This window comes from Quercus robur, chromosome 11 (genome assembly GCF_932294415.1).
Source record: "Quercus robur chromosome 11, dhQueRobu3.1, whole genome shotgun sequence".
Taxonomy (NCBI): Eukaryota; Viridiplantae; Streptophyta; class Magnoliopsida; order Fagales; family Fagaceae; genus Quercus; species Quercus robur.
The window spans coordinates 54,274,919-54,347,007 of record NC_065544.1 but is presented as its reverse complement, the minus strand read 5'-3'; the positions used below and the strand labels follow the sequence as shown (position 1 = coordinate 54,347,007).

The following is a 72,089-nucleotide window of genomic DNA, read 5'->3' as shown; positions in this document are numbered from 1 at the left end:
TAAAACTCAACATTGTTTTTTCCTCTAAATTATATTACCCTCATTCAACAACAGAGACAGATGCAGATTAGGCCCTAAATGACAATATATTGTACACATACTTTTTTTTTTTGACTGAAGAAGGTAGTTGTACACACATACTATATCCTCCTAATATGTAGTACGCTAAAAGGAATAAAAATAAGAGCAAAGTTTAGATATAATTTCTTAGATGTTATGACTTAAATTCGTCAATTGAATTCAATCATGTGGTTGTATTGACTGTGAATCAAAAATATGTTATCTTTTTCATGGACAATGCAACCATATGATTATATTAAAAAAAAAAAAAAAAAAAAAAAAAAAAAAAAACTGAAGGTACAGTACCTAAGTTTTACCATTAAAAAAATGTCAAATCTTGCAAAATCTATCTTAGGAGACAACCACATGATCTTAACTATTTTATCTGATTCAAGAAGTGAAAGTAGATCCATTTCTGAGTTCATGTTTGTTTTTATCCTTGTGGTCCAGGCGTACTTGGTGATTTATGACTTGTAACCAAAACTGGTAGGAATTGCTGTGTCCTTAAACCAGAAGACAGCTTATAACTAGCGTGAGATAGTATTCATTAATTGTTGGCTCTATGAATCGTTGGTTGCCAAACATAGATGATTTACACACCAGTACACAACCATGCATGCACCTATTATTAAACATAACTAACCACATGCTTTTGTATTGGAAATCCTTACATAAAGAAAGCAACATTAAATGGAGTGTTTCATACCTTGTGAATATATATAAGCAAACCATTTCCATTGCCTTTCAATTGGCACACAGAACTACTTTCTTTCTTCCTGTTTAAAATTATTCCTCTCTAATATACATTGTAAGAGTTATTCATCTATAATATACATTGTAAGCATGATCAGCCCCAAGAACCTCCTTAAGATTGCAAGAAAGTGGGAGAAGCACGCTTCGATAGGGAGGAAAAGAATTCCACTTCGGAGTACGAATGATTATGTGAAATTGGAAAGCTGCAATACATCATCAGCAGTGGCTAATAAAGGCCATTTTGTTATCTACACCACCGATGATAAGCGTTTCATGATGCCCTTGTCATATCTAAACAACAACATCTTTAGGGAGCTCTTCAAGAGGTCTGAAGAAGAGTTTGGAATATCAAGTGATGGGCCAATCACATTGCCATGTGATTCAGTCTTCATGAATTACTTAATCTTGCTCATCCAAAGAGGTGCAGCTAAAGATTTAGAGAAAGCTTTGCTGAATTCCATTGCTACCAAGTGCTGCTCTTCAATTTCTTCTTGTCATCGATCACCAAGGATTTGCAGGCCAAAATTTAGTTCTTTGCGGCTACTGAATCATTCATATATGGAATTTGTAAATACTCTTTAGAGTATAGTCAACAGTCACTATGTGTATATGTTAGTGTACATCAGTACATCCGTACAACATATGTGACTTACCAGAGTGAAACAACATTTATGGTTAACATGATTTACAAAAGGATTCATTTTTCATGAAATCTCTTAAATATTTATTTTGCCCTAACATTTACATTTTTAGTTCAAATTTTCGCTACGATCATAATGCAATAAAATATTTGCTGGTAAATTCCATGTCTTATTTATTAGATATGATAAGATTTAAGAACATTAGATTTTACTAGTTAAACTCATTATTGGAACCAACATAAATCCCATATATCAACAAAAGGAAAAGTGTCAATATTTTCCTATTGGACCCACCAAAATTTTTCCTTCAATGGATGAGATTATGCTAGTTAAACTAAATAGAACCAACATAAATCCCATATAACAAAAAATTTCTTGTTTTTCTCCGTTAAAAACACTAGAAAATGTCAATTGAGCTACAGGATTCTTAGCTGCATCATGATTATTAGTTATTTAAATTAAAGTTTTGAAGGCCTGCCATTGGGATTTTATTATAATAGAAAGGGGTACATAACTATGGCATTTGACAGTTGAGTCAATAACACTAACACACACACACACACACATATATATATATATATATATATATATATATATATAATTGAGAGTATTCATTAAGATAGTTATGTGACCGATTGTTTTAGTCTCTAAACAAGATGATGAGGTGTAGAATATATGTGATTATTTTTTTAATTGTTTTGCTCCCTATTTTTTATTTATTTTTTATTGTTATCTTTATTGTTATTGTAGTTTGATCCAAAAGAGTTTATTCTTGCAAATAGATGTAGCCAATTAATAAATCATTTCATGCTGTTGCATTCTTGTTGATTTCTCTTATCATGGAGACTAGTTTCTTATCAGTGTAAAATATATACAAATACTGTTAGTGAGCTTAATTAGGTGCCTGCAACTAGACTTCTTCCACATTTATGATTTATCTAAGTGATAATGAGAAAATTTACTTTGGTGGTGTTGATGAAGTGATTCCTTGCCCAAAAAAAAGAATAATAATAATAATAATGATAATAATAACAACTATTGTGAGTGTCTAGGGGCCTTATTCCTATATAAGTTACCCATTTGTCTCTACATTCCCTTAATCCACTCTGCACAACAATATAATATTATTCTATTTTCTTAAAGTTGTGAAAAATAGTTAATATGAACGAGAAATCATATTGTGACGTTCTAATTACGTCAACAATTGTGAAAAATATTGTGTTTTAGACTCATTATTTCTTAAATATATATCCACAACTCGGTTCTAATATAAGAAACTGATCAAGATGGTAGGGAAGCGGTTGAATTTATGTACCATTAAGAGGAAGAGGTCTGTTGCTACCAAGAACACATCAAAATGTGGACAGAGAGTTGTAGTACATTGATCACGGATAAGGGCCAATTCGTGGTCTACACGCTACACAGTTGATCAAAGCTTCATGAGGTCCTTCATTGTGCGTTAACATTGACATATTTAGAAAGCTATTAAATTCGTCTGAAGAGGACTTAGGCCAGCCAAGAGAAAGGCCTTTAACATTGCCATGTGATGCAATTATCTTGAAGTACAATTTCACGTTAGGTAAATATCAGAGAGAGTTTGCTTGTGTCAGATGCCCTCAGTCACTACTCATTATCATTTGTATTTGTTGTGAACCTAATTTGCTGCAAAAAACAAGTAAAGCAATAATATATAGCAAAGCCACCACAGGGACAGAGCTAGGATATTAATTGAAGGGGGGCTAAGTCTGATAAATTTTTTTTTTTTTTTCATGAAATACACTAATTATAATAGAAGAATGTGAGTAGTGTGTAAATTCGCTAATTAGAAATTTATTAGTCGCAAACCCACACAATGCGTGGGAATAGATAATTATATTTTAGTTATGGTATAATATATAATTGTTCTCTAAATTTTATGGAGAATAATTTGTTCTCCCAAAAACTTAAACAATTTTTAAAATTATTTTTCATTTATCTATCTCAAAAATTATATCATCATTTTATTATTTAGTTTTATTTGATTGATATTATTCATTTTTTAGGCGGTTCATATTTTGATAAATTATGTTATCGTGCGTTATATTTTCCTAATTTGTTTTTCTTGTACAACTAAACTGATTGAGTTTCAAATATATTATTCAAAATTTTCATTTTCTTAAAAAGAGATAATTATATTTATAATTTTTCTTATCATATGAGTAGCTTCGAACTATTGATTGAATTTTGTTTATTAATATAGATACATGAGATTGGAACTGCATATTTCTTAGACATTCTTAAGAGACTATACCATATTATATATTTAATATTTAAAATAATATATAGGAAAAAAAGTATACTTTATGTCTAAAATTGAACACTTTACTTATCGAAATGAAAGAAAATAATATGTATAACAACATAAAGAGAACACGATCAAACATTTTTTTTTTTTTGGGTACTACATACACTTTTATTTATTAAGATTTAATTGGATCCCCATATCACATTTTTGTTGCTACGCTCCTATTGAGCATTTTCATCCATCACATCATTGGTCACATCATTATTCTTTTTATTATTTATTTTTTACTTTTAATTTTTTAACAATATTAAATATATAAATATATTGTCTTTACAAATTCATCTTAGGCCATTTTAACTTTACATATTCATTTACTTTAATTTTGATATTATAACTAAATAGTAAATCAATGAAAAATAAAAATAAAAATATTGTCTATACATATTCATCTTGGGCAGTTTAATTTTAATAGTTGATGGACACATTCAAATACATAGCCAACATTGTATTTTGATATAAATTCAAAATCTCACTTCCAAAATAACTAATTATTATGTCCCAAAAATAAAAAGAAAACAAAAAAACAAACAAAAGCTACAAGAGGGAGAGGGAAGACTTGTGACGAAAACTTAAAAAATCAAACACACTGCCAAATCATATTAACCCAAAATGGTATTATATAAAAAATACAATGATTCATCAACCTAAAGTAAAGTTGCAAAATAGAATAAATAATATATATATATATATATATATATATGTATATATATATATATATATATAGAGAGAGAGAGAGAGAGAGAGAGAGAGAGAGAGAGTAATCACATTTTTCGGGACAGAAAGAGAAAATAAAATGAGAAAAAGAAGCATCAAAATTAAAAATAGAGACATAAGCCAAACACCAAATTATCCAAGCCATGATATAATAGAATAACATTATATTCTTGAAAACTATATTTATATGCAATAAAATAACATTTAACAATCATAGAAAATAAAAAAAAAAACTTAAAAACACAAAACCAAATTGCAATCCAAATTAAAATTCTAAAGAACACATAAATACATCAATCTAAAGTAGAGATACCAAAAAAAAAAAAAAAAAAATTCACACAAAAATAAAACATGAGAGAGAGAGAGAGAGAGAGAGAGAGAGAGAGTAATAACCTTTTTCATGTGAGAAAATATGTATAGAATGTGAGAGAGAATGTCATATTTATAGTAATAGAACGGGATAAGAAAAGTCAAAATAAAAGGAAGATGAAAAGATAGATGAAGAATGACATTAAGGTTAAGAGTAGTGGAGAGATGAAAAGGTAAAAGGGAAGTTATGGTTGGAAGTAGTGGAGAGAGATGAGAAATAGGTAGATGATATGGCCGTTGATGTGGCTCAAGCATAGCAACAATAAATGCTATGCTTCAACTTTTAGATATATATATATATATATATATATATATAGATTAGTTCTCAATTTATAAATTGTTTGTGTGACATTTGTGTGTGATATTTTGTAATTAGGAAAATGCTAAGTTACTACAAATTTTACCACTAAAAACTTACAAACTTAAGTGTCACTTAATATTTTCTTTTTTGTTTGTTTTTGGAAGGTTAAAAAATGGGCTTCTTGTTAGATTTGTTCTTGTCATTTGGGCTGCTTTTGTTGCTGTTTGGGCATATTTTGTTATAGTTTGAGATAATTTTTGTTGTTATTTGGGCCATTTATGTTTCAAGGGGCCGAAAATTATGTTTGGGAGCCAAGTTTAATTTCTAAGGCCCAAATTCTAAATCAACCTTAAATATATATATAACAAAAACCTTAGTGGGGCCATGGCCCTCTTGAGCAAGTACCTGGCTTTGTACCCCTCCCCAACCACACCACAACCCCCCCCCCCCCCCCTCCGGCCTTCCCTTTTTATACAATATTTAACACGGTTTTGTCACAGGAGTTGATTCAATTTGTAACTTATGTTATTTTGGATTAAGGTATAACTCTTACAAAAAGAAGGAATATTGTTTGGTAGAATTTGAGTAAAGGTAGAGAGTTGTTAGAAATTGCTTCAAATTCCTAATTTGGCTTAGTTCTGGTTTTTCTTGGAGTGGAAGAAAATTTTATGCCTAATTAAAGAAGTAAATTAAAATGCTTCGTCCACTAAGAATGCTTGTTCACCAAGAAATAGATATTGAAGTCTTATGAATTAGTATTGCAAAAGATTTTGTGGCTTTGGCTCAAAGATTGATCTTCCCACATGGAAGAGTAGAATACTATCAGAAGAGCATTTTATGAGTTTTTTGAAGAATAATTTAAGTATTTATCTATTGTTTGAGTGAGAGGGAATAACAGTGTGTTGGAAGCCTCCTAAAATTTATAACAGACTTACAATTAGATTGACTAATATATTATTAATGAGCTACTAACCTATTCAGAATTATAAGTGAAAGGAAATCGTTAGGTGTACTGGGCTTTGGAGTTCTATTAATTTATTTAAAAACCCCAAATTTTTTTTGTTATTTGTGAATGTTATTTGACTGGGCTTAATAGTTTTGCAGGAACCACAAACCAGAAATTACTTATTTGCCGTTTCTGAATATCTAATTAAACTAAGTAGGACTTTTCTTTGTGCAAATTTCTCATGCTACAAAGAAATGTTGTCTTAGTTCTGAAAACCAGAAAAGCAGTAGTGGTTAAGAGCATCTAGTTGATCGTACACTAGTACTGGCATGGTCCACTATACCAAGTGGACTGGTATAGTGGTATGGCTAATTAACATGTATCATTATTTGTATTATTTCACCATTATCATTGAAAAATGAAGCAGGGACTTAATGGCAACGTTTAAACTACCTGTACCTTGGTTATCTATTCAGGGCCTCCAGGCCCCAGAAGGTACAAGGAACCTAGTACCCACTGTAGAAGAAGAGACATATACATAACAAGTAGCCTGTAACCCAGTGGGGTTGGCCAAGCGGTTCGGCGCTTGGTCTCAGAGTGCTTGTACTTGGCTCGACTAGGTGTGCTCCCTAGTTCGAGCCCTGCTACCTGCACTTTGAAAAGAATCCCTGGGCCAGTGCTTTACCCTTTCGTGGGCCGACCCGGCACGAACAGTGATTAGTCTCTGGTTGAAAGCTTTGAGGATACACTGTGGGAAACCAAAAAAAAAAAAAAACAAGTAGCCTGTAGAAAATGCAAACCCCAATTATAATATCCTTGGAGGGGCCTCTCTTATTTTTAGATTTTAGTTACCAAAATATCACACAAGTTGAATTTCATGAGCCACAAGTACTATTGTATGGTAGTTCATGGACATGATGGGTCCAGCAGGCTTTGTATTCCCACAGGCCACAGCATAGTTGTATAGACTGATATCTGCATAGTTTTCTTATCTTTCGATCCTGCCAAATTGTTAGACTGAGAATTCATTTATAAGAACGTTGACATGATCATTTTATCTTTGCTTTTGCGGTTCACAAAGTCCCATGTAAGTTGTAATAGAAAGGAGTAACCAACATGTGGGCCATCTTGTTCTCAAACCGCCTAGCCTTGATGTGCTCATTTTCAAACACAGGAAAACATGCCAAATACCAAACATTACTAATATTAAATGTCACATGGTTTCACTTAAGGGATTGTCTCTTCCTTTGTGAATATATATAACCAAACTACATTGCCCTTCTATCCATAGCAACAACATACCTTTCTTTCTTTCTTCTTCTTCTTCATTCATCTCAAATTTCCATTCCCTCTATACTTGACAAAATGATCAGTGCAAAGAAGCTCCTCAAATTGGCAAGGAAGTGGCAAAAGCTGGCTAATATCAAGAGAAAAAGAATCTCATTTCCTAGAGCCACTAGAAATCCAGATGAAAGTTGCAACTCATCGTCGGTGGTGGCTCATAAGGGTCACTTTGTTGTTTACACTGCTGACCAAAGACGCTTTGTGCTTCCTCTGGAATATCTTAACGAGGAAATTTTCAAGGAACTCTTTAGAATGTCAGAAGAAGAATTTGGACTGCCCAGAAATGGGGCTATCACAGTCCCATGTGATGCAGTGTCTATGGAGTATGTAGTTGCTATGATCCAACAGAATATCGCCAAAGATCTAGAGAAAGCATTAGTCAAGTCCATAGCTAATGGTTGCCATTCATCATCTTCATATCTCCCTCCAGATCTACCCAACAAACAAATACTAATCTGCAGCTTCTGAAGCAAAGTGTACTTTTTGCAAATGATTTACATGTATATAGTGAGACTATAATATTGTATAAAATTTTCAACAGTTCTTTCATGTTTAGTCGTCTTTCCAAGGAGATATGGCAATCATCATCTATTGCCAACAAAATTCTGCAGGCTGTATCATTTCTATAAAAAAATCTTGAAAGCACCATACATTAGATTCAGGTCAGCAATTAATAGTTAAATTCAGCATTGATAAATTATCAATTCTCCCAAGCACTTATATGTTGTTAGGCGAGTGAAAAATTCTTAACTCTTCAACTATCACGGATTAGCCTATGAACCATGATGAATTTAATCATAAGAGATTTTTTAACTTTTTAAGTGGGAGGTAGAGTGAAGATTTGGTGAAAAAAACCACCTGATCTGGAATCTGGTACCATGATTGATGCAGGTGAAAAGCCACAAGAAACATAATACTTTGTCTTGAGATAAAAACCCTTGAAATGCACAAGAAGTTTCTTGAATCCACAAGAAGAGCTCTTGGAATCCACCATAAAAAATGGGGGAGAAAAATTCTAAATGTTTTATTAGACTAAAATCTGAATTACTTAGAGGTTACAATGGTCTTAAAAAAAAAAAAAAAAAAAAAAAAAAAAAAAAAAACCCTAGGGCTATCAACCTGCTAAGAAACACCTAGAAACCTTAATCAGTGTTAAGCATGAAATTAGGTTAGAAAATAGGAAAAATTATTAAAAATGTTAAATTGAAATAATTGCAAAATCAAATCCTATGGTCTCTTGGAACGTTCCAAAACAGAAGATACTTTATTTTTTATTTCTAAATTAAAAGTTATAATGAGAATAAAAATTCCATAAAATAGCAAAAACAATTAATTAAGGGCCTAAACAAAGGAATTTTTCCAAAAAGCGGTATCAATTGCGACTAAAGGCCACAGGTTTTGCTCCCAATATTACTTTTTTTCATGTTAGTACTTTTCTAAATTTTGAATTTATTGCGTGTTGACTTTTGACAATCTCTTTGTTCGAGTAAACCTGTGGCCTTTGTACACATTTTATGTGTCTACAATGTAAATTTACATTGCTAATACAATGTAAACCTATAAAAGTCCTATTAGAAAATTACATTTCAGGGATTTGTGATCTTCTCTTTTTGATTCATACAAAATAATGCGAAATTGCCATAGGGGTTTCTTATACTATACTATGAATGTTAGGTATGTTTAAAGTGAATCATAGACTGTTTTAAGTGTACGACAGTCCAAAATATTTTTACATTGGGTTAAAAAATTTGCATTTTAGGCATGGCATACGCAGCTCATGGATATGGAAACTAAGAAGCCTCACCTAGACATGTCTTCCCAATGCTCGTATGGATATGGAAACAAAGAGGCCTCACCTAGACACTAGATATGCATCCAGCCAAGTTTTTCATGTGGTTACCAATGAATCCTATGGATATTTTAAAACAGTAGTCTTGGTTCATGTGGTTGACATTGGTTCTCATCTCAGTAACACAGCAGGGTTGGACCCAACTTGTTGTATGTTAAACCCACTTGGCTGAAAGAAAATACAATGTATGTGCTCCTCCATGCTTCAACTTGATGTATATATAGCCAAACATAATTAAAAAGGACAACCATCCAAATTAAAGGTCTTGGTCTTGCTTTTCCTACCTTCACATGGGCTTGGTTACAATGAATGCAGGCACAATAAAAGCAACATTTTAGTGACTCTATAGCTTTATGTTGGATCAACTCAATACAGTCTAAGCTCTAATGCAATAACTAAATGGTGTGGTTTTCGGATAATAAATAAATGGGGCATTTTTTATATTTAATTAGTAATTTTGCATCTTATTACAGAATTTAAAACGTTTTTTTTTTTTTTTTTTTTTTTTTTTTTGCTTCTTGAATTGCAAAATCACTAATTAAAATTTTGTATTAAGTATTGCAAATATATCCTTTTAAAATGATAATTTGGCTTATCTAATCAATCTAAAATATGATTTTATCAATTTTAGTTAAAAAAAAAAATTGCAAAAACAACTATAACAAGTATTGCCAGTAAAATTCTATGAGCTATATATGCGTTTAATATATTTTCTCATATCCACATATATTTATCTCGCATTGTTATTTAATTTATTTCACAACAATACATGCATAAACTATATATATATATATATATATATATATATATATATATATATATATATATATATATAAGTTCCATTGAGATAGACCACAATGTGTTTTCAATTTTAATTTTTTTTTTTTTTTTTTTGTTTCTCATGAATGTACTATCATTTGAATTGAGAACCCAATTAATGATTTTGACCCCAAAAAAAAAAAAAAACCCCGTAAATGATCGTTAATAGACCAGAACATAGACAATATGGAAAGGAGGAGCCCATTTCCTTAAAATGACAGGATAGCCTATAAAAGCCTGTAAAATGGGCTTACGGCCCAAAGATGATTTACGCAGACCGACTTGGACTTGTTTAAAAAGAAAGAACACACCGATTCCCTACCGGGCTTTCCTCTCATTATAGCAATAGCGATGATGATGGGCTTGAATGCTTTATTTATACATGCTTACGATTTAGATATGAGTGTGTTGTTTGAAGACTCTTCGAGTGCTCGCAGATTTCTTGGGAAGCATCAATATCTTAGGATTTCATTTGCTCTTGGTTTTCTCCATTTATGTGATCAGAAGTGTTGCTCCTCCCACTATAATAAGAAATAGGAAAATTCTAATAGCATGTAAAAATAAAATGATACAACTTATGTCACAATTGTCCACATGATGGACTGTGAATAGTTGAGAAAAAATTGCGAGTTTATGTGAAAGTGACAGACAGCCAATCACAATCTGACATGTAAGATAGTTATAGCAAAGTTGTGGCAATTTCTGTGATACTAGAACTAATCTAACAAATATATTCATCACATTTATTGCCTCATACTTGAAGTTTCTCACAAGGACAATGACAAGAACAAGAAAAAGAAGTTGAGTGCTTCCATTCTATCAATCCAAAATTTTTTCATGGCACACCACATAAACTTCTTGGATAGCCTATTGTTTTAAGTTAAGATATGAGGAGAAAACTATTTGAAAATGAAAAAGAAGTTGAGTACTTCCATTCTGTCCATCCAAAAATACTCCATGGCACACCACATAATCTTCTTAGATAGCCTATTGCTATATGTTAAAGATATAAGGAGAAAACTATCTAAAAATGAGTCAAAGACTGAAAGTAGTTGATTATGTTGGATTTATATTTCTATGTTGAACCGCTTACATTCATGAGTACCTTAATGAAACAATAATATTAGTGTAAGAATTTTTAAATTGAACTCATTACCTTACAATATGCTTATTGTAAGGTAGATCATAGATGAGATATCTTGTTACTAACAAGTAGATAAAAGTAGATTAGGAATGAGTTGGGTGACGAAGAAGGAAGTACTTCTATAATTGAGCTCAGGTCTAACTCAGTCTAATTATAGTATATAAGAGTTGTGTGCCATGATGACTCATTTTACATAGAAAATTTCTTAGTTTATAGAATACTAGCAATGTAAAATTTACATTGATAGTACAATATAAAACTATAATTACCCTCTAACATACATAATCAATCTCATTTGATTTATAGTGTTCATTTATGTGTGTTGACGAGAGCAAGGAAATTTCCTAAAATCTCTTTGTACATATCAATCACAAAATCAAAATATCAAAAGTTCCTTTGAAATATATGCCCATGACAACATTTTGTTTAGATTAGTGGCATAACAAACCTTATTATTTATCTATTCTTTTGTATCTGGTTGTTGGGAAAATTTTATTTTATTTAAGGGCATTGTACGTAATGCATAATTCTAAATTTTGTGAGAACTTAATGTAATTTTCATTAAAACATTTCAGCAGTGGAAATTTTGGTACAAGTTAAGTTTTGTTTTTTGTCCAAAATGCTATAATGCCAAAATATGAGAAAACATTTGTAGAGAGGGAAAATTCCATTTAGTTGTCCTACAACATTATGAGAGCAAATGGATTAAGAAAAAAGTTTTAATAAAATTTACAATTTCATGAAAATGCAAACAATGTTTTTAGTGATTTTTCCCATAGAAGTACCAGTAAGTGGGCAAGATTCTGACCCGACCCAAACCCCATTTTTTGACACAAGCAAAAACGGGTTGACCCGTGACCCAATCTGTGTTTTTTGCGAGTCAACCTAACTCGACCTGAACCCAAATCATTTTTTAAAACTTTTTTTTTTGTTAAAAAAATAATAAAATTAAGATAATATTGGTTTAATTGTTTGTTGTGAGTTTTAAGGAAACAATTAAGACATTTACATAACTGCATGCAAATTAATTGAAAGATGAATGATTGAGAATTTTATAATAAGTAAAGTTTTTTAGATATCAAATAGCAAAGTACATGCCATGATAATATGGTTACAGTAGAGTTAAAAACATAGATTTAAAATTGTAGACATGTGTGAGAAACATTCATAAGTGTGAAAATAGTAAAGCCAAAGTATCAAATTAGCATAAATTATGAATGCTTAGACAATTTTTTAACAATTTATGTCCAAAATAAACGGTTTTTTAAAATAAATTATAATATTTCCTAGAGTGTGTTGCTTAATAATGATATGATATTCATAAAAGAGACCATGTATAAATATTTAAACAATCAAACTTTAATGTATATCTTAGATTGAAATAGAGTGCTAACCACAATTGATAATAAATTATAAAATTCATTTTCAAGATTGTAATTTTTTTAATTTTTTTATTCTTTATCAAATTAATGAGTTATCCAATAAGTCATTTGTAATTTTTTATTTTATTTTATTTTGGGATGTTGATATTGTGTAGAAATAAAACTTGTGTATTTATTTTACTTATTTTTGTGTTATTTTGTTATAGATAGCAATGTTAGGATTTGTATAATTTTAAAATTATTGAATAAGTATTAATAAGTTTAACTGAGTTTATTCTTGATATAAGTGGTGAATTCAAAGTAATGCATTTTACATCTAGTAATTTGTTGCATGACTTTCTAAATGGCAAATACATGTTGTTTTCTTTAAAAAAAAAAAAAAAAAATCATGTGACAAATACAGGTCAACCCAACTCAACTCGCAACCCGATTGACTCGAACCTGTTTTTAACCCGCTTAAAGTGACTCGTTTCTGACTTTGCAACCCGTTTTACCTGCAACCCAATTGACCCAATTTGAACTTGACCTGACTCGACCCGCCTGTTGTGCCATGTCTAACAAGAGCAGCAGTCGAGGGGACTGTGAAGCTAAATTGGGTGGGAACTAACTATGCCTATGTAGCAGTAGTTACAAGAAATTGGAAAGGGAAATTGGTGTTTGCTATTCAAAAAAGTGAATAACATAAACAAAAGTTATTTTATTGGAAATCAATTAGTGAGTAAAACTGGTCTAATGGAATCCAATAAAAACTTGTCACGTGTTCACCTAATTAAATAAATACTATCATTATTGACTTATTAATACTACTGTTATTAATTAATAGTAGTATTTAATTAATTAGGTGAACACGTGTTAAGTTTTTATTGATGGAGTATAGAGTGAAGCAGGAAAAGTGGGACAAAAGATTTGGACTCGGTCTAAGGAATATAATTCTGGAATTAGTTATGTATTGATTCTCGAAGGCTCCAAAGAAAATAGAATGTACGTGCCCCCTCCATGCTTCAACTTGATGCATTTATAGCCAAACATAATTAAACAGGACAACCATCCAAATTAAAGGTCTTGGTCTTGCTTTTCCTACCTTCACATGTTCTTGGTTACAATGAATGCAGGCACAATAAAAGCTACATTTTAGTGACTCTCTAGCTTTATGTTGGATCAACTCGATACAGTCTTAGATCTAATGCAATAACTAAATGGTGTCGTTTTCGGATAATAAATAAATGGGGCATTTTTTATATTTAATTAGTAATTTTGCATCTCATTACAAAATTTAAAATGTTTTTTTCTGCTTCTTGAGTTGCAAAATCACTAATTAAAATTTTGTATTAAGTTTGCTAATATATCCTTTTAAAATGATAATTTGGCTTATCTAATCAATCTAAAATAGGATTTTATCAATTTTAATTTTAAAAAAAATTGCAAAAACAGCTATAACAAGTATTGTCAGTAAAATTTTATGAGCCATATATGTGTTTAATATATTTTCTCATATTCACATATAATATATTTTCTCATATTCACATATACTTATCTCCTTGTTATTTAATTTATTTCACAACAATACATACATACAATAGGCTAGAACATAGAGAATATAGACCACAATCTGTTTTTTTTTTTTTTTTTTTTTTTTTGGGAGCAGCTTGTGTCTAGTGCCAGTGATCACTGGACACATTGCAATGTGGACACGTGTCCGTATCCTAACAGGTCCAGTGATCACTAGCCACTGGATAGAAACCAAACCCTTTTTTTTTGGTTTCTCTTGAATGTACTATCATATTCATATGAATTGAGAACCCAATTAATGAGTTTGACCCAAAAAAAAAAAAACCCAGTAAATGATTGTTAATAGGCTAGAACATAGAGAATATAGACAGGAGACCATTTCCTCAAAATGTCGGGATGGCCTACAAAGCCTGTAAAATGGGCTTATGGCCCAAAGATGATTTACGCAGACCGACTTGGACTTGTTTTAAAAGAAAGAACACACCGACTCCCTACCGGGCTTTCCTCTGTCATTTTGGCAATAGGGATGATGATGGGCTTGAATGCTTTATTTATACATGCTTACGATTTAGATATGAGTGTGTTGTTTGAAAACTCTTCGAGCGCTCGCAGATTTCTTGGGAAGCATCAATATCTTAGGATTTCATTTGCTCTTGGTTTTCTCCATTTATGTGATCAGAAGTAAATTATAAGAGAATATAAAATGACATGACTTGTGCTACAACTATCCATATGACGGACTATGAATGATGGAGAAAAAATTATGAGTTTATGTGAAAGTAACAGACAACCTGTTATATGACAGACTGTAAATGGTGGAGAAAAAATTGTGGGTCCATGTGAAAGTAACAGATAGTCAGTCACAATCTGACATGTAAGATATTTGTAGCAAGGTTGTGGCAATTTATGTGATACTAGAACTATTCTAAGAAATATATTCATCACATTTATTGCCTCATACTTGAAGTTTCTCCAATATTAAAGGACAAGGTCAATGACAAGAACAAGAAAAAGAAGTTGAGTACTTCCATTCTATCAATCCAAAAGTATTTCATGGCACACCACATAAACTTCTTGGATAGCCTATTGTTGCAAGTTAAGATATGAGGAGAAAACTATTTGAAAATGAAAAAGAAGTTGAGTACTTCCATTCTGTCCATCCAAAAATATTCCATGGCACACCACATAATCTTCTTAGATAGCTTATTGCTATAAGTTAAAGATATGAGGAGAAAACTATCTAAAAATGAGTCAAAGACTGAAAGTAGTTGATTATGTTGGATTCGTGTTTCTATGTTGAACCGCTTACATTCATGAGTACCTTAATGAAACAATAATATTAGTGTAAGACTTTTTAAATTGAACTCATTACCTTACAATATGCTTATTGTAAGGTAGATCATAGATGAGATATCTTGTTACTAACAAGTAGATAAAAGTAGATTAAGAATGAGCTGGGTGACTAAGAAGGAAGTACTTCTATAATTGAGCTCAGGTCTAACTCAATCTAATTATAGTTTATAAGAGTTAAGTGCCATGATGACTCATTTTAACATAGAAAAATTCTTAGTTTATAGAATACTAGCAATGTAAAACTTACATTGATAGTACCATGTAAACCTATAATTACCCTCTAACATAACATAATCAATCTCATTGATTTATAGTGTTCATTTATGTGTGTTGATGAAGGCAAGGAAAATTCCTAAAAATCGCTTTGTAATACATGTCAATCACAAACTCAAAATATCAAAAGTTCCTTTGAAATATATGCCCATGACAACATTTTGTTTAGATTAGTGGCATAACAAACCTTATATTTTATCTATGCTTTTGTGTCTGCTTGTTGGGAAATTTTTATTTTATTTAAGTGCATTGTAATGCATAATTCTAAATTTTGTGAGAACTTAATGTAATTTTCATTAAAACATTTCAACAGTGGAAATTTTGGTACAAGATAAGTTCTATTTTTTGTCCAAAAAACCAAAATGCTATAATGCCAAAATATGAGAAACCTTTATGAGAGCAAATGGATTAAGAAAAAAGCTTTTAGGTGTGTTATAGGTGAAATTAATAAAATTTACAATTTCATGAAAATGCAAACAATGTTTTTAGTGATTTTTTCCATAGAAGTACCAGTAAGTGGGCAAGAGCAGCAGCCCAGGGGACTGTGAAGCTAAAATTGCGATGCTGCTGTGGGAACTAACTATGCCTGTGTAGCAGTTGTTACAAGAAATTGGAAAGGGAACTTGGTGTGCGCTATTCAAAAAAGTGAATAACATAAACAAAAGTTATTTTATTGGCATCCAATTTATTGAGTAAAGCTGGTCTAAGGAATGTAATTGTGGAATTAGTTATGTATTGATTCTTGAAGGCTCCAAAGGATATGTTTCATGGAGATTGGTCAATTTTGTTGGTCCTTTTGATACTGTGGTATTTAGCTGGGTTAGTAGAGTAACCAACAATATAGCTGCCCATGAATTAGCAAATTGGTCATTATGGAATTATGTGTATGGAAACTCTAGTTTGGCTTTTGGTCCTCCGAGTTTTGCTGAAGTTGTTAGTTAATATTTGTCTCTTGTAAAGTTCCTTAGAATGCTTTATAATTGAACATAAGACAACTACCAGGTTGTGCAATTCATTGCCTTAGATATGTGGTTTTGACAACTTCCAATCGATTGAAAATGAAAGTTGGATCAATGAGCTTAAATTGCAATCGATCAAAGTGTGGCTGACCTTATTAGTCTTTCAGTCCTTGCAGCTCATTCAATCACTGGGGTTTCATGTTTTTGAGCCTAAAGTATATAAAGAAAATGTTAGGGTACATGAAAAAGATTTTTGGAGCCTTACGTACTAAAGATTTGAAGGTTTTGTGCATGCCACTCTCAAAAGTCTTTACCAGTGATCGAGAGAACCATACATAGAATTGGCGGTGTTGAAATTTCTGCTACACCAGTTTATTCGAGTGTTGGATCTAAATCTTCTGAAGTTATAGATGAGAGGTTCACATTGTAACATCTTAATATGAAAAAAAAAAAAATCGTGGATCTCAAAGCAGAGTTTGGTAACTTTAGTTAAGTTTATGAATGATAAGGTTATTTAGTCTGAAGATTTATCTATTGCCTTGGGATTGAATAGATTATATCCCTCACTAATTTCTACTATGGAACTAATTTGTTATTTTGGTTTTCCATAGCTAACCATATAGTGTGTGCATTTACTTTTTTCTTTTTTTATTGTCATTCACAAGTATGGTTGTGACTTAAACCAAGAACATTCATAATTTAAGTAATCACTTGATTTTAAAACTTGGTTTAACAGGGGTCTAAAGTGTATGAGTCCTTGTCCGAAGTATAGTAGCTGCAACTGGCAATATATTTGATCACAAGCAACTTGTAATTCTTAAAGACAACCATGTTGGGCTGGTCAATATGGTATACTTAATTCTTGGTCCATGGCTGGCTAGCAACATGCCAACAGAGAAATCCTCACGTGAAAGATCTCTAAACTAAACCTGAAAATCAAGAAAAATAATAATGTAATTAAGCGTGTTGCTTTCAGCTTTGGAATTTGACAGATTCATATATATATATATATATATATATATTTTATTATTGACCAAGATTCCAATCCAAAGGAAAAAAATACATAAACTGTTTCTTTAAGCTAGTGTGCCTTGCTTTCTATATATGCAGGCCATGGTTGCCAAAAACATCTACTTTTTTTTTTGTGAGAATCAAACATCTACTAATCGATGTGTAGCTTCCCAGTGGTTTCCATGAAATTCGATAATAATTGGAATTTAGAAATTCGGATGTAAGACTAAGTATTCTTTATCAATATGGTAAGAGATTAATTAATTGTCTAATTCAGCGTGACCTTTAAGTTTAAAAAAGAGGAAAAATCATAATGATGTAGAAGAAATGTACTAAACGACAAGTTCAATTCATTAGAATATTACCCTAAATAAATAAATAGATAAAAAAAAAAAAGTTTGGTCAACCAAAGGAAACCACCAATCTAGTAAGAATTCTCTCTTTTTATCACACTTTTTCTTTTTAATCTCTTTATATCTTTGGGGTTGTTTGAATGGGTTGTTGAAGCTAGGTTTGTCCCTATATATTTTCTTTTTAAAAAAAATTATTGTCAAATAATATATGGTAAATTCTCGTTTCTCCCTTTTCCCCTAAATGATACCACAGTCAATTGTAAATCACGTCTTATGAAATAGAAGTAATTGGTTTTTAATCTCTCATTTCCCACCTTTTAAAGACCAAAAATTAATAATTAAAAAATAGTAATGATTAAGGGAAATAGAAGGTAAAACCAGTCTTCAAGCTCTCCGAAATTCTTGAACTCAATTATTATAGTCAGTCTTACAAGTGAGTTTATAAAACTTTGGAGGTAAGGGATAAATAATCCGAGCATGGATGGAGCCATTGTTGGACCAAAGGGGGGCAATGGCCCCCTAAAACCCTTTTTTTTTTTTTTTTTTTTAATACAAGTATTATATAGGTACTAATTTTAGTAATTTTGTTATATAAAATTACACTTTGTCCTCTTAACAATATCAATGATTCTTTTACAACTAATGTTATAGCCACAAAATTTTCTACAACATTTTTACAAAAACTGAGGTAGAAAATTCTTATTGTTTCACATCTAAACTCACCACTTACATCACTTTTTAACTTACCAATAACCACTCACCACATTAGCAATTTGTAAAAAAAATTTGTAGTTCTAGTATTTTCCTCATTTTAAATGCCATAAAAAAACTTGATCTAAAATCTAAAACAAAATATACAAGCCCATAAAATTTAGCCCAATAACAAAATTATTGATAGCAAAGCTAAAAACAATTAAGCTTAATCAACCAATTTTACTCAAAACAAACAGTCCAATCCTTTAGAAAATTTTATATAAAATAATTTTTTCCTTATCTAGAAGCAAGGCACACAAAAATAAATAAATAAAATCACTTAGCAGTAAAGCTAAAAGCCAAAGCTCTACATGCAGTCAATAGCAAAATCATCCCCCCAAATTTCAAGTCCTGCTTTCAAGACAGTTACAATTTTAGGAGAGAAAAAGAGAGTATTGAAAGTAGCTTTATTTATTTATTTATAAATCTGGAGTATTGAAAGTAGCTTAGGAATGAGGGTGAGGTTGTTTTATCCAATTTGGTGAGACGTTGAGCAGTCTGTTATAATAGCATTTGAACAATGGAAGTTGTTTGATCTGCTTTAAAAATGGGCCCATTAATATAGTAATTATTTTCTTTAAGAGGGGAAAAAAAAAATCTTAAAGCCAAGAGACACAAATAAAGATTATGTTTAATTTATGCATTATAATATATCTACCGTTATACACTAAACTTGCGGGTCAATGGCTCTCTCCACCATGGCCAAGGCAAACTCCCAAGTCCCATCCTCACTTCTTCATGTTCACATTAGTGATATCATTATGCTCCATTAACCAACCAAAAAAATTCTTTTCTATCATTAATTAGACTGTTAAATAATTGGGATTTTTTTTTTTTTTTTTTTTTTATGGGAAATAATTAGGAACTTCAATTAGCAATTCATTAACCAAGAACCTGTACGGTCCAAGGAGGCTGGTCAATTCAGTAAGAAAATTAAACAATATCCTCCCTCTCTCAAGTATGTATTTCTAACAGCTTGGAGGAAAGAAAAAATAAAATGAAAATGAATGAAGATAATAATTTTAGAATATTTATTCATTTTTCTTATTTAGAAGTTTTAATGGGGGAATGAAAAATTCATTCCCTCAATTGTTTAGAAGTTTATTAGGCTCAAAATTGAGAGAAATTTGAGAGAATGAATTTAGGTTTAATGAGAATTTTATTAAAACTTTTGAAATATCCTTTCAATTTCTTACCTTTTCAATAGCACGAGACTTTTTTTTTTTTTCTCAACCGGCTGTACAAATATATAGTACATCCTTGCTCTCTCTTTGCCGCTCTTTTTTCTCATGGTGTTGCTATTCTCTTGCTACTAATCTCTTCATTAGATCATGAGTTTTTCACTTGTTTTTATTTCTTCGATTTATTTACTGTTGAAAAGTTTTTGCTATTATATTTCATCCAAACAAGATTGATAGTATATTTCATTCAAATAAGTTTATATATCATTCAAATAAGTTTATGTTATTCCATTTCATTCTATTCATTTTTTTTCCATTACTTAATAGTTAATTATATTTCATTCCTTTGTAAACTCCCAAACAAAGTGTAATTTTTTTCTTCTTCTTATAATTCCATAGTTGGGCGGGGGGATATCTCTAATAGTAGTTAATCGAGTATAAGAGGTCACTAAAGGTTTTTTTTTTTTTTTACTCATACATGACAGTAATTTATCATATTTATTGATACTCTTAATTTTTTGTCACTTTTTGATAATCCTAGTGTCTCACATGATAGTAACTTTAACATTTTTTTGCCATATTGAGTAATAAATTTTTTTATTCAAATTAGAATATGGTTAAAAAATGGTGTCTACATCAAATTAGATAGTATGTTCCGAAGTGGATTTAATGGACCGAATGTATTGAATAAGACCGAAGTGGACAGAAGTGGACCGAAATGGACAGAAATGGACCGAATGAGTTGAATGGACCGAAATACTATACTAATGTAACTCAATAAAAGTGTAATGATAATAAATACTACATTTCAACTTTTAGATATTATATAGATATAGATTTTTACCTAACATTGTATCCCCGTATCCCACCCTTTGATCATTTTAGCCTATTAGGACCTAAGATACATGAGTGAGTCACGTAGAATTTTGGAAACATTTTGCTACTATGTTACTCTTTCAACTTTCGAGGAATGCTTGCTGGCCTTGTGCCGCTAAGCATTGTCTTGCACCGTTTCACATGCTTCTTAGGCTGGCATATCTTGCACTTAATTTTGTAAGTCATGGGTCACGGCTAAGGAATATATAGAACTTAGTCAAAGATAAGCAGGGAAGAAAAAGGCAAATTTTGATGAATGGATATGCTTGCTTACCAAACAATTCTGTAGATGACTTGTGAGTTGTGACGACAAAAGGTAATATATATATTACAGTTAAGCCAAAGATTAACAAACAAGGTGGCTACTGATAAGCCAACAAGCTTGAGGTTTTAGATAAGCAAACAAGGTTTGAGGTGGGCTGCCAAGAACTTTTTCCTGTTCTTTTGAATATACTAATTATTTTTTACTAACCTTTCCTTTTGGTTTGATGCTATATTATGGGAAAATATATTTTGACCCAAGTATATACATCCACTATTTCACGTATATATTTACAATTGATGTAGAAATGTTTATATTTTAACACAAAAGTTATTTACAATTGATGCAAAAATGTTCATATTTTAACATATATAAGTAGGAGTAATTCTTAGGTATTCTCTGAGTACGGGGAATGATGCTCCATCTTCTCACATTTATGGTGAGATCTACTCATTAAATTTATGGTGAAATACTGGAATTCACTATGAATGTAAGAGAAGAGAGCACAATTTCTCTGTGCTTCAAGAGTATTTAAGAATTTTTCTAAAAATAGTTATAAAATAACTAACGTAAGAAAAGCGATATCAGAGAATAAAAGCTTACTACTAAATTGGCATAATTTTTGAATTTTTGCATTCCTAGTATCATATCCAACATATTAACTAAAGACTCCTGTGTTCGGATGGCACTTCTATACGTCCAGGTTTGATCCGATGGAAGTGGGATGCTTAAATGTAACAAAAAGTTCACAATCAATTATTAATTACAATTATAAAAATTAAAACAAAATCAATATGAATAAGAAACATGCATGTACAAATGCATAAGAGATATTCATAAGCATATAAGATCATTTTCGCTTTCAAAGAAACTGATTAATTTAGTTTGGTTAGTCCCTTAGTTTTTCATTGGTCTTAATAATATTTTCTTATTAAAACAATAAGAGATATACACAAAATATAAAATGCGCTAGGGATGTACAAATCACATTTTCCCTTATTTTCTAACTCAAGTGGGGTCACCAGTGTTCATATTGGTATTCACATTAATAACCTCTTTCTTTTTTTATTTATTTTTTATTTTTTTAATACAAGATAGAAATTCTACTTTTGAGTCCGAATGCATTGCTCGCATGCATGGGCTATAAATACACCAAAAGTCTAAACTTAAATGCGTTGATTTAATTTGTGGGCAACAGAGGGGAAGTATAGAGCTATACTTACTGTATAGCTCTAACAAAAAGCAGTCAAAGAAAGAGAGAAACTTGCAAAGAAAAATGGGTGAAGTTGTGGAAATAAGCTCAAACCCAACAACACCAAGGCCTGTTTCTGATGCACCATCCCCACCAATTTCATCTCCACCCTCACAGTATCACTCTCCATCTCTGTCTAGATCACCACTTCTCACCACTGATGACCTCACACAAACTGATATCACAAACAAAACCCCAAAAGCCTCTCTAACCCCACGCTTCATTACTCCTTTGGGGAGCCCAATCAGGAGGGCTCTCCACCTCACAAAGCTTGACCCTCAAGATGCTTGGCTCCCAATCACTGAGTCCAGAAATGGGAATGTATACTATGCTGCCTTTCACACTTTATGTTCTGGAATTGGGATACAAGCCCTTATTCTTCCTGTTGCCTTCACTATTCTAGGATGGTAAGTATATATACTTTCTTTGGTTAGACTACGTTTAAGTGCCTTTAGCAACTTTTTTTTTTTTTTGGGGGGGGGGGGGGGTGTTTTTTGAGCTTATTTTGGCTGTTCTTAAGCCAAAAAAAAAAAAAAAAAAAAAAAAAAAACTTTTTCCCCCTTTTTTATTTTACAGTACTTTCAACAAATAAGCAATCAACAAAATGCATCCAAACGCACTTAGCTGTTTATGTACTTAGTTTTACATGCATGGTTGAATTGGCTGGTTCATTAAGCTGTATCCTAAAAATTATACATTTATGTGCTTGGTTGTAGGACATGGGGAATCATAAGCTTGACTCTAGCATTCATATGGCAACTTTACACCCTATACTTGCTGGTGGAAATGCATGAATCAATTGAAACCGGCCTGCGATACAGCAGATATCTTCAACTTTTTAGTGCGACTTTTGGTAAGCTTTGATTCTTATATTGAATTCACTAATCTGCTAATGAGTTCCGACTCAAATGACACTTTTTCTCCTTATAAGAGTACAACAAAGGGTGAGGTCTCAGATTCAAGGCCATCAGATACATAACTTACTAATCAAAAAACACAGAATTTGCTAATCTAATCAAATAACACATCCTAACATGCTTATCAATCTTTTATACATAGAGAATTATCAAAAGAAATGTTTTTGTTAACATTTTGAAAGTATTATTGTTATTTCCTAAAGAAGAATTAATTTTTTCTAATTGAATTATGTCCTCTCAGGTGACAAGCTAACAAAATTATTAGCCGGATTTCCAATCATGTACCTATCAGCAGGCACAAATGTGGCCTTAATCATTATTGGAGGGTCAACATCCAAGACGTTCTTCCAGATTTTGTGTGGAGCCACATGCACAGCAAAGCCACTTACACCTGTGGAGTGGTTCTTGGTGTTTACATCAGCTGCAGTTCTTTTGTCTCAGTTGCCAAACTTGAACTCCATTGCTGGGGTGTCATTGATTGGTGCTATCACAGCTATTGGCTATTGCACACTCATATGGGTGATATCAGTGGCTGAGGGAAGATTGCCTACTGTGTCTTACAAGACAGTGCAAGCAAACACACAAATTGCTCAGGTTTTTAGTGTCCTAAATGCACTTGGGATCATTGCTTTTGCTTTCAGAGGCCACAATCTTGTGCTTGAGATACAGGTACATATGGCAATTGCGTGCATAATTTTTATTAGTTGTTATTATTACATTAATATTATCTATGATTCGATTAACTAAAGGATTTATGAGATATGAGAATTACATGTTCATTGCTCTTCAATTTGATGGACATATAACACAACAAAGTTGGTTTCATAACAATGTTTTGACAACTTTGTTTAATTTACTACAAAACAAAACTAGAGAAACACTACTTTTGTCAAGTTGTCATACAAAAAAAAAAAAAAAAAAAAAATGAAAGACTGTGATAATAAATACTTTTTTTTTGGTTTGTGTATATAAGAAGTTAAGAAGCCATGTGAACAAGTTATCATATTTAACAATGTTTTATCCTTCTTTGGCGGTGAACAAGTCTTTCTTATCAAGTTACTTCGGAAGTTCGCACTTTGTTACAAATTTTTTATACAATGAAATCAATTAAAAAAAAAAAAAAGAATAGTTGAACATTGACTTGTACCCATTACGTTGCCATGACCTTTTTTAAAATGTAAGATTTTGACTCCGTTAATCATGGAGTGGAGATTATCATTAAGATTATTATTATTAAAAAATTCTGAGTAAAATTCAACAAGAAAAGGTTACCAATTTCTGTTTAATTTTGACTTAAAAAAAATTCTGTTTAATTTTTCCATACCAGGATTTAACAAGAATGTTTAATTGATATAATTTTAACAAAAGAAACACAATGATAAAGCTATTATTAATTTGTAATCTAACTATGAAAAAACATAACTAGTGTTTTAGTGATTGTATTTGGTACATCAACGACATCATAAACAAAGTTATTAACTTTTTTGTGCATTTAAGTAGTAAAATTGTAGTAAAATTTGTAACATCCTTGTAAAATATTTGTCTAAAGAGACCTCATCACTTGCGTAAATCTTGTTTGTGATAGGCCACAATGCCTTCGAGTGAAAAGCATCCATCACGAGTGCCAATGTGGAGGGGTGTCAAGTTTGCATATCTTCTTGTAGCAATGTGTCTATTCCCTCTTGCAATCGGTGGATATTGGGCATATGGCCAAATGGTACTATATTTTCCTCCCTATTTACAACCTCTTAAAACTAAAAATTGTCTTATAAAGTTCCATTAATTCACTAATAATTGTGTTAATTTTCTTTACAGATACCACCAAATGGGGGCATGTTAACAGCTTTGTACGCATTTCATGGGCGTGACACCTCACAATTCATCCTAGGATTAACAAGTTTGTTTGTCATAATCAGTGCTTTGAGCTCATTCCAAATCTATGGCATGCCCATATTTGATGTCATGGAGTCAGTATACACTAGGAGGAAGAAGCAGGCATGCCCGTGGTGGCTCCGAGCCACTATCCGAGCAATGTTTGGATATGGGTGCTTCTTTGCAGCCGTGGCCATCCCATTCTTGGGGAGCTTGGCAGGTCTAGTTGGAGGGATTGCATTGCCTGTGACATTAGCTTATCCATGTTTAATGTGGCTTAAGATTAAAAAGCCTAAGGTTTATAGCACAATGTGGTGGCTCAATTGGGGACTAGGGGTCTTCGGACTTGCTCTTAGTGCAGTTTTAACTGCTGCTGGAATTTATGTTATAATTGACACTGGTATACAGGTGAACTTCTTCAAGCCTCAGTAAGGTTGAAGGAATAAAGTTTAGGGCAATTTTATGTCATATTTGATTGTAATATTCAAAATTAATTTTTAATAGCGGGGTAATTTTCTCTTTGGGCTTCAAATTTGGCTTGTCCATAACCCATCAAGCCTCCTAGTGGGAGTTTCTGTAAGCTTAACTCGTGGGCCAATGTTTGCTAAAACTTTTGGGCTAACATATAAACCTAAGAGCCAAAATGGTAAAGTAGTTTCTTAGTCATGAACTGATGATGTTCATACTTGTGACAATTGACACTCAAATCAAAACATTAGTGAATGAATCCAATCTTATAAGAGTGTATAGAACTATGATTATGGAATAGAAGAGCTTGCAAACTTGTTAACTTTTTAGTGAAATCGTGTTTTGAAAACACAATTTCAGTATTACCTTTTTATTTTTGGCAAAAGTTGCTACCTAACTCCTTACTTCACAAAAACCAATGTATAACTCACTGTTACGGCCCAATTTTTTTTCTAAGTCCAATATTGACTGTCCAAGCTAAAATAATAAGTACAATTAATATTGGGCCCGCTATTCTCTTTTGTCTCATCTCCATGTGGTTTGAAAGGTAAAAGAGTTATTTCAACCCACATATGGGTCCAAAGAAAAAGATTGCAAAATGGAGTTGAAGCACTTGAAAACCTCATGAGCCCACGAGAGGTAGCCATGCAAACCAAACAAATTTGCAAAGTTTTACTCAATATTCTGGTTATTTACAATAAATTTTACCAAAATTGCATTTTCCTTTTTTTTTTTTTTTTTTGCTTGAAAGGGAAACTTTATTGAAGTGAAATAAACTTACAAACACGTAATAGAGTTTAAACGATAAAACAAGAGTGACTAGACCATTGATTTAAGGTGCAAACCAAATCGATAAGAAACAAAGACACAACAAAAAACAAAACAATAGCTAAACAACACAAGTTGGCCAAGATACTACAGACATTGACTTCACCGCACCAAAATGTAGGCCAATTGCAAGCTTATTTGCAGCACACCACATGGGTTGAAACAAAACCATGGAGTCCCAAAAGAGGCAATGTAACAAAAATGTGGGGCATGTATCATAGAATATCTCTCTCTTAGACTGAGAAGCTCTCCTTTTCGCCAATATATCTGCACAAAAGTTGGCTTCCCTCCATTTGTGTTCAACGCGAACCTCCCAAGGTTTGGCTAGGAGCCACCTGCAATTTAGAATTAAATTAGCAAATTCAGGGAGAAGGCCCATAGCCAATTACCCACATGATTTCTACTTTCTAGCCATCCCACCCGCTCCAGATTCTCCTGGATTACCTTGGGAGCTTCCATCGGTGTTGATAGTAACAAACGGGTGTGTGGCAGGTGTACATGATATATGAATGTTATTTGGATTCTAAGGAGAAGGTGAAGGAATAGAGCTTAAGAAGAAGAATTTCGTGGCATGATCAATGGCTTTTTGTCTTATCATTTGCTGAACCCTCTGGACTTCCCTCCAATGCGACTCACTCTCCCTCGACGTCACCTCCTCGTGCTAGGAACCTTCATCCTCGCCATCATCCAGCCCCAACAGTATCTGCCCCACCTCCTAGACATGCATCCTCGCATGCGGCCACAAACTTCGTTGCTAGAAATGAACTTCTTCCACTCCCAATTTACAACATTTTGACAAGGGAAGAACTCATATTCTCCATGGAAACTCAGGTAAACAAACTGGTTATCTCCCATTTCTCTGCACAGTTAAAAACATTGGCCATCAACGTCATCTCCTGTCTTGGGCGAGTGATCTTGCCTGCTCAATACAAGATCTATTTGGACCCCTTATTAACTGTGTGGAGATGACGGTGATGGCCAATTTATTAACCGTGTGGAGAAATGAGTGATAACCAGTTTGTTGACCTGAGTTTCAATGGAGAAGATGAGTTCTTCTCTTGCCAGAAAGTTGTAAATTAGGAATGGAAAAAAGTTCATTTCCAGCAACCAAGTTTGCGGCTGCATGCGAGGGAGGATGCATGTCTGGGAGGTGGGGCAAATACCCTTCGAGCTGGATGACAGCGAGGACGAAGGTTCCTGGCACGAGGAGGTGACGTCGAGGGAGAGTGAGTTGGCATTGGAGGGAAGTCCAAAGGGTTCAGCATTTGAAATAGGTTGTTCCATTCCTAATGATGTGGATTAATGAAGTTGGTACGGGCTGGAAGAGTTCATGCTTGCCATTGAATTGGGGTTTCTGGGTGAAGAGTTAGTTGAATGATGGGGATTGGTTATGTGGAGTTGGGAAGGTGGACCATGGACATGAAGGGAGTGAGAAAGTTGGAGTTGTTCATTGGGATGAAGGGAGGTGCATTGGGGTTGAGATTGCTGAAATTGGTATGCTGGTGGTGAGTCGAAGTCGAGGGAGCTTGGGAGGCTGTGGTGATGTTCTATCATGACTGAGAGTGGGAATGTGCGATGGAGTTGTTGGGTGTGTGTACGAGTTTGAAGACATAGGCGTATCTAATTAACATAGGAGAAATTTTGCATGTAATAGTGTCATTGGTAGGAGCCAAGTTGGACATGTGTGTGATGCTGGGAGTCGAGGTGTGAGCAACAAGTGTGGTGTCCATCACAGATTGCTGTGGTTAGAGTTTGTTTCATCTAATAGTTCCTCTGATACTCCTGCAAGGTTTGAAAATCTATTGTTCAGGGAGCGATGATTATGCTGAATTTGTTCTGACCCCTTGGCACTCGATTGGTTTTCAGGGGTGGTGGGCATGTGCGAAATTAGGCAATGGTGGAGTCATGATGAAAGTTCCAGGGTGGGTAATTTATTGTATCTAAGGATGAGATATATCAGAAGTGGTTTGGTTTTGATTAGAATGAATCTTGTCTTGTCTTTCATCTTAGTAAAGTTTTGCAAAAATCGTGTTTCTTGGGTTGTTGTAGGTGGCAAGAGTGTCATAGTTGTTACTTTTTAGTATGAAATTTAGAAGTAGATGGTTAACTCCGCATAAACTTGCATCTTCAAAATGGGATTCCACTTGAAAGTTGCATTTTTTTTTACATAAAAGTTCCAAAAGAGCAATACTTTTTTGCATTTTACCATTAAATGTTGTCTACCACCATTTCATACCAACTAACATAATCACTCAAATTTACAAGCTTCAGGAGTGACCAATCCTCCCAGATCAGCAAGCCATGGGGATTTGGACTGACCAACTTACCCAAATCAGCATCAAACTAGATAATCTCAACCCTCATCAAACCAAATAATTTTAACCATAAATTGATTTACTCGTGTTGCTCTCAATGAAAAAATTCTTAAACAAAGCTACATTGTGTGTTTTGAAATGAAGTAATGTCTTTATAGTTTATATAATACACATATGTGTTGAAATAGCCACAAGGCCTTTTTTTTAGGTGCATATTTTGATTATTTTCCATTAGCATCATAACAATAATGTATTTATATTGAGATTGAAACATTTTTCAAAATGTAGGTTTAATATGAGTCTCCTAACGTATAGGGTTTAATTTAAACCCACCTCTAAAGTCTAAACTATGGAATTTAAAATGAAAGATACATTTTTAAGCTCAAGTTCATTGTTCTAAAATTTTAAATTAAAGTAGTGAAGTTTTAAGATGTGTATCATGGTATGATTTGAATACAACTCAAGGAAGGTCGGCTTTTCTCTTAGTAAAATAAGATTAATGTTTTGTCATCTATCTGCTCTTAACATCTCATTTTGATTCCACAGAGTTTTGGTTATAAGTTCCTAGGTTACAAAGTCCCATATTGAAATTTGGAAGCATATTAGTTAAGGTTTGTTGACTTAACGCTTTACATTTGAAGAGTCTGTAAACATGTTTAAACATAGATCTATTTTCTTTGTGGTTCTTCCCCTCCCGCACACTTAAAATTGGCTAAATTTTATATAACATGCATATACATAATGTTAATAGACTAATAGTAATAGTTTATATACACTCCAACTCTTGAGCCTTGGAAAAAGGATATTCTAAAAATTGTTCAATCTGTTAAAATGATTTACTAGCCATTCATTTGTAGTTTAATTTATCAATCTATCTAATTGATTAAGTCAGTGGGATATATATATGACCAAAATTTATGTCATGAAAAGCATAGGCATTATGCACACCATTGATCAAGATAAATATGGTCAGCTGGTAAACGGGGTAGCGATATAATAATCTCAGCCTGTAGGGCAAGAATAGACCATGCATGGACAAGATGTGGACCTTCCCGGTCGATGTGAAATGTTACCATTCGTTTAGCTTCAACATGGGCGTTGACTGAGCTATTTTTGTGAGTACAATAATGGAAGAGCTTGGTGTTCCTTGTCTTATTCCTGCTTACAAGTGAACTTGAGTAACTAGGAATATGCTAATAATCAAAATCTAGTAGTCAAACAACTAGGCAGTGAAATTTATGGTATAAATCAATTATAAAGCATATTTATCAAGGTGAAATAAGGGTGAGAGATGATAACTTTAACAAATTGTAACGTCATGTTACTTGAGGACACTAGAGTTTAACATGAGTATTGTGCTGAGCCTTTTGTGATTTTGGGCTGGACTGTCTCTTACTGCACTAGGCTCAAGTGTTTTGGATAGGAGAGTTGGGACTGGTCCAATTGCAACTCACTTTGGTTCGGCTTGTGCACAAACTATACCCCGTTTGCCGAAACTTTAGTCACATGCCCATGGCAGGTGAAGTTGTTACAAAAGAGTTATGGCGGATAAATGTAATAAAAAAATGATAACGAAAGTATGTTACTGTTAGGCAAAATAAGTAAGAGGTTCTTAATTAAAAACAAGTAGAAAAAGCACATTATAGGTGAAATTGCAAATACAAGAGAAGAAACAATAGCAATATGTTGTAAAATCAAAAAAGTAAAAGATCAGTTTGCTGTGTTCAATTGTGTTACGGGGCTAAGGCAAAGGAGGGAACTACTTCCTCAAAGTGGATAACCTCATCCACTTTGAGGGAACGGGCCTGAATGGCTTATGCCCAAACGAGTTCTTTATCCTCAACAGAGGGTAGGCTTTTAGAGGGAGAGAAGGAATTGGCCTATTGGTGCATGCTTGCCGTTCTACACTCCTTATTTCTTTTCTTTCTCTTTTCTCTCCGTTTTTTGTTTCTTTGATTCTTTCCCACTCCTTTCTTTCTTTCTCAATGCTTGCTCGTGTGGTGTTATGGTGATGGTAGTGCAATGATTCTCCTCTAGAGATTGTTATGGTTGTGGTTTTTTTTTTTTTTTTTTTTTTTTGTCCACAGCAAGGACCCTTTATATACTGTTTGTCGTGACTTTTTTTTTACCATTTTAGCGTTTAATCACTTTTATCTGGTTTAGGGTGTTCCTCTCAACCACCCATTGGTTTGTCAGTTGTCTAGCTACCACCACTTACCTGTGCTAGCTGTGCCACTCCCCATTACCAGACAAAGAAGGCTATTTTGTTTGCTTGTTCACCGTGGCATTCTCTCTTACTATCCCTCATGGCATGCATCTAGTAGTTTCAACTCATCCTGCCTTCTTTTGGGTGGTATGTCATCCCAACAGGACATCGCCCCAAAAAAAATATGAGCGGGAACCCTAGAATAGGCTTTCCCTTTTCCCCACTGCTAGACCATACCCTCTCTCACCACTGGCCCATGACCCACCACTCCTGTATTGGCTGAGTACTGGTTAGTAGTGCCTGGGATTGCGCGTGCTCCACTTCCTATGTACGCTGAAAGCTTGTCTACCATGGTTTTAAAAACTGGACTGAACCGACTGGTTTGACTGGTTCAACCAGGAACCGGCCTACAATTCGGTCCTGTTATGGGTAAAAATTGGAAATTACTTAAAAACCGAAAAAATTCGAAAACGGGTCGGTTGAATCGAAAAATTGGGAACCGGCACGGTTGAACCGATTAATGCCCTATTGGGTATTTCACCTAAACTACACCATTTTCCCAGCCTAAACTAGGTCATTTTGGAACCTAAAACCTAAATCTAAAGCCTAAACACTTGATTCACTCTCACGACCTCACTCACGCCTCTCTATCACGATTCATGCCTCTCACCTCTTTGTCTTGCTCTCATCTCACGCCTCTCGTCCCTCTGTCTCACTCTCACTCTCACCTCACTCAAGCTGATTTGCTTCTCATCCTCACGCCTCTTGCCATCTCGGTCTCGATATCTCGATCTCGCCATCTCGGCCTCTGAAGTTTGGGTTTTTTTTCTTCTTTGTTCTTAGTCTCGCCATCTCGGTATCGATATCGATCTCGTGGGCTCTGCTTCATTAGGTATCCGTATTTCACTATTTTGATTATTTTTCTTTTTTCCTTTTCTTTTGATTGTAACTTGTTGATTCTCTTTCTTTCATTTGATCATTCTCTCAACTTTTGATTGTAACTTGTTGATCATTCTCTTAGCTTTTTTTTTTCATATCTCTCAGCTTCATCTCAGGTTCTCCGTTCATGTTCTTTGCCTTCAAATTTCCAATCAGTGCAGTGACTTCATTGGTAACTTCTCTTGTTAACTTAATTATTCAATTTATTCTTTCAATTATTAGTTTAGCATAGCATTTTAGTTTATTTGTGGTTTTGTGTATGTTGTGGATTTGATTTACAGAGCATTATTGTTTGTGAAAATAGTTTACAAAGTAGCATTATTGTTTGTGAAATATTTACAGAGTAACATTATTGTTTGTGAAATATGGTTTGTAGAGTATTATTTGTGTATGTTGTGTTGATGAATTTATTTGTTAATAAAATGGTTGCTGCCAGTCTGAAATTGTTGAGTGAAATGGAGTTCGCCTCTGTACCATCTAATGAACATGCTTCTACAACCGGGTCTAATGCTAATTCTTCATCTGTGAGAGCGAAATGTGATCCCGCATGGGATCATGTAACTGAAGATGTTATAATCATTGAAAGTTTATTATGTTAAGAATGATTGTTTTGTAATGTTATTATGTTAAATTCTTTAAAAAGATGTTATATACTTGTATTTTTTTAAAGGAAACATATTTATTACTATTGGTTTGTTAGTTTTAGTATATTAAAAAATTATTAATTATTTATATAATTTAAATAAATAATAATTAAATTATTTATGACATCAACAATTCGACCATTAGTTGGAACCCGGTCTGACCAGAAAATCAGTAATTAGCTCATTTTCTGGTTCTTTCACTGTACTGGTTTTTTAAACCATGTTGTTTGCTGCTCATGCATTTTCCATGGTCTGAAGGCTCATTTGTGCATTTTGCCATTCATCCTTTACCTCTTATGGCGTGAACTGTTTTCTGATCTTTCATTATTTATTGGCTTGCTCCTTTCAAGGGCTAGGCCTTGCTTGATTGTGAGTTTTTCCCCTTTTAGCCCATTCTTTGCTCCTTCCGTAGCCTTGTTGCCATTCCTACCATACCACTCTACCATTCCTGCTGTGGTGTTATTTGACCTGTGCTTGCTGGGCCTCTTTGGGCCTACTGCCTATTCTTCTCTCAATGACTCAATATGATCATTGGATTTATACTCATGCTACTTTGAGCATCCTTGGCTCATTTGCTTTCGTTGGGCATCCTTGACCCATTTTCTAACTTTGCATTCTCATGGACTTTTACCAACTCTTTTGGGCTTCCCTGGCCTAATTACCTTATCCTTCATCATTGGGACTCATGGGCTTTCCATTAACCCCTTACTTTTTTGCTTCATTACCTCGGGCTTACTGTGGCCCATTCTTACTTTTCTACATCTCATAATGCCCATGGGTTTACTACTTCTCTCTCTAGGCTCTTTTAGACCCATTTGCTTTCCTCAAGACCCATTTATTTACTTTATGAGCCTATAATCCATTGTTCCTGCCATTCGGGCTTAGAGGTTTTTTTGTTTTTTTTTTGTTTTTTTTTTTTTGTTTTTTTGTTTGTTTGTTTTTTTTTTTTTTTTTTTTCTATTAATTCACTAACTCTACTTTGCCCATATTGTTGGGCTTTTGTTGTTGTAGTCGTTTGAGACATCAGGAAGATTCACGAAGGGACCAAGTTTAAGGTTTTAGGATTTTGTCTGTTTTTCTTTTTCGTTTGGAGGAGAAGAATGAAGATAAAGGATGAGTGAACCATTTGGGCCTAAGCCTAAAACCCAAAAGCCCAATAATATTTTTTTGACACAAGCATTGTGAAAAATTGAAGCAAGTGGCCCAAGGAAAACAAGTTGTTTCCTTGTTTTTTTTTGTTTTTTTATTTTTTAATTTTTATTTGAGTTGTTTCCTTGTTTTATGTGGATTAAGGGTATGTTTAGTTGGGGGTGAAATAGGATAGCTGAAAAATAATAGAGAGAAAATGAGTTTGTGTGTTGTCTGGTTGAGAGGAAAGAAAGAAAATGTTTAGGTGGGGCCCAGGCATTTTTCACCCAAGCCCACACAAAACTTGTCTTTTTGAAATGAAGAGAAAAGATGTGTGAAAATGCCTACTGAGAAAGAAAGACAGAAATAACCCTGCTTTTTTGCTCTCACCTATCCCACCGAATTCCAACTTTCTTAGCTCTCATCATCAATTTTCAAACTTCAACCTCTTCACAAGCCTCTTCACAACTCAATAGTAATAATCTCAACTTCTAGCAGCAAAAACTCCATTAAAATTTAAAAAGGTTTAGAGATTTAGCTTGCAGAATTATCCCTCACATTTTTGCTTGGTATTTATTCAGAAACTTATTCATAGATGAGCTATGAATATATTTAACCTCAATGACTTCCATTTGATGAGCTAAGAATATATTTCTCTTTAATAATTCTCAACATTACGTAATATCATTGGGAAATTGGAGCTAGACTATGAATCATGTCACTAAGTGACTTCCATTTGAGTCATGGGAGTCGTAGCCATTTACTTTTAACTCTACGTAGTTCATTTTATTTATTTATTCATTTACTTAGAGTAATACAAACATGTACAATTTGTGCATCTAAAAACACAAGAATTTAGTTACCACAAGCCGCTCAAAGGCTCTTTTGTTTCTTCTGTGTCAATTTTTTCCTCTCATTCCCATATAGGATTTATGCGGTTGTCCATTCAAGTCCCATAACTTATTGGGGATATCAAAAAATAAAAGAAAAGTGAATATCTCCAATTAAAAATCAAAAATCAAATTTGTTGAATATGCATATATTAGGGTAGCATTATATGAACTCATTGAAGTTGGTGCAACTGAATTTGTGTAGTAGGAGCAATTGAGAATTCTATAAGATTAGATAGATGCAAGAGACACCATGATTTGTATGAATCTTAAATGAGCTTGACGCGCCACTATAGCCATCAGATATTGTTTAAGTCAATGATAATAATTTCATCCAGACTCCACTTATGTGTAGTTGGTATTGTAGAACAAAAACTAATATATATCAAGCAAGAAAATCCAGAGAGAAATATATCGAGTTAGTAAATAAAGGCTTTATATCTGTGGCAGGACCATGGTCCAAGTGAACATCAATGTAGAAGTTAAAAATAGTGGAATGAGCTGAACCTATTTCCTAAGCCCTTCAATACTTAGATTTAGATCCTTAAATTAAGGATCAATTTAAGTATTTCTCAAAGTTCAGTGGCTTCTAATTTTAAATTAGAAGATTAGGGGTTTAGGTTGATTTTGACCAAAAGTTCAGGATGTTTTTTGCGGTATTCTCTTCATTTTTTTATAGCTTGTACTTAAATGTGTTACCTTCTTACCAACTTCCTTCTCCACTGTTTTATTTTTTTTTATTTTCAACAAAAAAAATTTATTATTTGAAATTAATATTCTTCCTTCTCCATTATTTAGCATTCCATTGACATCTCATCTCCTTCAATATAGCATTCAATTATATGAAAGAAATCAACCCACCCGTTTTGAATCAATAGGATTACTAAAATAATTTTGAAGGTGGATGGATCAATCATGATGACATCAAATTGAGAACTCAAATATGTGCCATGCCAAATTATACCTAATTGATCATATATATTTTTGACGGGTTTGTACATACAGCAATATTGACCAATTGGTAAGCTAAACCAAACAAGATAGAAGATATGTTTGATCATACCCAGGCGTGAAAGTGATCTACTAATATTACCAGTTTGCTTTAAACGCTGCCCTGCTGCATCAACAAGATTTATTCTGCTTTGCAGGTGCTTAAAACCATCTGCCTTGCTCTACTCTGTGCCATGGAAACAATAAAGATTTAAAGCATCCAATCCAAAATAAACTTAAGTAAGGAAGTGGGTACAAAATATATGTTAATTAGGGTAAGACGTAACACACCCCCCTCGCAGGTAGGACTGCCTAACAACCGAGACTGAATAATGTGTCTTCCATAGATAGACCAAAAGACACCCCTAATAGAGATTTCACATAATTTGAACCAAAGACATCTAACTAGGCTCTAATTCCATTTTAACAAACAACTAACCAAAACAACAAATGCTGTTTAAAAGTAGGCCAACAAAGTTTTTCAAGTCAAACAGGAAAGAGTATCCATGTACCAAAAATGGATGACTAGAAGGCTTTTCCTTAGTTTCACTCTCTAAAGCTGCGTGGCACAAAGCACATTCCCATCTCAGTAGCACCAAACAGTGTTTGGAAGAATTTTGTTATACATTTTGACATTCCAAGTAACAAGTTCATTATTAAATGCTGAAGTCAATAACTTCACAAAATGCCTGCTTACTAGGCTAGAAAAGCCCTGTGTTTTCATATTTTATAAATCTACATTTTAAGCCCTCTAACAGAACAAAACCTGACTCATACACCAAAAAATAGGAAATAGCAATTAATGACCCAATCATCTATAATTCTCAAACATGGATAGTATTTAACTTGCATTGGGATTCAAACACAAGTAAAAAGAGCCTGTGAGCGGGAACTCTAACCATTAATACTAACATTAATACAATCATTGAGAATAATTGGAACAAGTTATGAAAAGTAGGAGCTATTAGCTTGAAATACTCTTTCTAAATAACAACTCTTTTTTTAATTAATCTCGCAAATGGCAAGCCTTATGCATAAACCTCATAGAAGAGTAATGAATCCAGATGTGAGACATGATGTTAACCTGACCTGATTTTTATGTTTTAATCTCATCTATGAAATATAGCTTACGGCTTAAGATGCTTGCCCTACACCTGGACATTCCAGCACTTAAAAGCTTGGGGCCTGGGGTACTTTAAGTTTTTATCCTTCAATGTCGCAAAGTGATGAAGCAAAGATATGTTTATTTCAAAAAAAAAAAAAAAAAAAAAAAGAACAACCTTCCAATCAAAATTTTGACATTCTTTCCCCTCCCCCTTGGGTCTAAAACTAACTAAAATCATCAAAAATAAACCCTGAGATCTCCACTGCCACTTTTTAATTAATATAAATCCTAAGTGTTAAGCTTCTTAGCATAACACTACAACAACATTCTGCATCAATGCAACTCCTTAATCACGGATAAGAACCTTGAATCACCATATTCAATTCTCTAACTTCAGTCAATTCCTTCCCTTTTTTTCTATTGTTAATAGGTAATTTAAGGTGCAGGAGTAGAATTTAAAGGCAGTATTCACCCATACAAAACTTGATGACAATCAGCACCATGATTCAAATTAATCTAAGGAAGCATCAATACCAACACAAGATACAATAAGCATACAGAGAAATGGAAACTCCTAAAAACAAGAATATATATATATATATATATATATATTTATATATATAACCAACATCAGTAGTGAGACGAGGAAGTCCCATTTATACCACTGCTATTGGCTTTATAACTAGGATATACAACAATTAATTAACTCATCTACACTTTTAGGAATATTTATCAGATTCAAAAATAAATTACAAGCATCGAATCCTTCAAAAACATTTTCAAATTGCACAAATGCACTAGCCTAAAATCTGCAGCTTCATCTCCAATTGTCCCCTATTTCTCAAACACACAAGTATCAGACAGGTAAAAAGTAAAAACAGAAACTCAATTATCTCCCACATGCATCACAAACTCCTTCAAAGTACAAACACAAATGCAACAATATCCATCAACCCCAAGACCAGGAAATCAGGATCAATTGATGAGTAGGTATAAGATCGAAGTGTATGTGTGTGTGTCTAAGAGAGAGAGAGAGAGAGACTACTGAAAAACAAGAGAAGGGTTTTGAGTTTTGATTCATTCAAAGTGAAACCAACGAGTTTTTTCTTCCCAATTTAAGCAACTCCCGCATCAAGACTGTATCAAGGCTGTGTCTTGACGGCATCCACAACATATCAGACTGTATCCAAAATTTAAAACATTTTGTAATCTCCAGATACTCTTTGGAGACCGTATTGGATACATCTCCAGCCATGAGAGATAATTCAAATGAAAGGCCACTTTTCTATCTAAAGTCCAACACATGCATATTGGAGGTACTTCAAATCTGTCCTACTTCATTGTTACATCAACACCTACTAGTAATATTAATGCAATTTTGGTTTTTGCCACTGTTAAATTATGGTCAATTAGGATTTCATTGTTTTAAACGTCTGAAAGGAAGCAAAATTTCAGCTACTGCTATTTGTTGGACTAAGAACAAGTGACAACTATATTCTATCACAAATAGCCATGGAACTAAATATTTCTAAGCGGACCAATTAGACTAAAGGGTTTTGGTATGGTCAATGGCAAAAAGCACAATAGAACAGAATGGTTTAGCCATCTGAAATCCCCATTTGATCATTCCTCAAATGTAATTTAGCTAACTTCACCCATTCATATTGAGAAATTTCTTAAACTCAAGGATGGAAACAATTACAACCTTAGTTTCAGATCAAAATTACTAGTTAAAGTTATATACAAATTATGCAATACAAGCTAAAGTTAATTTTCACAATGATGGTGGCAAAACTGAAAGTGATATAATAGCTAAAGTGAATTTTCACATTTACTTACCACCATCGAGTAAAATCAAGCTCTCCATCAAATTAGTTGTGGAACCCACCCAATCAGCACCTTCAATTGCAAGAATGTTCTGATTTTGACTCTCAAGGTCAATTGAAACCAGCCCAAAGGCATTCTTAATCAAAAGTTCACCATTATCAGCAAAGCCAATGAAATGACCATCCCAAAACCAATCCATTTGTACCCTATATTTTTCAGTCCAAGATTCAGCCACACCATACTCCTCCATAACCCATATGTGGCATAAGACACCCTGATGATTATTTCCGTAAGCAAAAACAGCCAGGGATCCCTTGAACAATGCAAGTTCATTGAAACATCCAGGCACACCAAACGATAAATGAGGAGGCGGCATTATCTCATGGAAGCTCTCATCATTGACGTTAAAGGACAGAACGAAATGGTGGCGATTACTGGCTGCTACAGAGTGCAAAGCTCCATTAAAAAATATACAGGGTGGATAAATATAAATATAAATAGGTCCAAAGTCGGGTTCATACCCTCTTAAGGACTCCATCGTTATTACAACCTTTCTCCACGAATCTGTACTCAAACTGTAAATCTCGGCTTTGGCCTCTTCTAAGTAAAAAACAGACATAAGTCTAAGAATCTTGAAGTCATTATTTTGAGAATTATAAGCAAGTCCAAAAGCGGAACTGGCGACCTCGTCAGGAGTGGGAGTAGCTAGAAGCTTCTTAAACATTCTAATACTTGGGTTCCACAGATATATAATGTGACTAAGACCATAGTCAGCCATGCAGAACAAGCCATTACAGCAAGCAACTATTTTGCATTCGTCAAAAAAAGAGGGGATTTCAAACCTAGAAACCTGGGTCAATGTGCGGTCGTTGTTGCAAACAGCCGTACATAAATATTTGGAAGATGATGAACTATTCTTATCCTTTGTAGTATATAGCAAATACCCACTATGAGTTTTTGTGGATTTCAATGATTCGGATTGCTTAAGGTTGAGCTTCAAGTGTTTGGTAATGAAAGTGGGGTCAGTGATGATGGAGTCACATGATTTAGAAACGCACCTGAATCGGGTTAAGGATTTCACTGGGAGATGATCTAGGATGTCTTCCACGACGTCGTCTGGAATACGCTCACGCATTCTTGTTGTAGTGTTCTGAGACATCAGGAAGATTCACGAAGGAACCGAGTTTAAGGTTTTAGGATTTTGGCTGTCTGTTTCCCCTTTTTGAAAACAAGGGTTTATGTTATGTTGTCGACTTGTCATACATAGAGAGGAGAAGAATGAAGATAAAAGGATAATTGAATCTATGGCATTTGATCTGTGGTGTCCTGGGCCTAAGCCTAACCCAAAAGCCCAATAATATATTTTTTGACACAAGATATTAGGATGAGTTTAAGGTTTTAGGATTTTGTCTGCTTTTCTTTTTCACCAGCATTAATCAAAATTCATATGTAGAAAATTATTTTATTAGTTTACTTAAAATATATAATAAAAATAAATGAATATTTTATTTTTAAGTTACATAATAAATGCATGTTATGTAAGACTAAGGTATCATAAAATGCATATATATATATATATATAATAACTTAATATTAATTTTTAGAAGTAGTATCTCATACAGATTAGTATTTCAATTGTGGGTTTTGGTAGTTGGAAGTTAGCGCATAGCAATTAATAATTAGAAAATTACTTTGAAATTTTTTTAAACCAATCCCTTAAAAAAGTTTTAGTAGAGTTTAAATAAATTAATAAATTATCTCTCTATTCAATTTTTTTTTTTTAAATCATGTTAATAAAAAGTTACTGATAAAACTATATTAATAAACATTTCTTAGGTTTATCTATTTAGCTTTGTTGCCAAATTTATATAAATTCTTTTATTTCTTATTATTTCTTTTTTCCCAAAGAATATAACACAAGCAAAAACCTATAAACGAAAATTTACATTCAATATAAAGAATATAATCAAACTTATTCATGATTTAAAATTAGGGATGGCAATTTTGCCTCACCCCGTTTCGCCCCATGCGGATTTTCCCCGCCTCGCAAAGGTGGTGGGGTGGGGATGGGGCCAGATATTTTCCCCACACCACAGGGTGGGGCGAGGTTGGATTTAGACTTTTTAGACCCAACCCGCCTCGCTCCGCCCCATCCCCACCCCGCATCGCATTGATTAGGGTTAAATTGTAAATTTTTCATACTGTAAAACCCTAGTATTTAAACAAACATATTATCAGCTTATTTTATTCTACCTAACAAGACTTTCTACCTCTTTTTTTTTCTTTAGCAAGGTTGGAAATAAGATACCAATTTTAACATTTTCTTTTATCTTTATTATAAACAAATTTATATACTATTGAATTATTGATTTTGTATTATGAGATTTTTGATTTTGTTGCGATATTGTCTTGTTAAAAACTTTAATAATATTATTCAATTTTTGCTAAAAATTATTTTATTTGATGGGATAAATTTATTTGTAATGTCAAGTATATTTTTATTAATGAAATAGATTTTATTAAAAACAATTGTAATAGTTGTGGGCAAATTAATAAAAAGTAGAGTATTACGGAGTGGGACAGGACTCCACAGGGCCTCAAGGGGCGGGATGGGGCAAGAAAAATTTCCCCGTCATGCAAAGTGGGGATGAAGACTCCATCCTTTAGACCCACCCCGCCCCATTGCCATCCCTATTTAAAATTAAGAAATTAACACAAATTATAAATTAAGATATAAATTTAAAAAAAGAACAAAGAATAAACTTGCTTGTTTCCTCTATCACTTTAAGGGATGAAAGTATGAGTATGTAACTAAAACTTGAATCAATTATTGCAGAAGAGAATAAATGGGTACAAAAGTTTAATATTATGAATTGGGTTAAAACATGTGTGAGAAGTTTTTATTAATATTTTTGAAGTTAAAGAAAAATAGCTTAAACAAAATGAAAAAATAATAATGAAGAAAGAATGCATACTTATCATGGGATTTAGGCATTCAATTATTAGAATAAACTTCACTTCAAAAAGGATATATATATATATATATATATATATATATATATGTAAGGACTCGATTTGTACCGACCCAAAATGATACTGGGTTCGCACGTGAACAGGCCCAAACAATATAATTTGTAGAGCGTGGGTATTAAGAACTAGATTAACTTTTGTGGAATAAAAAGTTTCACCCTCATGTATATTAAAGGCCCAAAACTGGCACAACAATCGGTTTTTCTCTTGTAATCGATACAGTTCTTTTGCTTTTCACGTTCTTCTTCTTCAGTCTTTCCTTTTCTTTTCTCTTTTATGTTCCAATCCCCCTTTTTTGCATGTTCTTCTTTTAGTTTATATACCACCCTCTGTGTTCCATCCTCACCACACACGTGTAGGTTGGGTTCGGGGGATTTCTTTCTGTCCCATCTAGCACCTCCTGGAACTTCCTATGGGCAGCTGTAAAGCTGCCTCCTTACTGTTCAGGTATCACCTCCACATTAATGCGGTCAGAGAGTTGGTTGAGAGGTAATTAATGTGAAGGCAGCTGTAGTTATAGATATTTATTTGTTTTTTCTTTCTTACCCTTGGTCTGTTATCCCATCTTCAGTGGTGACATAATTCCGAGGTCCGATTGTAACAAGACCGCGTCCTGATCGTCCTCGGATGCATACTGCCGAGGAGTATGGCGTTCTCGGACGAATACGGAACTCTACTTTCATGATATTAACTACCACCCCCCCCTTCGGTAATTACCCTTATGACCTAACTTGGCCTCCTCAGACGAATATGCATCCTCGAATGGGCCACAGGCCCAACGATCCTGACCTTAATGGGCCTGTTGATTGACTGGCCCCCACAATATATATATGTAGAGTTTCATTTGATATAGAATTTAAATCCTGTTGGAATTAAGATTTCTAATCAATTTGTTTGTTGCTATCTCATAAATCTCATAAAAAGAGAGAAAAAAAAAAAGGTCATATGAAGAGAAAGAAAAAGGAAAACATTTTTTTTTTTTTAGAAGAACAAACATTTATTATATATAGAATAGATACTTTTTTTTTTTTTTTTTTTTTGAGAATAAAGGGAAGATGTTTACTTTAAACTCAAATACTTATTACCTTATTTACATTTTTTTTTTTTACTTTATCCAAAAACATTTTTGGTAAATCGATATAAACAATAATTACCTAAAAAGAAAAGTCACGTGTGAAGAGGAAGATTTTGCTGTTGAATATGTAGCTTTTTTTTTTTTTTTGGGTATTTTTTTTTTATAGGAAGTAATATAATTTAAATTTAAAAAAAGGAATAGATGAAGATTGTTGTTGTTTTTTTTTTTTTTTTTTAAATAAAAAAAAGGGATTAGATGAAGAGTTTGAATTGTAATAAAATTAAAATTTTTATCAACTTATAAATTATAATAATAAAAGAATTAAATGAAGAGTTTGGATTGTAATTAAATTAAGATTTTTATCAGTTTAGAAATTATAGGAGAAGAAGATATGTACAAAAAAATTATAGTATTTATTTTTAAAAAGTTAAATTTATTTTCTGCAATTTAGTGCAACCACTTGGTATAACCACGACTTCTAATCCCAATTTTTATTATATAGTATATGATTCCTCCCCATGTGTATATCCTCCAAGTAAAAGTGCTTTTATTATTATTTTTTATTTTTTAATTCATGGGATTAGCTATTATACTTCTAGGTACACAACTACACATTTTAATATTTTATGCTTTGGATTTTTTTTTCTTTCTATCCTATTATTTTAGGTTTTGTTGATAATATTTAGATAGTCACAATTGTAGGTTGTAGTTGTATGGCACCAACCAACTAAATTTACTTTTCAAAGAAAAAAACCAACTAAATTTAATCTCTTTTTAAAATTTTACGTTTTGTTGAATGTAGGTAGCATGTTTTGTTAAAACACTTATTTTTAATGTAAGTTGCATGTTTTCTTAAAACTGCTTTTTTTATAATACACTACAGGTACAAATAAGGATTAGATGGAGAATTTGGATTATAATACACCACACTTAAAAAATAAGGATTAAATGGATTAGATGAAGAATTTAGATTGCAATCAAATTAATATTTTTATCAACTTAGAAATTATAGCAAATGAAATGGATTAGATGAAGAATTTAGATTGTAAACAAATTAAGTTTTTTATCAACTTAGAAATTATAGGAGAAAAAAATTATATACATATTTTTAAAATCTAAAAATCTAAAAAAATTTCCTCTATTTGGTGAAGTCACTTGGCATAAACACAGCTTTTAAACCCAACTTTTATTATATAGTGCATGATTTAGAGGAGAAGAATGAAGATAAGGATGAGTGAACCATTTGGGCCTAAGCCTAACAAACCTAAAGCGCAATAATATTTTATTGACACAAGTATTGTAAAAATTGATGCAAGTGGCCCAAGAAAAACAAGTTGTTTCCTTGTTTTATGTGGGTTAAGCGTATGTTTGGTTGGGGTGGAATAGGATGGATGGAAAATAATGGAGAAAAAATAGGAGAGAAAATGAGTTTGTGTGTTGTTTGGTTGAAAGGAGGGGGGGGGGAGATAATTTTTAGGTGGGGCCCAGGCATTTTTCACCAGAACTCACAAAAGTTGTCTCTCTGAAATGAAGTGAAGAGGTGTGAAAATGTCTATTGAGAAAGAAAGACAAAAGTAACCCTGCTTTTTTGCTCTCACCTACCCCACCCGATTCCCACTTTCCCAACTCTCATCATCAATCTTCAAACTTCTAACTCTTCACAACTCAATAGTAATAATCTCAACTTCTAGCAGCAAAAACTCCATCAAAATTTACAAAGGCTTAAAGATTTTGCTTGCATAATTATCCCTCACATTTTTGCTTGGTAATTATTCAGAAACTTATTCATAGATGAGCTAAGAATATATTTCACCTCTATGAATTCCATTTGATGAGCTAAGAATATATTTCTCTTTAATAATTCTCAACATTAGGTAACGTCATTAGAAAATTGGAGCTAGACTATGAATCATGCCACAAAGTGACTTCCATTTGAGTCATGGAAGTTGTAGCCATTTACTTTTAAATCTACATAGTTCCTTTTTTTTTTAAAAAAAAAAAAAAAACTTAAACTCATACAAACATGTTCAATTTTGTGCATCAGAAAACACAAGAATTTTAGTTACCACTAGCCACTCAAAGGCTCTTTTGTTTTTCTTCTTCGTCAATTTTTTTCCTTTCATTCCCATATAGGATTTATGTAGTTGTCCATTCAAGTCCCATAACTAATTGGGGATATCAAAAAGTAAAAGAAAAGTGAATTTCTCAAATTAAAAATCAAATTTGTTGAATATGCATATATTAGGGTAGCATTATATGAACTCATTGAAGTTGATGCAACTGAATTTGTGTAGTAGGAGCAATTGAGAATTCTATAAGATCAGATAGATGCAAGAAACACCATGATCTGTATTAATTTTAAATGAGTTTGACATGCCACTAGAGCCATCAGATACTGTTTTAGTCAATGATAATATATGTGGCAGGACCATGGTCCAAGTGAACATCAATGCAAGCAGTTAAAAAGCATGCAATGAGCTGAACCTATTCCATAAGCACTTCAATACTTAGATTTAGATCATTAAATTAAGGAGCAATATCGGTATTTCTCAAAGTTCAATGGCTTCTAATTTCAAATTAGAAGATTAGGGATTTAGGTTGATTTTAACCAAAAGTTCAAGATGTTTTTTGCAGTGTTCTCTTCATTTTTTATAGCTTGTACTTAAATGTGTGACCTTCTTACTAGCTTCCTTCTCCACTATTTTATTTTTTATTTTCAAAAAAAAAATTATTATTATTTGAAATTAATATTCTTCTCCATCATTTTGCATTCCATTGACGTCTCATCTCCTTCAATGTAGCATTCAATTATAGGAGAGAAATCAACCCACCCATTTTGAATCAATAGGATTACTGAAATAATTTTGAAGGTGGATGGATCAATCATGATGACATCAAATTGAGAACTCAAGTATGTGCTATGCCATATTATACCTAATTGATCACATATGTTTTTGGCGGGTTTGTACATACAACAATATTGACCAATTGGTAAGCTAAGCCAAACAAGATAGAAGATATGTTTGATCATACCTATAACTAGGGGTGTCCAGGAGACCCAGTGACCCGCTCAACCCGGCCAACCCGCCCGAGTCCGACCCGCCACCACTCGATCCGACGACTCCGGCGGTCAAACGCGGGTTCCGAACTGTCAAACCCGACCCCCGGCGGGTCGGTTGGCGGTTTTGCATTTCAAAACCCATGAAACTCGACCCAAACCGATACCTTTAACATTTCCGGCGAAATATTACGCAACCCAAACCAATCTCCGATACCTTTAAACGTTTCTGGCGAAATATTAAGCAACCCAGACCAAATCTCCAATACCTTTAATGTTTCCGGCGAAATATTCAGCATACCAGATCAAATACGGCAAGACCTCGCCGTTATCCGACGAAATCTAGGCCAGATCTCGACGGATCCGGCCAGATTTTGGCCAGATCTCGCCGGATCGGCCAAATTTCGGCCTCGACGATGAAACTCGAAACCGACCCGATACAACCCGAAACCGACAAGACCCGAACCGAAAAATCCGGCCAGTCTTTCGAGTCGGTTTCGGGTCATATTTTAATCCACCTGACTAAGTCGGGTCGGTTCCGGGTTGGGCACAAACCCGACCCGTGGACACCCCTACCTATAACACCCCAAACCCATACCAAGGATTTTGATGTACGACCTATCTTATAAATAATCAACATTTGCTATAATGGAACAAAACATAATTAAATATCCACAAATAAGAATCAAACCATCAAGTCTTTCTTATAAAATCCATCAAACTAAAACTTTATCAATAAAGTCTTCAATTACAATCCCAAATAGTTTCAAGAATACTAAACTCACTATCTTAAGAAAAATATACTAAAACAGTCCATAAACTAACATAGCTCCAAAAGAAATCTTCAATCTATGGCTCTAATGATATACCACCAAAATATATTCCACTGCTCTAATCTGAAAGGGTGGAGAAAGAGGGGGGGAAGGGGTGAGCTAGAAGCTCAATAAGAGACTACATAACATGAGGATGTCTTTCAAAACAAAATAATAGTATCATTGATAAAATATATGCTTTACAAAACATTTACAAATAATTTTAACAGTAATATAATATACTTTGCAAAACTGTCAAAAATAAAACATTTAACTATAACGTTGTAATCATTAAATAAAATAATAACCACTTTAATTGGCCTAAATACACCAAATAGGTAGAAACAATATATTATAGTAATAAACAATTTTTCCACTTATAAAGGTCAATAACAATAAAACAATAGTTTGATATCGAAAACATTAAACCTTAGCCAGACAAAGACATAAACTGCTAAACACTCGGTGGACGATTCCCATGGAGAACAATAACACTAACCTCAAAGAGGTAACACTGGCTCCAAAGAGCAAATGAAAACACTGGCTCCGAAGAGCAAACAATAACACTACACCACACTACAATAACACTACATTGGCCGAAGACCAACACTTAACCCTGTGTTGGCAAAGGTTGCAGATTGTCTAGCTGACCGTTTGAAAACATTCTTACTTTATTACAATATTGTCAATACCAATCATATATCATATGACAAATACTTTCTCAAAAATATAGTTTTGAGTCATTCTTAGCATATATAGTTTCAAAATAATATACAAGAAATAATAAAATTAGGGTATATATAAATATATTTTTACCAAAAATATATATAAATATACACATCTTAAGAGACATCATGTTTTGAAGTCCACTTATCTCAAAATCACCAAAACACATTAGACCTCAACTATCCAAGCCGATGTCACTTGAACCTAATACATAAATAGATGATTTATTAAGTACTAAGCTTTCCACTACTAATTAAAAATCCTCTTACTAAAATAAAATAAATAACCAGCCACCAAAAGCTCTTGCATTAGCTATAGAGATGATTTTGCTTTGTTAAGTCATACTTACTCTATTTACATAATCCATTCACTTTTGCAATTATGTATATATAAATATATTTTTACCAAAAATATATATAAATATACACGTCTTGAGAGACGTCATGTTCTGAAGTCTATTTATCTCAAATCACCAAAACAAATTAGACCTCAACTATCCAAGCCGATGTCACTCAAACCTAATACATAAATAGATGATTTATTAAGTGCCAAGCTTTCCACTACTAATTAAAAATCCTCTTACTAAAATAAAATAAATAAACTAGCCACCAAAAGCTTGCATTAGCTATAGTGATTTTGCTTTGTTAAGTCATACTTACTCTATTTACATAATCCATTCATGCTATCCCTCTTCCAAAATCATATATGGACCTTTATACATCATACGTACATGTCAGATCCTAACAATGTTTCTTAACCAAAGGCCTATCATTAGTATTTAATACTTTACCATCAGATCCAAAATAATCCACAAGCATCAGTATTTACTTGCATCTCATGATAGTCTATTTAAATTGGATATAGGGAATTCGATCTCAATTGGGGTATTGATATCATGTAATCCTATGACTCACCATGCTATGTACATCAATTATGACTCTTTACTCTCTACATATATATAGATGCCTATCATGCCACTTAATTAAGCCATAACACAGAAACTTCAAGAAGTCCTATACCATCATCTTAGAGATATCCTGCAGCATGTAAATATTGTAATATCGACTCTACTGTTTGGAGATAAACAACATGTATCTTTAACCTATGATATCACACACACAATCTATAGTTAGCTCCTTAGAAGTTACCTTGACGTCATCTTTGTCAAGTTTGGCAATGATCCTTTTTGCTGTAGCATTTAGCATACAGTGTCTCTCCCTACCTTTCACGTGTAAGACTTAAAAGACCCAGTATATATACCTCTAAAATAACACTCCAATTCAATCTAGGAAGATCAACCTCACTCCAATTAGTACTCTTAAATGACACTCCTACTTGGGCTAGAGATTAAGACCCACTATAACTTAAATAAGCTTCCAAGACTCTAATTCCCAATTAAACTCAAATTAAGGTTGTTTAGATAGGTTAGAACTCTAAAAGGATTCCAATAACACTTAAACTCCTAATCTAAATAGGTTTTAATCTCTTATCCTTCTCCTTAACTGATAAGGAGACTACTCCTAATCCAAATAGGTTTTAATCTCTTATCTAAGGAGATTAAAAGTTAAATATGAATAATCCACAAAAATAACTCACGTTATATTTTCTTTTATTTATTTTCTTTGTAGATATCATAATATAAAATAATATCACCTTAAAAATAAATTAAATAATTCATCAACTACACTCTAGAAGTAACTAAATTAAATTTAAGTGAGACGGGTATTACCCAAGTTGTGAAAGTGATCTACTAATATTACCAGCTTGCTTTAAACGCAGCCCTGCTGCACCAGTTAACTTTTGTTGCTCTGAACCAGCTAGATCAACAAGATTTAGTCTGCTTGTGCTTAAACCATCTGCCTTGCTCCTCTGTGGCATAGAAACAACAAAGAAACAGAGGTATTTACAGTTTGTTTGGTTTGTTAAAGCATCCAATCCAAAATACACATAAGTAAGATAGTGGGTACAAAATATATGCTAATTAGGGTGATGTAACACACCCCCTTCCTGGCAGGCCTGCCTAACAACCGAGGCCGAATTATAAGTCTTCCACAGATAGACAAAAAGACACCTCTAATAGAGATTTCACATAATTTGAACCAAAGACATCTAACTAGGCTCTGATTCCATTTTAACAAACAACTAACCAAAAAGACAAAAGGTGTTTGAAAGTAGGCCAACCAAGTTTTTCAAGTCAAACAGGAAAGAGTATCCATGTACCAAAAATGGATGACTGAAGGCTTTTCCTTAATTTCACTCTCTGAAGCTGCGTGGCACAAAGCACATTCCCAGCTCAATAGCACCAAACAGTGTTTGGAAGAATTTTGTTATACATTCTGACATTCTAAGTAACAAGTTCATTATCAAATGCTGAACTAAAAAACTTCACAAAATGCCTGCTTACTAGGCTAGAAAAGCCCCGTGTTTTCATATTTTATAAATCTACATTTTAAGCCCTCTAACAGAAAAAAAAAACTGACTCATACACCAAAAAATAGCAAATAGCAATTAATGACCCAATCATCTATAATTCTCAAAAATGGATAACATTTAACTTGCATTGGGATTCAACACAAGTAAAAATAGCATGTGAGCGGGAACTCTAACCATTAATGCTAACATTAATACAATCTTTGAGAATAATTGGAACATTTTATGAAAAGTAGGAGCTGTTAGCTTCAAATACTCTTTCTAAATAACAACGCTTTGTTTAATTAATCTCGCAAATGGCAAACCTTATGCATAAACCTCATAGAAGAGTAATGAATCCAGATGTGAGACATGATGTTAGCCTGACCTTATTTTTATGTTTTAATCTATTCTATTAAATATAGCTTACAGCTTAAGATGCTTGAGCCCTACACCTGGACATTCAGGCACTTAAAAGCTTGGGGCCTGGGGCACTTTAAGATTTTATCCTTCAATGTCTCAAAGTGATGAAGCAAATATATGTTTTTCAAAAAAAAAATCAACCTTCCAATCAAAATTTTGACATTCTTTCCCCTCCCCCTTGGGTCTAAAACTAACTTAATATCATCAAAAATAAACCCTGAGATCTGCACTACCCCTTTTTAATTAATATTAATCTTAAGTATTAAGTTTCTTAACATAAAATTACAGCAATATTCTGCATCAATACAACTTCTTAATCGGGGATAAGAACCTTGAATCACCATATTCAATTCTCTAACTTCAGTCAATTCCTTCCCTTTATTTTATTTTTTTTATTGTTAATAGGTAATTTAGGGTGCAGGAGTAGAATTTAAAGGCAACAATCACCAATACCAAACTTGATGACAATCAGCACCATGATTCAAATTAATCTAAGGAAGCATCAATAACAACACAAGATAAAATAAGCATATGGACAAATGGCAACTCCTAAAAACAATATTCATCAACCCCCATGACTAGGAAATCATGATCAATTGATGAGTAGGTATAAGATCAAAGTGTATGTGTGTGTGTCTGAGAGAGAGAGAGAGACAGAGAGACAGAGAGACAGAGAGAGAGAGAGAGAGTCTACTGAAAAACAAGAGAAGGGTTTTGACTCATTCAAAGTGAAACCAACTAGTTTTTTTTTCCCAATTTTAGCAACTCCCGCATCAAGATCGTATCAAGGCTGTGTCTTTGATCGCATCCACAAAATATCAGACTATATCAAAATTTAAAACATTTTTTAATTTCCAGATAATCTTTGGAGACCGTATTGGATACATCTCCAGCCATGAGAGATACTTCAAATGAGAGGCCAATTTTCTATCTAAAGTCCAACACATGCATATTGGAGGTACTTCAAATTTGTCCTACTTCATTGTTACATCAACACCTACTAGTAATATTAATGCAATTTTGGTTTTTGCTACTGTTAACTTATGGTCAATTAGGATTCCATTGTTTTAAACGTCTGAAAGGAAGCAAAATTTCAGCTACTGCTAGTTGTTGGACTTGAGAACAAGTGACAACTATATTCTATCACAAATAGCCATGGAACTAAATATTGCTAAGCGGGCCACTTAGACTGAAGGGTTTTGGTATGGTCAATGGCAAAAGCACAATAGAACAGAATGGCTTAGCCATCCGAAATCCCCATTTGATCATTCCTCAAATGTAATTTAGCTAACTTCACCCATTCATATTGAGAAATTTCTTAAACTCAAGGAAGGAAACAATTACAACCTTAATTTCAGGATCAAATGTTCTAGCTAATTAGCTAAAGTTATATACAAACTAAGCAATACTAGTTAAAGTTAATTTTCACAATGACGGTGGCAAAACTGAGAGTGATAGAATAGCCAAAGTGAATTTTCACATTTACTTACCACCATCGAGTAAAATCAAGCTCTCCATTGAATTAGCTGTGCAACCCACCCAATCAGCATCTTCAATTGCAAGAATGTTTTGATTTCGACTCTCAGGGTCAATTGAAACCAGCCCAGTGGTAGTCTTAATCAGAAGTTCACCATTATCAGTGCAGCCATAGAAATGACTATTCAAAATCATTGGTACCATATATATTTTTTAATCCAGGACTCGGCCACACCATACTCCTCCATAACCCATATGTGACATAAGACACCCCAATGATCATCAGTGTAAATGAAAACAGCCAGGGATCCCTTGAACACTACAAGTTCAGCAAAATTTACAGGCACTCATCCTTTGTAGTGTATAGAAAATACCCACTGTGAGTGTTTGTGGACATTAATGACTCGGATTGGTTAAGGTTGCACTTCAAGTGTTTGGTAACGAATGTGGGTCAGTGATGATGGAGTCACAAGATTTAGAAACGCACCTAAATCGGGTTAAGGATTTCACTGGTAGATGACCCAGTTTAAGGTTTTAGGATTTTGTCTGTCTGTTTCCCCTTTTTGCAAACAGGGGTTTATGTTATGTTGTCACCTGTCAACTTGACGTACATAAGGAGGAGAAGATTGAAGATATAAGATAATTTTTTTTTTAATTTTTAATTATTTAATTATTTTATATTTAGAGTAACAAGATATGGATAATTGAATATATGGCATTTGATCATTGGTGTCAAGGCCTAAGCCTAACCCAAAAGCTCAATAATATATTTTTTGACACAAGCATTGTAAAAATTGATATAAGTGGCCCAAGAAAAACAAGTTGTTTCCTTGTTTTACGTGGATTGAGTAGACATTGCAAAACAAACGGGTCGAGTCAGGTTTGGATTGGATCAATCGGATTTAGGTCAAATGAGTCACGGGTCATTTTAAGTGGGTTAAAAACAGGTTCGGGTCAATTGGGTTACGTGTTGGGTCAGGTTGGGTTGACCCGTATTTTCACATGAATTTTATTTTTTATTTTTTTTTTCTTTATAAAGAAAACAATATGTATTTGCTATTTTGAAAGTTATGTAAGAAATTACTTAATGTAAAATGCATTATTTTGAATTCACTACTTATATCAAGAATGAACTCAGTTAAACTTATTAATACTTATTCAATAATTTTAAAATTATACAAATCCTAACATTGCTATTTAAAACAAAATAACACAAAGATAAGTAAAACAAATACACAAGTTTTATTTCTACACCATATCAACATTCCAAAATATAAATAAAATTATATATTGGATAACTCAGTTGATAAAGAGTAAAAATATATAAGAAATTTACAATCTTGAAAATTAATTTTATAATCTTTTATCAATTGTGGTTGGCACTCTATCTCAATTTGAGATATACATTAAAGTTTGATTGCTTACTTATTTATACATGGTCTCTTTTATGAATATCATATCATTGTTAAGCAACATACATTCTAGGAAATATCATAATTTATTTTGAAAAACCGTTTATTTTGGACATAAGTTGTTAAAAAAATAGGTCTAAGCATTCATAATTTATGCTAATTTGATACTTTGGCTTCATTATTTTCACACTTGTGGATGTTTCTCACATATGTCTACAATTTTAAATCCATGTTTTTAACTCTAGTGTAACCAGATTATTTTAGCATCTACTTTGCTATTTGATATCTAAAAATCTTTACTCATTATAGAATGCTCAATCATTTATCATTTAATTAATTTGCATGCAGTTATGTAAATGTACCAATTGTTTCCTTAAAGCTCATAATAAACAACTAAACCAATATTGTCTTAATTTTACTAATTTTTTTACCAAAAAAAAAAAAGTTCTAAAAAAAATTGTTCAGGTTTGGGTAGGGTTGCGGGTCGGGTTGTGTTGTGTTGACTTGCAAAAAACATGGGTTGGGTCACGGGTCAACCCCATTTTTGCTTTGGATCAAAAAAATTGGGTTCAAGTCGGGTATTTTTTAGATCGGGTCGGGTCAGAAAATTCTGACCTATTTTGCCATGTCTAAGATTGAGGGTATGTATGGTTGGAAGTGGAATAGGGCGAATAGAAAATAATGGGGAAAAAAAAGGGTTTGTGTGTTGTTTGGTTAGGAGGGGGGAAAATTTTTAGATGGGGCCTGATCATTTTTCACACGGGCCCACACAAAACTTGTCTCTTCGAAATGGAGAGAAAAGAGGCGTAAAAACGCTTGCTGGGAGAGAAAGACAAAAATGACCCTATTTTTTTGCTCTCACCTACTCCACTTAATTCCCACTTTCCCAACTCCCATCATCAATCTTCAAACTTCAGCCTCTTCACGGCTCAATGATAATAATCTCAACTTCTAGCAGTAGAAACTCCATTAAAACTTAAAAAGGTTCATAGATTGTTTTTGCAAAATTATCCCTCACATTTTTGCTTGGTAATTATACAGCAATTTATTCATAGATAAGCTAAGAATACATTTCACCTTAATAACTTCCGTTTGATGAGCTAAGAATATATTTCTCCTTAATAATTCTCGACATTATGTAATGTCATTGGACAATTGATGCTAAATTATGAATCATGCCACTAAGTGACTTCCATTTGAGTCATGAGAGTTGTAGCCATTTGCTATAACACTACGTAGTTTATTTTGTTAATTCATTTATTTAAAATCATATCTACAGAATCAATTTTGTGCATTGGAAAATACAAAAGAATTTAGTTACCATTGGCCCCTCAAAAGACTCTTTTGTTTTTCTTTGTCAATTTTTTCCTTTCATTCCAATTTAGGATTTATGCAGTTGTCTATTCAAGTCCCATAATTAATTCGGAATCGGGATATCAAAAAGAAAAGAAAAGTGAATTTCTCCAATTAAAGAGCAAATGGGGTGAATATGCATATATTAGGGAAGCATGATAATTTATATGAACTCATTGAAGTTGGTGCAATTGAATTTGAGTAGTAGGGCCCCATAGAGAGAAGCCATAAAATTTTGGGGAAAATTTTGATATATTAAAAAAAAAAAAAACACCTAGTTTTACATTTTTTTTTTCTCTAATTTTAAGAAGTCTCAAAAAATTGAGTAATACTAGAGATAATACAACTTTAAATACATGAGTCTTACAAATATGTGTCACTAATCATAAGAAATAATTCAGATATGAAAATGCTAAAAATACTATAAATTTTATTTCAAAACATTATAAATTGATTTGCTAATTAATATGATTTGCTAATTAATATCTACAGAATCAATTTTGTGCATTGGAAAATACAAAAGAATTTAGTCACCATTGGCCCCTCAAAAGACTCTTTTGTTTTTCTTTGTCAATTTTTTCCTTTCATTCCAATTTAGGATTTATGCAGTTGTCTATTCAAGTCCCATAATTAATTCGGAATCGGGATATCAAAAAGAAAAGAAAAGTGAATTTCTCCAATTAAAGAGCAAATGGGGTGAATATGCATATATTAGGGAAGCATGATAATTTATATGAACTCATTGAAGTTGGTGCAATTGAATTTGAGTAGTAGGGCCCCATAGAGAGAAGCCATAAAATTTTGGGGAAAATTTTGATATATTAAAAAAAAAAAAAACACCTAGTTTTACATTTTTTTTTCTCTCTAATTTTAAGAAGTCTCAAAAAATTGAGTAATACTAGAGATAATACAACTTTAAATACATGAGTCTTACAAATATGTGTCACTAATCATAAGAAATAATTCAGATATGAAAATGCTAAAAATACTATAAATTTTATTTCAAAACATTATAAATTGATTTGCTAATTAATATGATTAGCAAAAGTCAACAACTATTAAATTTATTTTTAAATTACTCTTTGTGATTGGTGATACAAGCCTCATGTAATAAAATTTATATCCCTAATATCATCTATTCAAATATTTGTTTATTATCTTCTTGAAATGTTACTAATCACATTCATTGTTACAACGTTTGTAAGTTTTGTAGTAAAATTTGTTACAACTTTAGCATTTTTCAAAAGAAAAAAGCATATTACAAAAAAAAAAAAAAATTGTTATAAAAAAATTATAGTATTAAATATTAGTTAAATATTATTTAAGTAATAACAAAAATGCATCATTTAAATATATCGTCTTATGCCTCCAAGTTTGTTGGGCCGCCACAGCAATTGAGAATTCTATAAGATCATATACATGCAAGAAAATGCAAAAAAAAAACCCATGATCTATATGAATCTTAAATGAGTTTGACATGCCATAGAAGCCATATGAAATTGTTTTAGTCAATGATAATAGTTTCATCTAGACACCGCATGTAGGTAATGGGTATTGTAGAATAAAAACTAAAATATATCGAGTTAGAAAATTAAGAGAGAAAATATTGAGTTAGTAAATAAAGGCTTTTATTTGTGGCAGGACCATGGTCCAGGTGAACATCAATGCAAGCAGTTAAAAAGACTGCAATGAGCTGAATAAGCACTTCAATACTTAGATTTAGATCCTTAAATTAAGGATCAATTTGAGTATTTCACAAAGTTCACTGGCTTCTAATTTCAAATTAGAAGATTAGGGGTTTAGGTTGATTTTGACCAAAAGTTCAGGATGTTTTTTTGCAGTATTCTCTTCATTTTTTTTATAGGTTTACCTTCTTACTAGCTTCCTTCTCCACTGTATTATTTTTTATTTTCAACCAAAAAAAAATTTATTATTTGAAATTAATATTCTCCCTTCTCTATTATTTTGCATTCCATTGACATCTCATCTCCTTCAATGTAGCATTCAATAATAGGAAGGAAATCAACTCACCCATTCTGAATCAATAGGATCACTGAAACAATTTTGAAGGTGGATGGATCAATCATGATGACATCAAATTGAGAACTCAAATATGTGCTATGCCATATTATACCTAATTCATCATATATGTTTTTGGCGGGTCTGTACAGACAACAATATTGACCAATTGGTAAACTAAACCAAACAAGATGGAAGATATGTTTGATCATACCCAAGCTGTGAAAGTGATCTACTAATATTACCAGCTTGCTTTAAACACTAGTTAAATTTTGTTGCTCTGAACCAGCTAGATCAACAAGATTTATTCTGCTTGTTTTGGAGATGCTTAAAACCATCTGCCTTGCTCTACTCTGTGGCATGGAAACAATAAAGAAATGAGGTATTTATAGTGTGTTTGGTTTTTTAAAGAATCCAATCCAAAATAAACTTAAGTAAGGAAGTGGGTACAAAATATATGTTAATTAGGGTAAGGCGTAACACACCCCCTTCCAGGAAGGACTACCTAACAACCGAGACTGAATTATGAGTCTTCCACAGATAGACCAAAAGACACCCCTTATAGAGATTTCACATAATTTGAATCAAAGACATCTAACTAGGCTCTGATTCCATTTTAACAAAAAACTAACCAAAAAGACAAATGCTGTTTGAAAGTAGGCCAACAAAGTTTTTCAGGTCAGACAGGAAAGAGTATCCATGTACCAAAAATGGATGACCATAATGCTTTTCCTTAGTTTCACTCTTTGAAACTGCATGGCACAAATCACATTCCCAGGTTAGTAGTACCAAACAGTGTTTGGAAGAATTTTGTTATACATTCTGACATTCTAAGTAACAAGTTCATTATCAAATGTTGAAGTCAATAACTACATGAAATGCCTACTTACTAGGCTAGAATAGCCCTGTGTTTTCATATTTTATAAATCTACATTTTAAGCCCCGTAATAGAACAAAAATTAACTCATACACCAAAAAAATAGCAAATAGCAATTAATGACCCAATCATCTATAATTCTCAAACATGGATAGTATTTAACTAGCATTGGGATTCAAACACAAGTAAAAGAGCATGTGAGCGGGAACTCTAACCATTAATACTAACATTAATACAAGCTTGGGGAAGAAAATTTTTAGGTAGGGCCCATGCATTTTTCACCCGGGCCTACACAAAACTTGTCTTCCCGAAATGGAGAGAAAAGAGGTGTGAAAACGCTTGTTGGGAGAGAAAGACAAAAGTGACCCTACTTTTTTGCTCTCACCTACCCCACCTAATTTCCTCTTTCCCAACTCTCGCCATCAATCTTCATACTTCAGCCTTTTCACAAGCCTCTTCACAGGTCAACAATAATAATATCAACTTCTGGCAGTAGAAATTCCATTAAAATTTAAAAAGGTTTAGAGATTGTGCTTGCAGAATTATGCCTCACATTTTTTTATTGGTAATTATTTAGCAAGCTAAGAATATATTTCACCTCAATAACTTCCATTTGATAAGCTAAGAATATATTTCTCCTTAATAATTCTCGACACTATGTAATGTCATTGGACAATTGATGCTAAATTGTGAATCATGCCACTAAGTGACTTCTATTTGAGTCATGAGAGTTGTAGCCATTTGCTGTAACACTACGTAGTTTATTTTGTTAATTCGTTTATTTAAAATCATACCTACAGGTTCAATTTTGTGCATTGGAACATACAAAAGAATTTATTTATCTATTCAAGTCCCATAACTAATTCGGAATCGGGATATCAAAAACAAAAGAAAAGTGAATTTCTCCAATTACAAAGCAAATGTGGGGAATATGCATATATTAGGGTAGCATTAGAACTTATATGAACTCATTGAAGTTGGTGCAACTAAATTTGTGTAGTATGAGCACAGGGCCGGCCCTAGTCCTAGGCCACTTAGGCCATCGTCTAGGGGCCCCTACTAGAGAAAGGCCATCAAATTTTGGGGCAAAATTTGATATATTTAAATAAATTAAAAAAAACTAGTTTTACATTTTTTTTCTTTAATTTTAAGAAGTTTCAAAGAATTGAGTAATGCTAAAGATAATACAACTTTAAATACATCAATCTTACAAATATGTGTCACTAATCACAAGAAATAATTCAGATAAAAAAAATGCTAGAAATACTATAAATTTTACTTTAAAACTTTTATAAAATGATATGACAATTAATATAATTTGTGAAAGTCAACAACCTATTAAATGCATTTTTGAATTACTTTTTGTGATTGGTGATACAAGCCTCATGGAATAAAATTTATAATATCCCTAACATCATTCATTCAAATACTTGTTTATTATCTTCTTGAAATGTTACTAATTACATTCATTGCTACATCATTTGTAAGTTTTGTAGTAAAATTTGTAACAACTTTATCATTTTTTCAATAGAAAAAAGCATATTACAAAATAAATAAATAAAATGGATTTTTGTTATAAAAAAATTATAATATTAAATACTAGTTAAATATTTTTTAAGTAATAACAAAAAGGCTAGAAATATATCGCCTCATGCCTCTAAGTTTGTTGGGCCGCCTTAGCAATTGAGAATTCTATAAGATCAAATAGATGCAAGAAAAACCATGATCTTTATGAATCTTAAATGAGTTTGACATGCCACTAGAGCTATCAAAAATTGTTTTAGTCAATGATAATAATTTCGTACAGACTCCACATGTAAGTAGTGTGTATCGTAGAACAAAAACTAATATATTTCAAGTAAGAAAATCAAGAGAGAAATATATCGAGTTTGAATATAAAGGCTTTATATTTGTGGCAGGACCATGGTCCAAGTGAACATCAATGCAAGTAGTTAAAAAGAGTGTAGTGGGCATAACCTATTCCATAAGCACTTCAATAATTAGAATTAGAACCTCAAATGAAGGTGCAATTTGCGTATTTCTCAAAGTTCAATGGCTTCTAATTTCAAATTAAAAGATTAGGGGTTTAGGTTGATTTTGACCGAAAGTTCAGGATGTTTTTTGCAGTATTCTCTTCATTTTTTATAGCTTGTACTGAAATGTGATACCTTCTTACCATCTTCCTTCTCCACTGTTTTACTTTTTATTTTCCAAAAAAAAAAAAAAATTTGTTTGAAATTAATATTCTTCCTTCTCCATTATTTTGCATTTCTTTAACATCTCATCTCCTTCAATGTAGCATTGAATTATAGGAAAGAAATCAACCCACCCATTCTGAATAAATAGGATTACGGAAATAATTTTGAAGGTGGATGGATCAATCATGATGACATCATTGAGAACTCAAATATGTGCTATGCCATATTAAACCTAATTGCTCATATATATTTTTGGCAGATTTGTCCATACAGCAATATTGACCAATTGGTAAACTATAAGAAAAATGCACCTTCACGTTAAAGACAATAAAGAAGATATGTTTCACCATACCAAAGCTGTGAAAGGGATCTACTAATATTCCTAGTTAGCTTTAAACGAGGCCCTGCTGCACCAGTTAACTTTTGTTGCTCTGAACCAGCTAGATCAACAAGATTTATTCTGCTTGTTTTGCAGGTGCTTAAACCATCTTCCTTGCTACTCTGTGGCATAGAAACAACAAAGAAACAGAGATATTTACAATTTGTTTGGTTTATTAAAGCATCCAATCCAAAATACACATAAGTAAGGAAGTGGGTACAAAATATATGCTAATTAGGGTGATGTAACACACCCCCTTCCTGGCAGGCCTGCCTAGCAACCCAGGCCGAATTATAAGTCTTCCACAGATAGACCAAAAGACACCCCTAATAGAGATTTCACATAATTTGGACCAAAGGCATCTTCCATTTTAACAAACAACTAACCAAAAAGACAAAAGGTGTTTGAAAGTAGGCCAACCAAGTTTTTCAAGTTAGACAGGAAAGAGTATCCATGTACCAAAAATGGATGACCGGAAGGCTTTTCCTTAGTTTCACTCTCTGAAGCTATGTGGCACAAAGCACATTCCCAGCTCAATAGCACCAAACAGTGTTTGGAATAATTTTGTTTTTCATTTTGACATTCTAAGTAACAAGTTCATTATCAAATGCTGAACTAAATAACTTCACAAAATGCTTGCTTACTAGGCCAGAAAAGCCCTGTGTTTTCATATTTTATAAATCTACATTTTAAGCTCTCTAACAGAACAAAATCTGACTCATACATCAAAAAATAGCAAATAGCAATTAATGACCCAATCATCTATAATTGTCAAACGTGGATAGCATTTAACTTGCATCGGGATTCAACACAAGTAAAAACAGCATGTGAGCAGGAACTCTAACTATTAATACTAACATTAATACAATCTTTGAGAATAATTAGAACAAGTTATGAAACGTAGGAGCTATTAGCTTGAAATACTCTTTCTAAATAACAACTCTTTTTTTAATTAATCTCGCAAATGGCAAGCCTTATGCATAAACCTCATAGAAGAGTAATGAATCCAGATGTGAGACATGATGTTAACCTGACCTTATTTTTATGTTTTAATCTCATCTATGAAATATAGCTTACAGCTTAAGATGCTTAAAAGCTTGGGGCCCGGGGTACTTTAAGTTTTTATCCTTCAATGTCTCAAAGTGACGAAGCACAAATATGTTTTTTTTTTTTTTTTTTTTTTTTTTTTTTTTTTTAAATAACCTTACAATCAAAATTTTGACAGTCTTTCCCCTCCCCCTTGGGTCTAAAACTAACTTAAATCATCAAAAATAAATCCTGAGATCTCCACTGCCGCTTTTTAATTAATTTAAATCCTAAGTGTTAAGCTTCTTAGCATAACACTACAACAACATTCTACATCAATGCAACTCCTTAATCAGGGATAAGACGCTTGAATCACCATATTCAATTCTCTAACTTCAGTCAATTCCTTCCCTTTTTTCTATTGTTAATAGGTAATTTAAGGTGCAAGAGTAGAATTTAAAGGCAGTATTCACCCATACAAAACTTGATGACAATTAGCACCATGATTCAAATTAATCTAAGGAAGCATCAATACCAACACAAGATACAATAAGCATATGGAGAAATGGAAACTCCTAAAAACAAGAATATATATATATATATATATAACCAACATCAGTAGTGAGACGAGGAAGTCCCATTTATACCACTGCTATTGGCTTTATAACTAGGATATACAACAATTAATTATCTCATCTACACTTTTAGGAATATTTATCAGATTCAAAAATAAATTACAAGCATCGAATCCTTCAAAAACATTTTCAAAATGCACAAATGCACTAAGCCTAAAATCTGCAGCTTCATCTCCAATTGATGAGTGGGTATAAGATTGAAGTGTATGTGTGTGTATCTGAGAGAGAGAGAGAGAGAGAGAGTCTACTGAAAAACAAGAGAAGGGTTTTGAGTTTTGATTCATTCAAAGTGAAACCAACTAGTTTTTTCTTCCCAATTTAAGCAACTCCCGCATCAAGATTGTATCAAGGCTGTGTCTTGACAGCATCCACAACATATCAGACTGTATCCAAAATTTAAAACATTTTGTAATCTCCAGATACTCTTTGGAGACCGTATTGGATACATCTCCAGCCATGAGAGATAATTCAAATGAAAGGCCACTTTTCTATCTAAAGTCCAATACATGCATATCGGAGGTACTTCAAATCTGTCCTACTTCATTGTTACATCAACACCTACTAGTAATATTAATGCAATTTTGGTTTTTGCCACTGTTAAATTATGGTCAATTAGGATTCCATTGTTTTAAACGTCTGAAAGGAAGCAAAATTTCAGCTACTGCTATTTGTTGGACTAAGAACAAGTGACAACTATATTCTATCACAAATAGCCATGGAACTAAATATTTCTAAGCGGACCAATTAGACAAAAGGGTTTTGGTATGGTCAATGGCAAAAGCACAATAGAACAGAATGGCTTAGCCATATGAAGTCCCCATTTGATCATTCCGCAAATGTAATTTAGCTAACTTCACCCGTTCATATTGAGAAATTTCTTAAACTCAAGGATGGAAACAATTACAACCTCAGTTTCAGGATCAAAATTACTAGTTAAAGTTATATACAAATTAAGCAATAGTAGCTAAAGTTAATTTTCACAATGATGGTGGCAGAACTGAGAGTGATATAATAGCTAAAGTGAATTTTCACATTTACTTACAACCATCGAGTAAAATCAAGCTCTCCATCGAATTAGTTGTGGAACCCACCCAATCAGCACCTTCAATTGCAAGAATGTTCCGATTTTGACTCTCAAGGTCAATTGAAACCAGCCCCAAGGCATTCTTAATCAAAAGTTCACCATTATCAGCAAAGCCAAAGAAATGACCATCCCAAAACCAATCCATTTGTACCATATATTTTCTGGTCCAAGATTCGGCCACACCATACTCCTCCATAACCCATATGTGGCATAAGACACCCTGATGATTATTTCCGTAAATGAAAACAGCCAGGGATCCCTTGTACAATGCAAGTTCAGTGAAATATCCAGGCACACAATACAAGAAAGTAGGAGGCCACTTTATCTCACGGAAGCTCTCATCATTGACGTTAAAGGACAGAATGAAAACGTGGTGACTACTGGCTGCTACAGAGTGCAAAGCTCCATTAAAAAATATACAGGGTGGATAAATATCAATAGTTCCAAAGTTGGGTTCATACCCTCCTAAGATCTCCATCGATATTACAACCTTTCTCCAGGAATCTGTACTCAAACTGTAAATCTCGGCCTCGGCCTCTTGTCCCAGAAAAACAGACAGAAGTCTCAGAATCTTGAAGTCATTATTTTGAGAATTATAAGCAAGTCCAATAACGGAGATGGTGTCCTCGTCAGTTAAGGGAGTAGCTAGAAGCTTCTTAAACATTCTAATACTTGGGTTCCACAGATAAATAATGTGACAAAGTTCTTTCTCATCACTAGCTAGGCAGAGCAAGCCATTACAGAGACCAACTATTTTGCATTCGTCAAAAAAAGAGGGGATTTCAAAGCTAGAAACCTGGGTCAATGTGCGGTCGTTGTTGCAAACCGCCGTACACAATTGTTCAGAAGATGATGAACTATTCTCATCCTTTTTAGTATATAGCAAATACCCACTGTGAGTGTTTGTGGATATCAATGATTCTGATTGGTTAAGGTTGAGCTTGAAGTGTCTGGTAATGAAAGTGGTGTCAGTGATGATGGAGTCACAAGATTTCGAAACACCCCTGAATCGGGTTGAGGATTTGACTGGGAGATGACCCAGGATGTCTTCCACTACGTCTTCTGGAAGAAGCTCACGCACTGTTGTTGTAGTAGTCTGAGACATCAGGAAGATTCACGAAGGGACCAAGTTTAAGGTTTTAGGATTTTGGCTGTCTGTTTCTCCCTTTTTGAAAACAAGAGTTTATGTTATGTTGTCAAATTGACGTACATAAGGAGGAGGAGAATGAAGATATGCGGTGGTGGAAGGAGGACAGGTATGCGTAAACGCCGATTTAAAAGGTTGCCCTCTAGCCTTTGCCATCCACCGACGATCTTCGTGTGTGTGAGAGAGAGAGAGAGAGAGAGAAAAAGAGAGAGAGCTTCTTGAATGCTCTGGAGTACACGAAGTGCTGCTAGAGAAGAAAAGAAAAAAGAAAAGTGAGGATAGAGCTCCATATGAAGTGCTAGAGAAGATAGAGACAAGGGAGAGGTGTGGAGGAGAAAAAAAAAGAGGAAAAAAGAAAAGAAAAGAAACGTGTGGATGAAAAAAAAAAGAAAAAAGGAAAAAATAAAATGAAGAATAAGGAATTAAAATTGAGAAATGTTACTATAATAGTTTTACAATTTTTTATAATAAATCTTAAATATTGGATTGTTACTAACTAATATTGATTAAAAAATATATATTTAAGTGATGTGTTCAAATTAAAATCAGTAAAAACTATCTTTATATAATTTATTGTGAAAATATTGTGGAAATATTTAGCTCAGACAGTTGGTTATAGACTCATAGCTTAAAGGAAAGATTCTTGCCGACGTAAAAAGCAGATTCTTGCCGACGTAAAAAGCATTACACGGAAAAGCAAATACCCCAAACAATAATAAAATAAACGCGGAGCTTCTCCGTCACTTCTCAGCCAAAAAAAAAAAAAAAGAAAAAAGAAAAAAGGAAAAAAAAATATATATATATATATTTGAAAAAAAAAAAAGGCGGAAGAAAGCTTTTTCTACTTATATATATAATATATATAAGCCTTGGCAAATTCTTGACGTTTCATCATAAAGATGTTCTTAACCATATTTGGCAATAACTGGAAGTTGTTTGTTAATGATTTACTGTCCGAATAATTCTCTCACACTTCTCTATTGAAATCCTAAACTATAGTGTCAAATTTTGGACAATCACTCACCCTTCACATACTTTTTCTGTAATCAAATGAATGAAGAATGAAAAAATAATATTTAAATGAGATAGAGAAAAGAATATAGAGTCTGTTGGAAAATGTATTTAAAAAAGTAGATAGACAAAAGGTAAAATAAACTGTTCACTTTTCGAACAGTACAAAAATTTGAAGAGGCCACTAGAGATGCTCTAAGGATAATTGAATATATGGCATTTGATATGTGGTGTTCTGGCCTACGCCTAACCCAAAAGCTTAATAATATATTTTTTGACACAAGCATTATAAAAATTGATGTAAGTGGCCCAAGAAAAGCAAGTTGTTTCCTTGTTTAACGTGGATGGAGGGTATGTATGGTTGAAAGTGGAATACGGTGAATAGAAAATAATGGAGAAAAAATAGATTTGTGTATTTTTTTTTGGTTAAAAGACGATTTTATTCCAAGACTAAACTGCAGACATACAGCCCAGCTACATCCTCTTCTAAAATACCTCTAATGTCCACAGGCGGACAATTGAAAGAAATAAACTCTGTAACTTGATCAAAACTCATCCTAGCAAACAAATCCGCACAGCAATTATCCTGACGGAAGCAATGTTTAAGCTGAACCTGCTGAAACCGGAGCAACAATTGCTTGCAATCCTCCAAGATAGGTGAGATAGCATTATTTTGGTAGTTTGGATTGAGAAAGACATCCACCACAGCTTTAGCATCAAGCTCAATGACTAGAAAATGGACGTTTAAGTTGCTGCAAAGTAAGAGACCTTCCCGAAGCCCCCATAGTTTAGCCACAAAGCTAGTAGTCACCCCTATACGCCTAGCAAACCCCGCAATCCACCTTCCATCCTCATTCCTCACCACTCCTCCACAACCTGCCAAACCTGGATTACCTTTAGAAGCCCCGTCCGTATTTAATTTAACCCAACCCACCTGTAGCTTCTCCCATCTAACTCCTTTGATGGTGCGACGAGCCAAATCTCTAGGAGAAGAAGCACAGTACAAAAACTCCCTCACTTGACTAACTACCTCCTTGGCCAAATTTGGATTCAGATTTTTCCCTCTAAAAACACTTCCATTTCTACTCTTCCATAAGTTCCACAAAGCAAAAGGGAAAAGCATCTTCCAAGGCATACTCCCAGTCGTGCCATTGAGCTTAGCGTTCCCATTGTAAACCAACCACTCTTGCAAATCTGCTCTCCAAAAAATTTGGTCTGAAGGCAGCACTCCCAAGTGCCTCCAAATTGATCTAACCCACGAGCAATCCCTAAGAGCATGCATCACAGTTTCTACTCCCTCTTGACATATAGGACATTTATCATCAACACCCCTTCACTCCTATGTTGTTATGAGTACATTGCCACATAAAAGTTTTAATTCGAGGCAGAATGTTAGCTTTCCAAATCCATTTAGCCGAGAAGGATGGATCTTGAGCAGCACCATTGACAAGGCTATACGTACTCTTTAAATAAAAAACACCTCTAGGATTACTCCGCCAAGCTAAGCTATCACTTCCTCTACCTACTAAAGGAAATGGAGTAGTGTGGATCATAAGACTCACCTTTAAAGGGAGCACAAAGGAGATCCGGCCTAAGTTCCACCCTGTATCCGTCATGAGGTCTTTCACTTCCCACTTGGATTCTTCAAAATTTAGTGGCCCTTGAATAAGATGCCGAAGGGGTCCTTTGTGTGTTGTTTGATTGTGGGGGGAAAATTTTTAGATGGGGCCCGAGCATTTTTCACACGAGTCCACACAAAACTTGTCTCTCCGAAATGGAGAGAAAAGAGGCGTAAAAATGTTTGCTCGAAAAGAAAGACAAAAGTAACCCTGCTTTTTTGCTCTCACCTACTCCACATAATTTCCACTTTCCCAATTCCCATCATCAATCTTCAAACTTCAACCTCTTCACAGTTCAATAGTAATAATCTCAACTTCTGGCAGTAGAAACTCCATTAAAATTTAAAAAGGTTCAGAGATTGTGCTTGCAGAATTATCCCTCACATTTTTGCTTGGTAATTATATAGCAATTTATTCATAGATGAGCTAAGAATATATTTCACCTTAATATCTTCCATTTGATAAGCTAAGAATATATTTCTCCTTAGTAATTCTCGACATTATGTAATGTCATTGGACAATTGACGCTAAATTATGAATCATGCCACCAAGTGACTTCCATTTGAGTCATGAAAGTTGTAGCCATTTGCTGTAACACTACGTAGTTTATTTTGTTAATTCATTTATTTAAAATCATACCTACAGGTTCAATTTTGTGCATTGGAAAATACAAAAGAATTTAGTTACCAATGGCCCCTCAAAGACTCTTTTGTTTTTCTTTGTCAATTTTTTCATTTCATTCCAATTTAGGATTTATGCAGTTGTATATTCAAGTCCCATAACCAATTTGGAATCGGGATATCAAAAATAAAAGAAAAGTGAATTTCTCCAATTAAAGAGAAAATGGGGTGAATATGCATATATTAGGGTAGCATTATAATTTATATGAACTCATTGAAGTTGGTGCAACTGAATTTGTGTAATAAGGCCCCCTAATAGAGAAAAGCCATAAAATTTTGGGGCAAAATTTGATATATTTAAAAGAAAAAAAAAAACCTAGTTTTACATTTTTTTTTCCTCTAATTCTAAGAAGTCTCAAAAAATTGAGTAATGCTAGAGATAATACAACTTTAAATACATGAATCTTACAAATATGTGTCACTAATCACAAGAAATAATTCAGATAAGAAAATGCTAGAAATACTATAAATTTTATTTCAAAACTTTTATAAATTGATTTGCGAATTAATATGATTTGTGAAAGTCGACAACCTATTAAATGTATTTTTAAATTACTCTTTGTAATTGGTGATACAAGCCTCATGTAATAAAATTTATATCCCTAACACCATCCATTCAAATATTTGTTTATTATCTTCTTGAAATGTTACTAATCACATTCATTGTTACAACATTTGTAAGTTTTGTAGTAAAATTTGTTACAACTTTAGCATTTTTTTCAAAAGAAAAAAGAATATCACCCAAAAAAAAAAAAAAGGATTTTTGTTATAAAAAAATTATAATATTAAATATTAGTTAAAATATTATTTAAGTAATAGCAAAAATGCATCATTTAAATATATCGTCTTATACTCTTATGCCTCCAAGTTTGTTGGGCCGCCACAGCAATTGAAAATTCTATAAGATCAGATACATGCAAGAAAATGCAAGAAAAACCATGATCTGTATGAATCTTAAATGAGTTTGACATGCCACTGAAGCCATTTGAAATTGTTTTAGTCAATGATAATAGTTTCATCTAGACACCGCATGTAGGTAGTGGGTATTGTAGAACAAAAACTAATATATATCGAGTTAGAAAATCATGAGAGAAATATATTGAGTTAGTAAATAAAGGCTTTTATTTGTGGCAGGACCATGGTCCAAGTGAACATCAATGCAAGCAGTTAAAAAGAGTGCAATGAGCTGAACCTATTCCATAACCACTTCAATACTTAGATTTAGATCCTTAAATTAAGGAGCAACTTGGGTATTTCTCAAAGTTTAGTGGCTTCTAATTTCAAATCAGAAAATTAGGGGTTTAGGTTGATTTTGACCGAAAGTTCAGGATGTTGTTTGCAGCATTCTCTTCGTTTTTTATAGCTTGTACTTAAATGTGTTACCTTCTTACCAGCTTCCTTCTCAACTGTTTTATTTTTTATTTTCAAAAAAAAAATTTATTATTTGAAATTAATATTCTTCTTCTCCATTATTCTGCATTCCATTGACCTTGGGTGGTAAGCAAATATTTGGTGCATAAGTTTGGTATAGCATACTTGATCAAGGGGTCACAAGAACTATCTAAATCCAAACCTTTTCAAAACAAACTTTTTGAAGAAGTGTTTTACATAATTATGGTGTAATGCTAGTGACACGACCTTTTTAAAACTTGCTTAGTTGATAAATTGTTATTGATTTTCATATTTGCCAGGTCACCATTTTATTGCCTACTATTGATAACTTACCAACTCAATAATTGTGGAGTAAAAAAAAAAAGTTGTCTGGCTTATTGTTTTGTATTTGGTGGTACAGGACATGGGGTATCATATGCTTGACTCTACTATTCATGTGGCTACTACATCATCTATTTGCTAGTACAACTCCATGAATCAGCGAAGTTACAGTAGATACTTTCATCTTTGCCGAGCTACATTTGGTAAGCATTCCATGCTGTATAGTGTATAAGTCGAAAAGACTTAGCCAAACTCACAAAATACTAATGAGATATATAACTATTTTTTATATCTCATTAGTATTTTAAAGGTACTTCTATGGTTTATTCAATGGCCGTAGATATCCTGAGCAGAAGTACAGAAACACTTACAGTAGATATCAAGCCCTTATACCCAAAATTTCTAGGATTTTGGGTGTTGTTAATGCGTTTGGGTTCATTGCTTTGGCCTTTAGAGGTCACAATCTTATACTAGAGATACAGGTATTATGACGCTACTGATACTATAAATTTTACTTTATAAAAGTCTTTTAAATTGACGAGTCAACTTACAACAAAGAGAAAGGGAGAGAGAGAGAGAGATTATTGAGATTAAATGTATATCTGTGGGACAATGGACTTTTTTTTTTTTTAATTGGAATTTTTGCAGGCTTCCATGCCTTCAAGTGAAAAGAATCCATCACAAGTGCCAATGTGGAAGGGTGTCAAATCTGCGTATCTTCCAATTGCAATGTGCTTATTTCCCCTTGCAATTGAAGGCTATTGGGCTTATGGAAATATGGTACTATTTATTTTCTCTGTTTCATATATCCCTATAATTGTTTTACAAAATCAAAATTCTCAAATTGTTCTAGTCCTTAACAGTTCATCAATGGTTATTTAAAGAGAAAGATATAGATTTCAATTTTTAGTTATAACTTCAAGTTAAGATGAAATGACAATTCTTTTTTTTTTTTTTTTTTTTCTATTGATGAAATTTATGGATAAAATTAAGCTTTATTGATTTGTAGATTTGAAATGATTAAAAGTAGATATTATTTCAAATCCATAATATCACAAGTGTTTTATTTGAGAAGAATCTTCAAACTCAAATCATTATGTGTTAAATTTATATCTAGTAATTTATACTAACAATCTTTCTTTGAATCCCAGTTTTTCCCTTCTCTTCGATTAATTTTCTTAAGTATATTTACTTAAGAATTAAATTTTTTATTGCGGTGACAGATACCAAAACAAGGGGGCATGTTAATAGCCTTGTTCAAGTTCCACCGGCATGAAACTTCAGAACTTGTTGTAGGATTAACAAAGCATATTGCTCATACTTAGTGTTGTAAGCTCCTTCCAACTCCATGGCATGCCAATATTTGATGGCATAGAGTATATACGCACAAGCAGGATGAAGCAGCCATGTCCGTGGTGGTTTCGAGCAATTGCCAGAGTCATTTTTGGGTTCTTCTGATTATTTTCAGCCGTCGCCATCTCATTTTATGGAAGCCAACTTCAATGTCTTAGTGGAGGCTTCTCATTACCTCTAACTTTAGCTCTTCCATGTTTTATGTGGATTAAGATTAGGAAACCAGAGGCATATAGCCCAATGTGGTGGTTTAATTGGACACGAGGGTTGTTTGGAATGGCTCTAAGTGGGATTTTGATTGTGCCAGGGGTGTATGCTGTAATTGTCACTGGTATTGAGGTGAGATTTTTCAAGCCACACTAATTGAAATATCATAGGTTGGATACTAAGGAGTAAGTTATTCTAACTCCTAAATTTTGATAATTTTTGTAATATATTTGATTGTGATATTTGATAGTTCAATAATATGATACAAAATAAAAAATTGAACTATAGTTCAATAAAATGATATAAGCTTCAATGAGCTCAATACATAAGAGATTCATTTGTACGGGCAAAGAGTCTCTCAAAAACACAAGACCAACAAGGTATTGGCCAGACCCCAAATGGTTTAAGTATTTTCGCTTCCTGTCTAACAAAATAGAAAAGAAAAAAAAGCAATCTAAACAATACCTGTCCATATGCAAAGACAGAACTATTGAATCAAGCCAAATAATTTTCAACAAGGGTCTCCCTCCTAAAAGCTGGAAGAAATTATCTTCCTGCTAATAAGATATATTTATTTAGCATTTAACACCAACAATCATTTAATTCCACATTGATAGGGATTTCGCCTATGTTGCTTCAATGTTAGCAACTGAGTCAGATAAATTCATAGGGTCATCCATTAATTGATAATGAATTACTTGAAATCTTCTTAATTATCATATCACCTCCATTCCTATCCTTGTTGGTGGCCACATTTCAAACTATTACCTAATCATTTTGTCACACAATTAGTCTAATGACACAACAAATTTCATTGCATTTTTCACAACTGATGAGGTATAAGGTTGTGAATGGTAATTTGGTATACAATAATAATAGTGATGTCAGTGGTGGTCCCAATGAAAGTGATGTTACACTGATCACAATCTACTAACTCAACAAATTGTGAAAAGAAAAAAAGGTTGTGAAATTTGTTGTATGATTGTATTTATAGCGCATTGTTGTTTGTCACAAGATTCTCCAAAAACCAGTGAAGATTTTAATGTTATTATATTCAACTTCCGAAAAAATGTAGTAAATTCAAAAACATGACGAAAATGCATGACTATACTAGTTTTACACTTTCTCAATCAGTAAACTAACACATAAGTAGATCCAAATCATCTTAGTAATTGAAAAAATGGAACAATAGCCAAAACCCCAGGGCTTAGATTAAGAGAAGAAATATCTCTTCTTCTCTGTCTCCCAAATAACATCCCTTCTCACCCCTTTAAAACCTTTATAAAAGGTCATACCTACTATACTAACCCAAAAAAAAAAGGTCATACCTAATACACAAAAAACTGAGAGAGTTGATTAGCAGGCAGTCTCATCCCCAATTATTTTGGGAGAGGTTGATTACCAAACTCAAGCCTACAACATGTTGATTTTGGTGGAATTGTCATTGCCATGACCCCAATTGTTAGCTATGTTTACTAGTTCTTTATTTGATTAATCTCTGGCATGGTGTTTCACTAACAGCATCTCATTACAGAGTTCATATTACTATTAACGTTCTGTATTTCTTTATACTTATGTGTCTTTGTACATAATGTAGTCTTGTTGCTCTAAAATAGTTCTTTACTTATCAAATGATATACTGCTACCCCACAGTTCCTTGCTGCGGTTGTTGATGATGCCAACTGCTGTCGTGGTGGCTGCCGGCTGCTGATAATAATAATGAGTCCAACACATTCATATGGGAGGTACTTCAAATCTGTCCTACTTCATTCTTACATCAACACTTACTA

General features: G+C 33.1%; 5 protein-coding genes across 6 annotated transcripts; 3 read left to right on the top strand and 2 right to left on the bottom strand.

Moving 5' to 3' along the window:
* Window positions 1–820: 820 nt before the first annotated feature.
* LOC126706177 (auxin-responsive protein SAUR68-like) lies at window positions 821–1,503 on the top strand. Its single transcript, XM_050405490.1, has one exon. It carries the CDS (start codon window positions 904–906, stop codon window positions 1,393–1,395), a length of 492 nt encoding a protein of 163 aa, XP_050261447.1. The 5' UTR covers window positions 821–903; the 3' UTR covers window positions 1,396–1,503.
* A 5,635-nt stretch (window positions 1,504–7,138) lies between these two features.
* On the top strand, window positions 7,139–8,021 carry LOC126706879 (auxin-responsive protein SAUR68-like). The gene has a single exon (XM_050406451.1). It carries the CDS (start codon window positions 7,494–7,496, stop codon window positions 7,938–7,940), a length of 447 nt encoding a protein of 148 aa, XP_050262408.1. The 5' UTR covers window positions 7,139–7,493; the 3' UTR covers window positions 7,941–8,021.
* Window positions 8,022–22,382: 14,361 nt separating this feature from the next.
* LOC126706779 (lysine histidine transporter-like 8) lies at window positions 22,383–25,785 on the top strand. Its single transcript, XM_050406329.1, has 5 exons — window positions 22,383–22,855; window positions 23,165–23,301; window positions 23,607–24,034; window positions 24,951–25,082; window positions 25,181–25,785. Exons 1-5 carry the CDS (start codon window positions 22,473–22,475, stop codon window positions 25,667–25,669), a joined length of 1,569 nt encoding a protein of 522 aa, XP_050262286.1. The 5' UTR covers window positions 22,383–22,472; the 3' UTR covers window positions 25,670–25,785.
* Window positions 25,786–35,601: 9,816 nt separating this feature from the next.
* LOC126706186 (F-box/kelch-repeat protein At3g23880-like) lies at window positions 35,602–39,826 on the bottom strand. 2 transcript variants are annotated; one of them, XM_050405505.1, is made up of 3 exons: window positions 39,099–39,826; window positions 38,590–39,015; window positions 35,602–35,832 (listed from the first exon to the last, which is right to left on the bottom strand). In XM_050405505.1, exons 2-3 carry the CDS (start codon window positions 38,951–38,953, stop codon window positions 35,828–35,830), a joined length of 369 nt encoding a protein of 122 aa, XP_050261462.1. In that variant the 5' UTR covers window positions 38,954–39,015; window positions 39,099–39,826; the 3' UTR covers window positions 35,602–35,827. The 2 variants fall into 2 exon arrangements, with proteins under 2 accessions (XP_050261462.1, XP_050261461.1); XM_050405504.1 differs by having other exon boundaries at window positions 38,590–39,826.
* Window positions 39,827–59,642: 19,816 nt separating this feature from the next.
* LOC126706187 (F-box/kelch-repeat protein At3g23880-like) lies at window positions 59,643–63,977 on the bottom strand. The gene is made up of 2 exons (XM_050405506.1): window positions 62,528–63,977; window positions 59,643–59,946 (listed from the first exon to the last, which is right to left on the bottom strand). Coding segments are annotated over exons 1-2 (1,149 nt in total). The 5' UTR covers window positions 63,675–63,977; the 3' UTR covers window positions 59,643–59,944.
* Window positions 63,978–72,089: the final 8,112 nt, after the last annotated feature.

Bases quoted from the DNA above. Each gene is read 5' to 3' on its own strand.
- LOC126706177 (XM_050405490.1), top strand. From the start codon at position 904: ATGATCAGCCCCAAGAACCTCCTTAAGATTGCAAGAAAGTGGGAGAAG.
- LOC126706879 (XM_050406451.1), top strand. From the start codon at position 7,494: ATGATCAGTGCAAAGAAGCTCCTCAAATTGGCAAGGAAGTGGCAAAAG.
- LOC126706779 (XM_050406329.1), top strand. From the start codon at position 22,473: ATGGGTGAAGTTGTGGAAATAAGCTCAAACCCAACAACACCAAGGCCT. The intron at 22,856-23,164 runs GTAAGTATATAT...GCTTGGTTGTAG, and splicing joins GCCTTCACTATTCTAGGATG to GACATGGGGAATCATAAGCT. The intron at 23,302-23,606 runs GTAAGCTTTGAT...ATGTCCTCTCAG, and splicing joins ACTTTTTAGTGCGACTTTTG to GTGACAAGCTAACAAAATTA.
- LOC126706186 (XM_050405504.1), bottom strand. From the start codon at position 39,736: ATGTCTCAGAACACTACAACAAGAATGCGTGAGCGTATTCCAGACGAC.
- LOC126706187 (XM_050405506.1), bottom strand. From the start codon at position 63,674: ATGTCTCAGACTACTACAACAACAGTGCGTGAGCTTCTTCCAGAAGAC.